Genomic DNA, 72089 nt, shown 5'->3' on the forward strand with positions numbered 1-72089 from the left:
TTTTGTTTAAATTTCATTGTTGCCCCTTTTTCAACACCATAGACCATTATCATTCAACATCACAGAACTTTATCAACACCCTTTCCCATTATCTTTCTTCACCCACAACCCAGTGATAAAATTCCCTTGCCACAACCAGTTAAGCAAGTTAACTAGTTAAAGCAAGACAGACAGTGACCCTGTCAGTTAATATATTCAACATTCAACCCCTGTAGTCCCTCACATCTGGGATCAGCTGTCTGTAAGCTATGTTTTCATGAATATTTATTGGAATCTTGTTATAAATTGTTCTCCTGGTTTTGAGTCAGTTCATTTTGGGGTATTTTTACGTGTGTATGTATATGTGTGGAAGATGGCAGAGCATGTAGGATGGGATGGTGGTACTGAAGCTGGTATGAATTATTTCCCATACATACTTTTTTTCTTAGAATGCATTGAAATTTTTTCCCAACTGCAAAATAATATTCCACATTTTAGATTTAAAAATCAACATGAGATTTCTGGTGCTAAGAGGGTGAAGTGAGGGAGGAACCCTCTGAAGCCTTCCCAAATTCTCCTCCAAACAACTAGAAACTACCTCAGAATTGATCTAGGCACAGGGAAACAGCTTACCAGGAAAGAGGAAAGATCTGTCTTTCTGGGGTGGGAGAGGGGCAAAGTCCAAGAGCAGCAGCAGTAGCTAGCCTCACAGCAGAGGGCCTGCAGCTAGGCTCCACACCTGGGGCAATCAACTATAATGGTCCTGTCCTTCTGCAAACCAATAGACCCCTAGGAAAGTGAGTACTCTGTGCAGCACAGAGAGGCTCCACCTCTGTAATCCCACACCCAGAACAAGCCACCAGTCAGGCTTTGACTCCATTTCTGACCATTAGTGAAGCCAACTGCAAGACCCAGTCCCTGGGGCCTACCACAGAGAGACCCTGTTTTCAAAACAACGCAGCAGCAGGGGCTATCCCTGGGGCAGACCACCAGCAAGATCCCTCCTACAGGGCCAGCCACCCAGCAACCCAGCAGAAAGGCCCCAGTACTGCGGCAGGCAAGCAGCCAAACCCCATACCCAGGAGAGGCCAACAGAGAAGCCTTACCTACCCAGTACAAGTCAGAAGCATAGCATCCCCTCTAGTGAAAGCAAACAGCCAAGCCCTGAAGCCCAGTGAAAGCCAGCAGTAAAATTCTGAGTCCCAGCACAAAAAACTTGGGACAGTGAAGAGCCAGAGCCCAACTCTCATGTAAAAACCCTAAGTCACAAAAAGGCAGAAAAAAATGAGCAAAAACAACAAAAAAAATCTTGACTATAGAAAGTTACTATGTTGATGGGGAGGATCAAGACATAAATTTAAAAGAGGACAATAGTATCATAATGACTACATATGAAGCTTCAAAGAAAAATGCAATTTGGTGTAAGACTCAAAAAGAATTCCTAGAAGAGCTTAAAAAGGAATATGATATTCCATAAGGCAAAGGAGCTTGGATTACAACCATAGATCAACTACTCAGTGAAACTGAGCATAATCTTTCAGGGAAATATATAAAAATATATAGAGAGCTGAGTCAAATTTATAAGAATAGAAGTCATTCCCCAATTGATAAATGGTCAAAGGATAAGAACAGGCAGTTTTCAGAGGAAGAAATTAAAGATATCCATAGTCAGATGAAAAAAAATGCTCTAAATCACTTTTGATTAGAGAAATGCAAATCAAAACAACTCTGAGATACCACATCACGTCTCTCAGATTGGCAGACATGACAAAACAGGTAAATGATAAATGTTGGAGAAAATGTGGGAAAATTGGGACACTAATACATCGTTGGTGGAGCTGTGAACCGATCCAAACATTCTGGAGAATAATTTGGAACTATGCTCAGAGGACTATAAAACTGTGTATACCCTTTGACCCAGCAACCATTTCTAGGGCTGTATCCCAAAGAGATCATAAAAATGGGAAAAGAACCCATACGAACAAAAACATTGATAGCACCTCTTTTTGTGGTGGTTGAGAATTGGAATTTAAGGGTGTGCCTGTCAATTGGGGAATGGCTAAACAAGTTGTGGTGCATGAATGTAGTGGAATACTATTGCTCCATAAGAAACAATGAGCAGGTGGACTTCAGAGAAACATGGAAAGACTTATATGAACTGATGCTGAATGAAGTGAGGAGAACCAGGAGAACACTGTACACAATAAATGCAACGTTGCGCAATGATGAGCTTTGATAGACTTACCAAATGCAAAGATTTAAGACAATTCCAAAAGACTCTTGATGGAAAATGTTATCCACATCCAGAAAAAGAACTATGGAGTCTGAACGCAGATAGAAGTAAATTATTTGCTCTCTCTCTCTCTCTCTCTCTCTGTCTCTCTCTCTCGTTTCTTTCTCGTGGTTCCTCCTGTTGGTTCTAATTCTTCTTTACAACATGACTAATGTGAAAATATGTTTAATATGAATGTACATGTCCAGCCTATATCAGATTGCACACCACCTTGGAGAGGGGGTGGGGAGGGAGGAGAACATTTAGCACTCAAAATCTTATGGAAATGAATGTTGAAAACTAAAAATAAATACATTAATAATAAAAATAATAATGATAATAAAGATTTGAATTTAAGTCTTCCTGACTCCAAATCTGGCACCCAATACACTATGGCACCTAACAGGATAGAGTGCTGACCTCAAAACCAGGAAGGCCTAAGTTCAAATCTTGCCTTTGACACATACTAGTTATGATACCCTGGGCAAGCCACTTAAATTCTAAGTTCATTCAGCAACTTTCCAAGACTACATTGCAGAGGTGGTGCCAGTATGCATTTGCAGGGTTTTCTATAAAAACAACACTCCTTTTTCTACAACCTCTATTGAGCATAGCATTTATAACTTCTAAAATAATAAATACATCATACTTCAAAAAAGTAAAGAGGGAACAATACATATACATCTAGAAGAGTATAAAAGTCTTCTAAATTCAGAAAGAAATAGAAGGCTAAGACTATAAGGAGGGAGGAGGGAATCGTTGAGGGAACCTTACTCACATCAGGTCTGGGTTAAAGAGAGAACAATATATATATTTAGAAGGGAATAAAAGTCTTTTAAATTTATTTTTATTTTTTTTTAATTTATTTTTTTATTTAACTTTTAACATTCATTTTCACAAAACTTTGGGTTCCAAATTTTCTTCCCCTTTGTCCCCTCCCCCCACCCCAAAACACTGAGCATTTTAATTGCCCCTATCACCAATCTGCCCTCTCTTCCATCATCCCTCTCTACCCCGGTCTACATCTTCTCTTTTGTCCTGTAGGGCCAAACAACTTTCTATACCCCTTTACCTGTATTTCCTGTTTCCTAGTAGCAACAACAGTACTCTACAGTTGTTCCTAAAACTTTGAGTTCCAACCTCTCCTCCTCCCTCCATCCCCACCCCTTCCCTTTGGAAGGCAAGCAATTCAATATAGGTCATGTCTGTGTAGTTTTGCAAATGACTTCCACAACAGTTGTGTTGTATAAGACTAACTATATTTCCCTCCATCTCATCCTGTCCCCCATTACCTCCACTCTGTCTTTTGATCCTGTCCCTACCCATGAGTGTTGACCTCAAATTGTTCCCTCCTCCCCAAGCCCTCCCTTCCATCATCCCCCCCACCCTGCTTACCCCCTTATCCCCCACTTTCCTGTATTGTAAGATAGGTTTTCATACCAAAATGAGTGTGCATTTTATTCCTTCCTTTAGTGGAATGTGATGAGCGTAAAATTCATGTTTTTCTCTCACCTCCCCTCTTTTTCCCTCTACTAAAAAGTCCCTTGCTTGCCTCATTTATGAGAGATAATTTGCCCCATTCCATTTCTCCCTTTATCCTCCCAATATATTTCTCTCTCACTGCTTGATTTCACTCTTTTAAGATATGATCCCATCCTCTTCAATTCACTCTGTGCACTCTGTCTTTATGTGTGTGTGCATGTGCATGTGCATGTATGTGTGTGTAATCCCACCCAGTACCCAGATACTGAAAAGTTTCAAGAGTTACAAATATTGTTTTTCCATGTAGGAATGTAAACAGTTCAACTTTAGTAAGTCCCTTATGACTTCTCTTTGCTGTTCACCTTTTCATGCTTCTCTTGATTCTTGTGTTTGAAAGTCAAATTTTCTTTTCAGCTCTGGTCTTTTCATCAAGAATGCTTGAAAGTCCTCAATTTCATTGAAAGACCAATTTTTCCCCTGAAGTATTATACTCAGTTTTGCTGGGTAGGTGATTCTTGGTTTTAGTCCTAGTTCCTTTGACTTCTGGAATATCCTATTCCATGCCCTTCGATCCCTTAATGTAGAAGCTGTTAGATCTTGTGTTATCCTGATTGTACTTCCACAATACTTGAATTATTTCTTTCTAGCTGCTTGCAATATTTTCTCCTTGACCTAGGAACTCTGGAATTTGGCCACAATGTTCCTAGGAGTTTCTCTTTTGGGATCTCTTTCAGGTGGTGATCTGTGGATTCCTTGAATACTTATTTTGCTCTCTGGTTCTAGAATCTCAGGGCAGTTTTCCTTGATAATTTCATGAAAGATGATGTCTAGGCTCTTTTTTTGATCATGGCTTTCAGGTAGGCCCATAATTTTTAAATTGTCTTTCCTGGATCTATTTTCCAGGTCAGTTGTTTTTCCAATGAGATATTTCACATTATCTTCCACTATTTCATTCTTTTGGTTTTGTTTTGTGATGTCTTGGTTTCTCATAAAGTCATTAGCCTCCATCTGTGCCATTCTAGTTTTGAAAGAACTATTTTTTTCAATGAGCTTTTGAACCTCCTTTTCCATTTGGCTAATTCTGCTTTTTAAAGCATTCTTCGCCTCATTGGCTTTTTGAACCTCTTTTGCCACTTGAGTTAGCCTATTTTTCAAGGTGTTATTTTCTTCAGCATGCTTTTGGGTCTCCTTTAGCAGGGTGTGGACCTGCTTTTCATGGTTTTCTTGCATCTGTCTCATTTCTCTTCCCAGTTTTTCCTCCACCTCTCTAACTTGATTTTCAGAATCCTTTTTGAGCTCTTCCATGGACTGAGCCCATTGAGTGGGCTGGGATACAGAAGCCTTGACTGCCGTGTCTTTCTCTGGTGGTAAGTATTGTTCTTCCTCATCAGAAAGGAAGGGAGGAAATACCTGTTCACTAAGAAAGTAACCTTCTTTAGTCTTATTTTTATTTCCCTTTTCTGGGCATTTTCCCAGCCAGTTACTTGACTTCTGAGTTTTCTCTTCACACCCACCTCGCCTCCTGATCCTCCCAGCCAGCGCTTGGGGTCTGAGATTCAAATGCTGCTTCCCAGCCTCAGGGCTTTGGGTGGGGGCAGGGCTGCTATTCAGTGTAAGATTAAGTTCAGGTGCTCAGGTAGGGGCAGGGCCCACCCATGGGCTCAGTTCCCTCAGGGGGCTTATGCAGAGACCTTCAACAATGGATCCAGGCTCCTGCCTGCTTTGGGAGCCCAGGTCTGCTCCCGCCTCTGCTGCTGCCTCCCGAGGGGGCCTGAGTTATGGGGGCACCCCACACCCCTCTCGGCAAGCCGAGAAGACCCTCTCACCAACCTTTGGGGCCCGTGGGTGGAGGGACCCATGTGGCCGCTGGAGATTCTGTCCCTGAAGCCTACTCGGATCCGCTCCTCTGGGTGCCATGCTGCCAAGGCAGGGCTGGGTTCCACTCTGGGTCTGGGGCTGGATGGATCTTTTATGAGAGGTTTTCAGGCTCTCTGGAACAGAAATCTCCTCTGCTCTGTTGTTGTGTGGCTTCTGCTGCTCCGGAATTTGTTGGGAGTTCTTCTTTACAGATATTTTATGGGCTGTGGGTTCAGAGCTAGTGTATGTGTGTCTTTCTACTCCGCTATCTTGGCTCCACCCCCAAGTCTTTTAAATTTATAAAGAAATTAGAGAGTGAGGGAATCAATGTCAATGGGTTAAAGAGGAGACAAAATATATGTTTGGAAGGCTATAGAAGTCTTCTAAATTCAGATAGAGGCAAGAGGGCAAAGGGAAAAGGGGGAGAGGATAAGGGAGGCATCTTTGCAGGGGGTAGGTTAAGTAATAGAAGTGCAAGGTAGTGGGTAGAAGAAAAGCCAAGGAGTCAGTAGGTTTAGTCAATAAGAGATACACACAAATGTACAATAAAGATCAAGAGCAGAATTTATTAGGAGAAAATAAGCAGGGGTAGTAATCATAATCTGAGAAAAAGTTAAAGCTAAAATATATTTAATCAATAGATTAATTGGAGTCTACAATATATGACATCCAATTTAATCAGTATTTTAGACTATTTAAAGTAACTCCTAGACAGGATAAGGTTGGAATATTGTTGTGATGTAGGAAATGATGAATTGGCGAATTTAGAAAAATATGGAAAGACTTGGACTTATGAAGGAAGATGTTAATCACCTTCAGAGAAATATTACAAACAAGTAGAGTATTGTCTTACATAGATGCATTTGAATGCATGTGCGTGGTTATAGATATGTATGTGTATGTATGGGTGTATATACATATATGTATAATATATGTATATATATATGTGTGTGTTTATGTATGTATATATGAATGTGTATCTATCTATGTATGTATCTATATATTATATATATGTATCTATAAATAGATATGTAAATATATATCCATGCCTAATTTCAGCCTTCTTGGGGAAGGGGGAGTAAGAATAAAATAAAAAGTGCATAGTAGAGAACAAAAAAAAAATTTACAAGGAAGAAAAGATGGACAGCTCTGAACATAATGTGTATTATTTTATGTTGATAATGCATTTTGCTTATTATTAATGTAATATTGCCTCTTAATGGGAAGATCTTTCCCATCCATTAACAGGCTCATGTGACCTGTTTAATTCACATGGAAGCCTGAGTCACATGAGTCAAGTCACATGCAGCAGGAACGGCAGAACATGAAGAAGTGGGGCCAGAGCACAACTGAGAGGAAATTAGAGAGTAATTAGAACCGGGAAAGACATCAACCAGTGTGAGTGGGGAATCCTGTTTGTGCTTTGTTTAAAGGAGCTGGTTTGTGGAAAGCCTAACGGAGGGAGGACTTGGGGATAGTGTTGCCCCCTGACTTGTTATTGTGTAGGGATTTCTTTGTTGCTGCAAAGGATTTGGCTCTCTGGTGTTTGAATAAATGTTTTGGTTCTGTCTCCCATGTGGAGAGTCTGTTGTATTTCGCGATTCAGAATTGCACTGGCATATTTGTGGCTGCTGTCAGCACTGTGAATATCGCATTGATGCTACACATTTACTATATAGGTTTTCTTGAAATAGAAATGTATTGCTCTCTCTATTTTGTTTTGTTTTGTTTTTATTTATTTTTAACACAGTTTATAACAGATAAAGCAATTCAAACTTTTGGTCAGGTGATACTTCTTTTTAAAGCATTTACAATATGGACCACAAAAGAATTTTTTTTTAAACATTAACCAACTGAGACACAAATAATAACTACATATGCTAACTTGCACAAGTTCTTGAACTAATTGTCTCCACAGTATTACTAAGAATTAAAGGACCCTAACTTATTGTTGTTGGTCTAAAGTCCTATGCCTAATAGCATAATTTTAAATAACCTTGGATGTTTCCCTACCAATAATCTATAAATGAATAGATCTGATATTAAACTTATAAATCTTTTGACTACAGGAAATAGCCACCAAGAGTAGGGACATTGTAGGGATAAAATATCTCCCCAACTTCATGTTAATTCCAGGCAGGATTAGATTATCCAGTTGCATTCATTCAGGCTTAAAGTCTGCCAGGTGTCAGTGGGGAAATTGAGTCAGGAGAATCCTACCTCAGCCCATGCTGAACAGCCGCTCTCCCACCCTTCCCTTGAGATCACTTTATGCAGTTCATACCAGCATCTCATCAGCTTACTGGCATCATGGATTGGAGGCTCAAATTGCCTTTCATGCTACCCATACCTGGAGTTAGACTCAAAAGAACAGTCACTTAATAGTTCAATAGCATCTAAAAATGGCAAGTTCCAATAACCAGGTTTCAAATATGATTATAGTTTCACTTTGGCTAAGGAACATCTTTTGAGGCAAGTCGTAAGTGGCTTACATGTCTTTCTATACATGTTCTAGTTTCTGATTAAATGGCGATCATAAAATCAAATTTACCATTAAAACCTTGACTTTCCATCAATGCCAAATTTTACCAGAGGTTACCTTCCTCTAGGAAATTTAGACTGAAATTCTTTTCTACAAACTAAAGATGTCATTGATCCATTCTCGGTAGTTAATTCAGTCTATTGTTTTAATACTAATTTCTTTTACCTCACTTTGTAGCATGTCCAGTTTTTCTCCCCAACACTCCCTCCCCCTGCTTCCCAACACCTTGCATTCTGATTACTCCTTCCCTCAATGTACCCTCCCCTCCATCACACCCCACCCCTCTCCCATCCCCATCCTCTCTCTTTTATTGAGGGCAAGATAAATTTCCATACCCCATTCCCTGTAGTTCTTATTTCCCGATTATATGCAATAAAAATTCTCAACATTCGTTTCTAATACTTTGAATTCCAACTTCTCTCCCTCCTCCCTCCCTCCCCAGCCCCACTGAGAAGGGAAACAATTCAATACAGACTAAATATGTGTTCTTTTGCAAAAGACTTCCATAATAATTATGTTGTGTAATACCAATTATATTGCCTTCTGTCCTACCTTATTCCCCCTTATTTTTCCCCCCTACAATTGACTTTGTCCCTTCTCAAAAGTGTTTATTTCTAGTGACTCCCTTTTCCCATTTGCCCTCCCTTCTAACATTCCCCTGGCTCCACTTGTCACCTCCTCTCCTATTTTTTCTGTGGTGTGATACAAATTTTCATATCAAATTTAGTGAGCATGTTATTCCCTCCTTCAGCCACATGTGGGGAGAATAGCTTTATTTTCCCCCCTCTCCCCTTCTCCCCTATCTCCTCCATTAAGTAAGATTTTTCTTATCTCTTTTATGAGTTATAACCTGCCCTGTTCCATTACTCCCTTTCTCCTCCTGGAATTTTCCTCCTTCACCCCTTAATTTTTATTTTATTTTATTTTATTTTTTGTGTGTGGATATCATCTCTTCTGATATAACACACCCTGTACTCTCTATCTATCTATGTGTATGTGTGTGTGTGTGTGTGTATGTACAATCTCTCTAACTATCCAAATACTGAGAAAAGATTAGAGTTAAAAATATTTACGTTCCATGTAGTAATGTAAACAGTTCAGCTTTAGAGAGTCTTTTATGATTTTTCTTTTCTGTTTACCTTTTCATGCTTCTCTTGATTCTTGTCTTGGAAAGTCAAATTTTTAAATATAGATCTGGTCTTTTCCTCAACATGAAATCTTGAAATTTGACTATATCACTGAATGACCTTTTTTCCCCTTGAAGTATTATATTCAGATTTGCTGGGTAGGTGAGTCTTGGTTTCAATCCCAGCTCCTTTGACTTCTGAAATATCCCAATCCAAGCCCTTCGATCCCTTAATGTTGAAGCTCCCAGATCCTGTGTTATTCTGATTGTTTTTCCACAGTACTCAAATTGTTTCTTTCTAGCTGCTTGCAGAATTTTCTCCTTGATCTGGAAACTCTGAAATTTGGTAACAATATTCCTAGGATTTTCTCTATCAGGAGGTGATCAGAGAATTCTTTCAATATACATTTTGCCCTCTGATTCTATAACATCAGGGCAGTTTTCCTTGATAATTTCATGGAAGATAATGTCTAGGCTCTTTTCTTGATCATGGCTTTCAGGTAGTCCAATAATCTTTAAATTATTTCTCCTGGATCTATTTTCTAGGTCAGTTGTTTTTCCAATGAGTTGTTTAACATTATCTCCCATTTTTTCACATTTTTGGTTTTGTTTGCTAACTGTTTGGTTTAACTCATACTCATTCATTTCCCTGAACTCAATTCTCTCTTTCAATGAATTATGTTGTCCAGTGAGCTTTTGAGCCTTCTCCTCTATTTGGGTAATTCTGCTTTTTAAAACCTCCTTCTCCTCATTGGCTTTTTGGACCGCTTTTTCAAATTGAGTCAGCCTCTTTTTAAAGCTATTATTTTCCTCAGCATTTTTTTGGTTCTCCTTTAGTAAGCTGCTAATTTGTTTTTTAAGGTCTTCTATTGCCTGAGTCCAATTTAAGTTCCCTTGGAAGCAGAGGCCTTGACTTCCTCTGACAGTATGCCTTGTTCTTCCTCATCTCAAAGGATGGGGGGAGACACTTGTTCCCCAAGAAAGTAACCTTCTGTGGTCTTATTTTTCTTTCCTTTTTTGGGCATTTTCCCAACCAGTTACTTGACTTCTGAGTTTCCTCTCCACAACCTCCTAGCCTCCAGTTCTGCCAAACCAGCACTTGGGGGCTGAGATTCAAATAAGCTGCTCGCAAGCCTCAGGGCTTTAGGCAGGGGCAGGGTTGCTATTCAGTGTGAGATTAAGTTCAGCTGCTCAGGTAGGGGCAGGGCTACCACATGGGACTCAGTTCGCTCAGGGACTTTCTGATGAGACCTTCAATGATGGATGTGGGCTACTGCCTGCTTTGGGAGCCTTGTCTGCTGCTGCCTTTACTGCTGCCTCCTGAGGAGACCTGAGTTATGGGGACACCCTGCTCTCCTCTTGGCTAGCTGAAAAGACTCTCTCACTGACTTTTGGTGCCTCTGGGTTGTGAGATCTGTGCTGCTGCTGGAGATTCCATCCCTGAAGCCTGCTTGGATCTGCTCCTCTCAGTGCTGCAAGGCCAAGGCAGAGCTGGGCTCTGCTCTTCTTCTAGTGTGCAACAGAACTTTCCCATTGGTCTTTCAGGTCTCTCTGGGACAGAAATCTCCTCCACTCCATTGTTTTGTGGCTTCTGCTGCTCCAGAATTTGTTGAGAGTTCTTCTTTACAGGTATTTTATAGGCTGTGGGATAGGAGCTAGCACATGTGTATCTTTCTACTCTGCCATCTTGCCTCCTCCCCACTGCTCTCTCTATTTTGAATGCTGTCTTACATTCTGCTGTGCATATGGCAATGTTTGTTTGTTTTTTCTTATTTTGTATTCAAGATCTAATATCTTAGTTTATAATATTTCTTTTTTTATTGTGTGTTTAAGTTTCAGTATTAAAATTTAAAATAAATTAATTTTAAAAAAATCAATGGACAAATATGTGCAAAAATATAAATTACCCAGATAAACAAAAGAAAAAAAATAAAATAATTAAATAATCCAATTTTAGAAAAAGAAATTGATCAAGCCACCAATGAATTCCTTAAGAAAAAATCCCTAGCACTACATGGATTCACAAGCAAATTCTACCAAACATTTAAAGAACAATTAAACCCAATACTATATAACTAATTGGAAAAACACATGAAATAATCCTACCAAATTCCTTTTATGACTCAAATATGGTACTGATACCTAAACCAGGAATAGCCAAAAGAGAGAAAGAAAATTATAGGTCATTTTTCCTAATGAATATTGATGCAAAAAAAAAAATTAAATAAAATCCTAGCTAAAATATTACAGCAATATATCACAAGGATCATAAACTATTATCAGGTAGAATTTATAACAGAAATGCAGGACTAGTTCATTATTAAGAAAACTATCAACATAATTGACCATATCAATGACAAAATCAATAGAAAAATCACATGATTATCTCAATAGATGCAGACAAAGCCTTTGAATGGCACCCATTCCTACTAAAAACACTACAGAGCATATGAATAAATGGAGCTTATCTTAAAATGCTAAGTAGCAGTTATGTAAAGCCATTAGCAAGCATTATCTATAATGAGGATAAGCTAGAAACCTTCCCAATAAAATCAGGAGTGAAGCAAGGATGCTCATTATCACCTCTATTATTCAATATTGTACTAGAAATGTTAACTATAATAATAAGAGAAGAGAAAGAAATGAAAGGATTTAATATAAGCAATGAGGAAACAAAACTATCACTCTTTGAAAATGATATGATGTTATACCTAGATAACCTAATGAATCAACTAAAAACCTACTTGAAATTATTAACTACTTTAGCAAAGTTTCAGGATACAAAATGAACCCACATAAATAATCAGCATTTCTATATATTATCAACAAAGCCCAGCAGCAAGAGATTGAAAGAGAAATTCCATTTAAAATAACTATAGACAATATAAAATACTTAGGATATAGTTTTACAGAATTTCTTGAGTCATTGAGATAGTAAATGACCTCCCCATGCTGACACAGCAAGTATATTCTAGAGGCACTCAACAAATATTAACTACTTACTATGTGCTAGACTATGCCAAGACAAACCCAGGAATTATATGAACAAAACTATAAAACACTTTTCACACAAATAAAATCAGATCTAAACCATGGGGAAATGTTAATTACTCATGAGCAGGCTGAGCCAATATAATAAAAATGACAATTTTATCTAAATTAATCTAGTTATTCAATGTCATACAAATAAAACTATCAATTATTTTATAGAGCTAGAAAAATAATAACAATTCATGTGGAAGAAAAAAACTCAAGGATATCAAGGAAATCAAGTGAAAAAAATGTGAAAGAAGGTTGTATAGTCATACCAGATGTCAAACTTTATTGCAAAGTGGTAATTATCAAAATAATATGGTACTGGGTAAGAAACAGAGTGGTGTATTGGTGGAATAGATTAGGTACAAATTACATTATAGTAAACGACCATAGTAATCTAGTATATATTAAACCCAAAGATCAAAGCTTTTGGAAGAAAAGCTCATTATTTGATAAAAACTGCTGGGAAAACTGGAAAGCAGTATGACAGAAACTAGATGTAGATCAACACCTCACTCCACACACCAAGATAAGGTCAAAATGGGTACATGATTGACACATAAAGAATGATACCATAAGCATGTGTAAATATATTAAGAGAGCATGGAATAGTATATCATTCAGATTCATGGATAATGGAAAAAAATATGACCAAAGAAGATACAGAGAGCATTACAAAATGTAAAACATATCATTTTGATTATATAAAATTAATAAGACTTTTAGGCAAACAAAACTGATAAAACCAAAATTACATGGAAAGTAGAAAACTGGGGGAAAAATTTATTTCTGATAAAAGCTTCATTTTTCAAATATATAGAGGACTGAATAAAATTTGTAAAAATTAAGTCATTTCCCAATTGATAAATGGTCAAAGGACATGAAAAGGTAGTTCTCAGATGAAGAAATCAAAGCTGTCTATAGGAATATTGAGAAGTGCTCTAAATCATTAATTAGAGAAATGTAAATTAAAACAACTCTGAGGTACCACCTCACACCTATCAGAGTGGCTAAGATGACAAAAAAAGAAAAATGTTGGATTTTAGAAGGGATGTGGGAAAACTGGGACACTAATGCACTGTTTGATGGAGTTGTGAACTGATGCAACCCTTTTGGAGAGCAATTCGGAACTATGCCTAAAAGGTTGTAAATATACCCTTTCATCCAATTATTGCTAGGTCTATATCCCAAAGACATCCCAAAAAATGGGGAAAGGACCTATTTCTACTAAAATATTTATAACAGTCTAGTACATAGTAAGTAGTTAATATTTGTTGACTGCCTTTAGAATATACTTGCTGTGTCAGCATGGAGAGGTCATTTACTATCTCAATGACTCAAGAAATTCTGTTAAGACTGAATACACTTTTTCCTCTTTTTTTTTTTTTTTTGGATGGGATGTGAGTAGAGATGTTCTAAACTTAACCTTTTCAAGCATTAAGGAGTTTTCCTTTATTTTTAGTATCCTGGGTTCCTATTGATTCTATGTAGATACCTTTTGATTATATAGCCTTGCTTGTCTTTTTTTTTTCCCCAGACTTAGGGCTTTGTTCATTTATTCATTCATCTTTGTCTGTCTCTGTCTCTGTCTTTGTCTATCACTCTGTCTCTCTCTTTCTCTCTGTCTCTCTCTCTCTGTCCCTCTTTGTCTCAGCCTCTCTTTTTCTCTGTCCCTGTCTCTCTATGTCTATCAGTTTGTCTGTCTCTCTCTGTCTCTGTGTCTCTTTGTCTCTGTCTCTGTCTTTCTGTCTGTTTCTCTCCCTTTTGTTCAAGTCTTAACCGGGAGACATACCTCAGAGTAGTGGAGGAATCTGTGGTGAGCCAGGCTGCTACACGAGCCATTGCACTATCATTCCAAGCATATTTATTTAAGGAAGAGAGAGTGAGCATTGGTGGTCTAAGCTGATGTGTATGCAGGCTGGCCACAGCCCTGTCCCATTGATGGCTTGCATGGGCTGCCTCTTGTCTTTGGGTGTGTTTAACGAAGAGCTGAGAAAGGAACTGACCCAAGTCAAATTTTGGCATATGGAGAAGGGCATAGCTCCAGCTAATCTGGGTAATCTCAGGCCTTTCCTTCCTTTTCCTGTCATGTATATTTTATTGCTATGCTATCCCACTTGGGGAGAAAATGAGAAAGGAGTGGTTGTGAGCCTCCCTTTCTCCCCTCCTCCAGGTGTCTCAGCTATAGTTACGGTGTATGATATGTGGTAGAGAATAGAAGGCATAAATTTTGGAGTCAAAACACCTCAGCGATCATTTAATTGTGTGGCCCTGGGCGAGTTACTTAAACTCTCTGTGCTTCAGTTTCCTAATCTGTGAAATAAGGGGTTACACTTTCATACATTCAAAGGTCCTTTCCTGTTCTATATTGGTGATTCTATAATCCACGGTCAGGAATTTTGACACATGGAGAAGTGTACAACTGTAGCTGTCTTGGGTGACCCTGTTGAGTACAGGGGTAGAAGCAATCTGTGATGCAACTCTAGTTCATATCAAATGTGGGTTGCAGCTTTTTAAGGCTTCCTATGATATTCATTTTAGCCATAAATCCTTCATACCTAGGTCAGGTGCTTTTCAGGCTCCAGTGTGCAGCATGATTTTCCTTGACCCCTACAACTTCCTAGGAGTGATTCTAATGATCTGGCCTCTTGCCTAGCACTGTAATGAGATGGACTGGTACATTTTAGGGTTCCTTCTGAAGTCCCACTTAAAGATATGAAAACCCCTGGTAATACACCAATGAGTTACCATCTGTGAGGTTGCACATTTTGCGACAATGTCAACATAAACTACTAAAGGAGGTTAACCACCTATATGTATGTATTACCTGGTGCTCATGATGTATATAAAAAGAAACAGGTTCATTTCCCTCTATTTGAGCTAGCATCTTTGTCCTTTGTGCTTCAGAAGACAGGTCTGGGAGGGGGAAATCCCCCTAAAATCTTCTGTAAAAACAGAGCGAAAGATTCAATGTAGTTGAGTGAAATGTATGTTGAATTCTGAGTTAGATGACTTTGATTCAGATCCCAGTTCTGGTGCTAGCTATAGACCTGTGGGCACTTCTAGGCTATATTTCCCCATTGTTAAACTTGGGAGATAATCACTGCAATTTCTTCCCTCACAGAGTTGCTGTGAAGAAGGGACTTTGCAATTTTATTCAATAAATATTTGTTTTAAAAAAAAAAAAACCCTCTGGTTTTCTCAATACCCTGTGCCTTAAAGCACCATAGAAATGTGAATAATTACTATTGTGTTTGCCCCCATTCTTGTATCATCAAATGCATGTCACTCCTTCTTCCTTCCTTCCTTCCTTCCTTCCTTCCTTCCTTCCTTCCTTCCTTCCTTCCTTCCTTCCTTCCTTCCTTCCTTCTTTCCTTCCTTCCTTCCTTCCTTCTTTCCTTCCTTCCTTCCCTCCCTCCTTCTTTTCCTCCCTCCTTCCTTTCCTTATTCATTCATTTATTTATTTATTTGCCACTTTTAGCCAAAGTTCCACTGATTTCCTAGCAGCATTTCCTTTCTTAGAGATATTTTAAGAATTTCCTTTTTGGCTTTGGAATCCTTCACAAGGTGCTCCTTGAATTCCTTTTTGGTCAGCCTAATTACTGACTTGCATCTGAGCTATCATACTTTATGGACTTCCCTGTTCACCTCACTTAGACAATCTTTCCACTTTAAGAAGATTCTTTTCTTCTGATTTTTAAGAAGATTCTTTTCTTCTATGACTTTGCCATTTAGCCATTTAGTGTTTATTTTCAAGGACCCAGTCTTTTCAGTCTTTGGCAGGCATTTTTTCCCCTTAACTTCCAATAGGGTATTTTTAAATAGTCTCTAGAATTCCTGTGGATTATTTACTTTTTAAACTATTTCTTTTCATTTCCCCTCCTAGTTAAAGCCTATGTTTTTTTTTCAAAATCCCCTTTTCTAAAACTGTTACTTTGTGATGAATCTTTTTGGTTTCTTTCTCCTGCAAGAATGTTGAATTTAATCAAATATGATGTTTGCTCCTTGAGTGAGGAACATCTAACTTACCAGCAGGTCAGTGAAACTGCCCCTGTTGCTCTCCTGCCACTGACTGAATGCCTACTTTTCCTTGCCCACAAAAACTCTTCTTTGAGGGTTTGAGAGCCCTGCTCAACTACTCGAGTACACTATTTCTTAGCCACTGAAAACTTGAAGGATTAGGACCTCGGAGAGGCCAGAAAGGAGTTTCTAGAAGGGGTGCACAAATATTTAAATAAGTAATAGGCTGAATACATGATAGTCCTAACACATTTATACATTACTATTTTTTCAATTTCATTTAAAATATTTTTGAATTGATAGTTTTCCTCATTTATTTTTTTCCTCAGTCAACAGCTATTAGTAGTATAATTGCTGTCATATCAGAGCTTGGGAGATTCATTTGATGTATAAAAAGACATATACTTGGAGAGGTTGGGAACCATTACTGTGGAGGAGGGGAGAGTAGTATGATACTAATGAGGTGTGCCATTTGCTCCTCTGGAGAGCTCATAGGACATAGAATCTCTACTAATAGCCATGGATCAAGCTTAGAAGCTTCCTGAGTGCTATTCACACAGTGATCCTCCTGATTGGCTAAGTGGTCTAGCTGTGATTGGCAGAAATGCAAGATAATTATCTGTGATTAGCAGAGGTTTGAGTTGGATATCCATGATTAGCAAAGACTTGAACTGGTTATCTGTGCTCAGCATAGATTCAGGTTTACTCCTTGGCTGCTTTCTTACCACTCCTTTCTCTAACCTTCTCCATTCTTCCTCTTGCTGTGATCACACAGTGCAAGAATATGCTACCTGACTAAAATACACACCTTTGGTCTGTGTAATCACATGGGCCCCACTCTCTGGTTAACCTGAATGTGACACTAGCTTGGGTGTCATACTATTGCTCAAAACATTGGTTCTATATGGAAGGAAGGAAGGAAGGAAGGAAGGAAGGAAGGAAGGAAGGAAGGAAGGAAGGAAGGAAGGAAGGAAGGAAGGAAGGAAGGAAGGAAGGGAGGGAGGATGAATATCTGGTCACTGGACCCGGATGGCTCAGGAGGAAAAGTGAGGTTGTTGACCTTGCACAGCTCTCCCTCACTCAGAACAAAGTCAACTGCAAATCATGTCATCATTCCTCTGATGTCATAGTTTTCTTTGAAAATGAAGGATGAACACAGACAGACAGACAGACAGATTCTATATGAAAATGTCATCTAAATTCCAAATAGCTGACCTACAAAAGGACTTTCATTCACTTAGGCACAGATCCTAAACCAGTTCTTATTCACCACTCAGCACCAAGTCCAATGTTTCCTTTCCTAGTGACGTAAATGAGCTGTCTATTCTAGGAAGCAGTCATTGGTTTTCTCCAAAAACCTTTTTCTACATATTGTTCCAGTATCATTTCCCAATATTTATGTAGATGTTTTGGATGTCTCATTTTTCACAATTCCATTGTTAAATCTAATTTGAAGTTTACCTAGTGACACTGAATATTTCAAATTATCCTAGGTTTTAGTATAACTATTTTCTGCTCTCTTCTCATCTTCTGTTTTCTTTTCTTCATCTTCTTTTCCCATTCCATTCTGTTCCTTTCTTCTTTCTTTCCTTCCTTCTTTTCATTTTCTCCCCTATTGGCATGAGATTTCTAACCATATATTTTTCCATTAACTCTGTCTCATCTGAGTAAGATTTTTATCATTTCACTTATTGATCTTCATAGGTAAATAAACATTAGGAACACAAAGAAATATAAACTAAAATCTTTGTTTCTAAGGGTTTTCCATTTATCTGGGGAGAAAAGACACATGTAAAAATGAAACAGTTCTTATCCTTCTTGTTAGACAGCTAATCTAAGTGGCAAAAAGTTGCTCCTTACATATATAATTATTCTTCTTTCCCTTAGGCTAATACTGTATCCCATTGGTAAGTTTCATACCATGAAGTTTCTAATGTGCTCAGTACATCAAGATTTCCACTTGATGCAAAACATTCCAATTTACTCATTTTATTATTTCGATTTCTGGCATTTGTTTGGAAGCTTTTATACATTTGGGCTTGGTTTTTTTTCCCTTATAATTTCTACTCTAGTCATGGATTCTTATAGGTGAGTTGACAGTGTGAACCTAATTTTTCTCAATCATGTCATCAGATTTTCTCCTACTCACTCTAGTGAGACAACATGGTATAGTGGAAAAGGCATTATTTTGAGTTAGGACACCTGAATGTAAACCCTCATTCTGAGACTTTCTAGATGTATGACTCTGGCCAAGTTATAGAAACTCCTTGAACCTCATTTTTCTTATCTGCAAAATGGGGTTGAAATATACTACGTATATCAATAGAATTATTGTGAAGGAAGCACTGTGTAAACCTTTTAACACTGTAGAAATGTGAGCCTTAATTAGCAGTCCCAGCTTTTCTATCAACCTTCAAAAAAACCCAACAAGTTCTACTTCTTGATTTTTGCATGGTAGGAGCTTAGTTTTATTAATTTGATTATAGCAAATCTCTCTGTGCTTCAGGTATTTTCCCTCTAAAATGGTGATAATAATCGTACCTACCTCTTAAGTTTATTGTGAGGACCAAATGAAAAAACATGTATAAAGCATTTTACAAACCTTAAGCACTGTATAAATGCTAGTTACTTGAATGTTTGAATATTTACATAACCTGAGTATCATAGTAGGTCACATGAATCCCATTTTTTTTCCTCTGCAAGTTCTATTTATCTCAACATAATATATTCTTTCCTCCATCATTCTCATTCCTCCTTATTGGCTAAGTGACCTTTGAATCAAATATTTTGGGTCAAATAATTTTCTTTGGTTATGCTATATATTGATTTTTTTTTGCAATAAATCCAACTGGTCCTCTACATCTGATTGCATCATTAAAATAGTCCAAAAATTTCTCTCATTTCAATTTCATTTTTATTGTATCTTACATTTTTATGATGTAGATGAAGAGCCATAGAATGAGAAAGGTGAGAGCAGGAATGTAGAATGAAGAGACAAAAAAAGCTTTGGGAGTAAGTAGAAGAATGGTAGGATGAAATGGAAAAGGTGTGAATGATCAAGAATAAGAGAACATTTTAATATGGAAAGTAGTGATCTGTGCATGAATGAAGTAGAGGAAGGATGACGATCTTCCATCCAGGCCAGGAAAAAGTAAAGAAAAGAAAAGAAAAGAAAAGAAAAGAAAAGAAAGGAAAAGAAAAGAAAAGAAAAGAAAAGGAAAGAAAAGAAAAGAAAGGAAGAGAAAAGAAAAGAAAAGAAAAGAAAAAAGACCATTTGTTTTGTGAACCATGTAGTTTTGTGAACTCAGAGGCAGGGGGCCATCTAGCCAAATCAGGCAATTTTAACCAAAACAAAACTGGATGAAAAATAGTACTCCACTGATACTCTGAAAGAGCCATGATTTCATTAACAGGGCTTTTCCAACCCCACTCTGCTCCCTCCAAAAAATAAAAATAAAAAAGATTAGAGCTTTCTTAAGAGATGCTGTGGACCAAAAAAGTCATTCCTTGGTGCCAGCCTTCTGGAAATGAGCCTCTCTGAACTGAGCCAGGCTGGTATTCCAGAGACAGGCACAGTCTATCCAAAGCCCATAAACTGATGCCTTCCTAGGCTAGTAAGAAATTTATTTCAGAGCTTATGTTCTACTGGCTCCCCTCCATGCCACAGTGAGAGATTGAAATGAGACTTATCAATTTGCATGAAAGTAAAAAAGCTACATCTGCTCAGATTTCAGCTTTCTCTTGACCTATCCACCTTTTGCAATCGGTAAATTCATTGGTACTTAATAGACTACTGGATGCTATCAGAGGAATCCTTTATATGGTTGTCATTAACATATAAGGGTATGGTTGAGGCGAAATGAAAACACAAAGAAGCTACTGTACAAGTTGTGTATGTCTTGGATCCACTCACCAGCAATTTGCCAAAACCCCTGCAGATTTTTATTGTTGTGGGTAGTGGGAATCAGGAAAAGTTGATGATGCGTAAGCCAAATTGGCTTGAAATTGAAAGCTTTCCAAAGTATTTTCCTTTCCATACGATGTTGTACTTTAAAGCTCCCTTCAGATAAGGACCTGTTTCTGTAATGGTTTCTTGATGGATACGTATGAAATATACTAATTCTAGGCTTTACCAGCCATGCTCCACATGTTAGTAACTTAATGATTCTTCAAGAAAGATTCTGTTGGAGAGTTAGCTGAGTCACAGAAGAATACAAAAGAACAAACATAAGTCTGAAAGGGATACTCTAAATTCATGGAAGCCAAAGGGGAAAAGCTTCCTCAGCCTTTCTATCTCATCAAGGAGCTTGTCTAATCCATTTGACTGTGGATAGTTGGCCTGACATGACTTCAGATTAGTTTAATAAGGATTAAAGTGGCATGAAGTGTATAAATCTGTAAATCTGCAGGCACAAACATGCTTAGGAATTCATTCATTCACTTATTTTTTTGAGGGCTGCGAGGAAGTTAAAAGTAAACTCTAGGTCTATTTACAAACGGGGGTCATTCTGTGAGAAATTCTATCCCCAGCAGAGACGGGGAAAGCTGTGCAAAGTAAACGTTCTTGCCTCTCCTTCAACCCATGGGGCCACTTGATTTGTGCCCAAATAAAGCAGGCGTTTGGCATGCAGCTGTGTGGTCTGGCGGGATGTCTGCATAATGTCCTCAGAATTGGAATGGCCGGGAGAGGCAGGTCAAAGGCAGCCAAGTGATGATATCACACTCATAAAACCTCATCACTGGTGACACGCAGAAAACACTTGGAGAATTGCTTTTGTTTATTGAAAATTTATAGAGACATTTTTCAGCTGGGTTTTCATGCCATGGCATGGTTCAGTGTCTGTCTCTTCTCTATTAATTGTTATCTTTACATACACACACACACACACAGGTACACGTACACACACACATACCACTAAAAACAGTTGGGCATCATGGGCATTATTTGAGAGTGGCTAAAGGTAAAGATGATTGCATGGCCCTTGTATATATATATATATATATATATATATATGTATATGTATATGTATATATATATACATATATATACATATATATATATATATATATATATATATTGTACATACATATTCATGGTGTTTCTTCCCCATCTCTTCTTCCATGTCCCCCAGCCCTGCTCTGAGTAGAATATAAGTTCATTGAGGGCAAGGGTTGTTTTGATTTTTTCTCTATGTCACTGGAACCTAGCATGGTGCCTTTTACTTAGTAGGTACTTAATGCTTCGGTTGAACAGTATTGTACTGAAAGAAATGATCAGGCTGAACATTTAATTACAGACTTTTGCAATGACCTCCTGCTGCTTCCCTCTCCTTGCCTCCAGTCTCTCACTTCTCTAACATATCCTCCACACAATTGCCAAAGAGATTTTCTTTAATCAGAGATGAAGTAAGTGGTGGTGGAAGAGAGGGAGAAGAAGGGAAAGTGAAAGAAGTGAGGAATAAGGTACAATATGCCATTGGATATGTGCCTACTTTTTCTTGAGATCACATCTTTTTTTTTCCCAGCAGAAAACCATAAAATGATGTTGGGAAAAACTGAGACAAACGAGAACAATTATGACAACATTTCCTAATGATAAGGTAACCCAGCCCAAGGCTTAGAATTCTGCTCTTTTGCTATAGAACTTCGGACACTCTTCGGATGACTTGTTTGGTGGGGAGGTCTCTATTCTGACTAGTTTGGGATTAATTGATTGGGAAAGGGGCAAAATCCACATGCCACTAAATTATATTTTTCACATATCAATAAAGAATGAGCATAGGATGAGAGGGATGTTGGATACCAGAAGTCAGGGAAGGGCAGGGAAGACAGTAAAAGAAAGAATGTTCAACAGGATCTCTTGAGAAATGGATGGGGAGAAATATGTATATAAACAAAATAAAGAGATGATTTCTACTTTGTTTAAAAAGCTTACATTTATTATTTTTCTTTAATTTTTAAAAATGTCTTCTATTTCTATATCACTTTCATTTCTGGATATGCTCTGCTTAGCTCACTCCATCCCGTCCCATGTGCACATATTCAATTAAACTTTCCTTATAGGAGAAAAATACAAACAAAACCAGTTGACTTATTGGACAATCATGCACACAACTTTCTGCACCCATAGTTACCCACTTCTCCAAGGAAGGGAGAAAGAGGCACACATGCAGGCACACGTACACACACAGAGTTGTATGGTCCTGGACGAGTCACTTAACACCTTTGCCTCAGTTTCTTCATCTGTAAAATGAGGACAACAACCTATTTCTCAAGGTTGCTGTGAGGACCAAATGAAATAATTAATACTTGTAAAGGGCTACCACAATACCTGGCACTATGTTTTACATAAATGCTACTTTTATTATTACTATTGTACAACTTTTGGCTTTTCTTTGGCGTTCTTTTCATTTATACCACTGTATACTGTATTTCTGGTTCTACCACCTTGTAGAAAACATGTTCTCTAAAAAGCAGAGATACATTTTCGTTTGAGGATCAGAACTCCAACTCCTTACATTTGTATCTGACTTCTTTCCTTCAGAAATTGCAGCAGTACATGGAGAAATTCCGAGTCCTAAGCTCTTGGTACTTCCCCCGGGTCTGGTAGGAGAAAAGATGAAGTGGCAAAGTGACTTGTTCAAAGTAAGTTTTCTTTGTACTCATTCTTCAATAACTGCTGACGTGCTTGGGTAAGTGTGTTTCTAATTAGCATGTCAGGCTGGCTCATATCAATAACATGGCTTGAGTTCAAGGCATCTAACTCAGGGTACTGATGTGTGTAGGGAGCTGCAATTAGGGAAGCACCCATGTACAGACATGACTTCCCCTTAGGAGAGATTAGAAATCCAAAAGACACCAAAGGGAGGCTCATAGGAAGAAATCATGTATGGAGTTGGCAGCTGTTCTCACCCTCCATATCTAGACCTCCATACTCTGGAGGAAGAGTATTCTTTAATTCTCTTGGAGGGGGCTGTTCTGGCCCACGGATGTGAGGTGACCCAGATGTTTAAGAACAGAGTTGTGGATGTATTACCCTTTTTGAGTCACAGGACAATTTGAAAAGATTCTCTGTCATTCATGTTAGCTAGAGAACCCCACTATCAGAGTATGGGGCATTGGTTGCTATAGGGCTTTATTTCATTTTTGGTAGAGGGGAAACCTGGATATGATAATAATAATAAAAAATTGACATTTGTATGGAATATGTGTTTGCATATTATCTTCACATATCATCTCTTTTGAACCTTGCAATAACACTGTGAGATAGCTACCCTGTCTATTATGTTCATTTGACAGATTAGGAAACTGAGGTTTTGAGAGGGTGAGTGTTCAGGGTGCAATCTAAACCCAGATCTTCTTGATTTCCAGTACTGCTCTTTATCTATACCTTCCCTGCTGTTATCCCGAACAAATCGCTGGTAGCGTATGTTCCCTTACTTTAAAAAAAATCTCAAAGCAAAGCAAAAATGAAAAAAAAAATTTCACTAGGATATCAATCCTAGACTTGGGTTGTGAATATTATTGAAGTCATATACTCGGTGGATTTCAGTTTCCTCACTTGTAAAATGAGGAAATTAGTAAAGATTGCCTTTTAGGTCCCTTCAAGCTCTGTACCTGTGATCAGATGCAACGGAAAAGTTTTGGAGGTAGAGGAGCTGAGTTCAAATCCCACATGTGCCACAGACTAATTGCCAATGTGATCTTTCACAAGTCCCTAGTCCACTCTGGGTCTTAATTCCTCACTTTTAAAATGAAAATTGGACTAGATGGGCTTTGAGGTTCCCTCTGGCTCCAAAAATCCCATAATTGTAAATCTACCTTTATTAGGTTAGGCATTGCAACTTTAAGGAGACAGGAAGCATAGGTGAAGACGTGTGTGTGTGTGTGTGTGTGTGTGTGTGTGTGTGTGTGTGTGTGTGTGTGGACTGATGAGAATGGTTTCAGACATGGAGGTCATTATGGATTCCGTACAGGTATATTGGGAGTTTTCTTTTGTGCATGCCTCTTGCATTTTATTATCTTTAAAACTACCCTTGGTGAGTTATGATTTGGCTACAAGTGCAGAGAGAGGAAGAGCTTATATTGCTGCTTAAGCTACTAGATATTTTCTTCCAGATATGGATTTTAAATTCACCTTTGTGGTTATGAACTCAGATTTTTTTTCTTGCCCTGAGCCATTGAATTTGTTGTCAAGACTAGTCAACATGATTTAATTACCCTTTTGCAGCATTCTCAGCTTTCTCTTTGGGGTTCTTATCCACTACCTACTAAATAAGGGGTAAAGCACAGAGTGATTATATATCCTTGTCTCCGTGACAATGTTTGTACAATTTTAGCATGTCAACCTTTTTAAAGGAAATATATATTTCTCTCTGTGTGTATATATGTATATAAACATGTGCATGGATACATATACAATAGTTTTGTTGATGTTGTTTAGTCATTTCCATCATGTCTGACTCTATGTGACCCCATTTCTGGTTTTCTTGGCAGAGACAATGGAGTGGTTTGCTATTTCCTTCTCATTTTACAGATGAGGAAACTGAGGCAAGCAAGGTGAAGTGACTTGCCCAGGATCACACAGCTAGTTTCTGGGGCCATATTTGAACTCATTTCATATATATATATATTTCATATATATATATATATATATTTCATATATATATATGTATATACATACATACATATGTATATATACATACATACACACATATGTAGTATATATGCACGTAGATGTATGCATATACATACACACATACATGTATATATAGGAATTTTACATTCTAGATAGTAAAGTATATTGTATAATTAATTGTATTAAATTATATTATAAGTTATGTGGCCACTTAATATATATGATGATATGTATTACATGGTTAATTTAATTTATATTGTGTCACATATCATCATATATCAGGTATCATCATATCGTATAATCATATATCATATCATCATATTACATCATAAATCATGTTTGAAGTATTAATATCAATGACTAATAAATCCCTATCAACAATCAATTCAAGCATTCATTCATTCATTCATTCAATATCAGTATGTTACAGTGGAAAGACTTTGTGGTTAGTACCCTACCTCTGAAACTTACTAGCTATGTGGCCATTAAAGCACCCATAGTATGTACATTGTGTTCTTGCAAGAGTTAGGTCCTACCTCCATGCCAGCTAATATCACATCCACTATTGAGGGATAATGACTACTTCGCTCATGAAATGATGTTTCTTGTTGCTTTTTAGTGCACAGAGAAGGCAACCTACCAAGTACCTTGTCATTGTAGCTCTACTCTATTGCCTCAACCTGTCATGGAGGTACCCTGACATCACAAAGGATATGCTAGTAGGTCAAAAAGTCTGGCTCCATGGACAGTCTGAACAACAAACTCTTTGCTGTCAGGGTCCCAGGCTAGCTAGGTACTGACAAGCTGATGCCTAGACCCAGAATTGAAAAGAAGGAAAAGAGCAATCTGGATTTCATTTGGAACACAGAGCTTTCAACATTCCCAGGATCATCCCGGATACATATGCACAAAACCTTTTGAGGCTCCAATGTTCTCCTGTTTCTGGCATCATGGACGATAAGGTGTGCAGATTCAAAATGGTAGTAGACCTAATGAGTGATAGAGAGATTCATGGTGGTTATCAATCAGGCTTCAGCTTATTACAATTGATGGCTCTTGTGCAAAAAGTGCCATGAAATATAGCATCAAGAAAAGGTATGGTGGGAAAAGGATGGGGGTCACTCTTGTGAGGAGAGATTGAAAACTCTAGCATTACAGCAGTATCTAATAAATGGGGAAACCCTAGAGAAAGGCCTCTGTGCATTGATTAGATCCTCCGAGGAGTATTTACGGGAAGACATGGAAACCAACTGTATAGGACAAAAAAATGTGGATTGCTGTGGTGAGATATGAAGGTGTAAACCAGCCCCTTTGGAGGGAACACTCTTACCACTGAGATCCCCGTTCCATAAGAGTACTTCACAATACAGAAGTCACAAATGTCATCCAATTCTGACCTCTCAAAGTAGCATGGAGTTTACAGAGGATTCTTGGAGTGTTACATCACAGAACACAGCTTATAGAATGTCCTCTTCTTGTTCCATTGTTTTCAGTTGTGTCTGAGTCTTTGTGACCCCATTTGGGATTTTCTTGGCAGAGATACTGGAGTGGTTTGTCATTTCCTTCTCTCTCTCCTTTTACAGAATGAGGAAACTGAGGCAGAGTTAAGGGACTTGCCCAGGGTCACACAGCTAACAAGTGTCTGAAGTCATATTTGAACTCAGGAAATCTTTCTTAGTGCTCTGTGTACTGTAGCTCCACATAGCTGCCTTAGTGCTGCATAGGGCAGTGGATAGGTCCTACCAAGATGAAAAGGCAGGGGAAGGAATGCAGGGAAGAAAAGGGAACAAACTTTTGTTTGTGTCTGCTTTGTGTTAGATGCTTTACTAAATACTTTACAGCTTATCTCACTCAATTCTCACAACAACCCTGAGAGATAGGTGCTATTATTCCCATTTTACACTTGAGGAAACTGAGACAGATAGAGGTTGTAACTTACCCAGGGTCACCAAAGCTAGTCAGTGTCTGAGGCTGAATTTGAACACAGGTCTTCCTGAATCCAGGTCCAACACTCTATATACTACCTAGGTGCATTAGGATTTTGTAGATTTATGTCTGTAGTCTGAACACCAACCCTGCTAAATTCAGAGAGGTTAATTGCCAGGTTGGCCACACTTCAGTGGATTTGGCGACTGCAACAACTCATGGTGATTCTCTAATAAGTCCCTGAGATGCACTGCATGTTAGTGAAGTGAAAACACAGATTATAGTTTTGATCTTTTAATCACAGATGTCTTGAATGACGTGCAAAACACAATGCTCAGTGTTGGGGCAGATATAAAATTAGTTAAGAAGCTCCCTGGGGCAATGCAAAGATCTTCATCTGGTCTTGGAGTTAGAAGACTTGACTTGGTTCTGATGCTTACTAGCAAGATAACCCTTTTGTTCAGTAGTACAATGAACCTATATTAAAAGCTTTGATTAATTATTGTTAAGCAATTGTTGAGCCCTGTGTGTAAGATACCATGCTTGTCTATGGGGTTGCAAAGAAAAAAAAGGGAATTTCCTGCCTTCAAGGCCCTTTCATTCTACTGCAAGAAAACAATATGTACATGGATTAATCAATATAAAATAAAATATAGATTAGGCTTTTATCTTCTATTTACTTATTTCATCTCTGAACCTCAGTTTCTTTGTGTATGAAATGGAAATACTAATGTTCATACTATCTAATTTATAGGATTATTGGGAAGAAAATGCTTTGCAAACTTAAGGCATTAGAGAAACTAATTGTTATTAAGACTCTCCTCCCTTCATAGAATTTAGAGTCTCAAAGAGGAAGCCCATTTAAGTGAAATGGAAAGAAAAAGAAATGAATAACCCACTGGATGAAAGGGATCTCCCTTGGATCTCCAGCCTGGGGGTGCTGCATAGAGATCATGGGAACAGACCTTGTGAATGGATAAACATCTGGTACAGTTGTCTCTGTGAAGAATCAAAAATGGCTTCACTATTGTTGACACAGCACCATACGATTTTTTTAAAGCCTCACCTGTCAACACCTTTGAAAGCTTATCTGTGTTGATTGTGTGGAGAAATTGTAGTAACAGACCTCAGCAAAGCAGTATGAAAACAATAGAAGTTCCCCCAAGGTGAATTCACTGTATAGGTCAACATCTGGCTAACTCTAGGTGTAATAAGCTATTTTTATCATCATCATCATCATCACCATCATCATCATCATCACACATCATCACCCATGTTTCTATTGAGTTTTAAGTTTAACTTTAAATACTCTAGCCAAAGCAACCGAGGGAGGTAGGTAATAGACGTGTTGCTATTTCCATTTTTTTTTTTTAATGAGGAAATTGAAACTCTCATTTGGTGTCCATCACTGAAGTATAGATTACAATTCCAAGTCAAAATGTCCTAAAGAGCAATGTTGTATTTTGTGATAACACAAATATAGAATAAGCATGCGATATACCTAAGATAAGTGGCAGATTGGAATTCAGTGAGAGTATGGCATCTGAGGTTTTATTTTTGGAATAACCGCTGTTGGAGAAAGGGTTGGGTCAGGTAAGGACAGAACCAGCAGAAGGAGAAAGAAAATTCTAAGTTGCCCCAAGGTTTATGCATTGGTGAAAGCAACTTGCATCTGTCAGTCAGCCAGGGTAGGTACATGTGAAAGACAGGTATGAATGAGGCTCATAGTAGCTGCTGCTATTACTACCAGGAGTCAGGAGTTGGAGCATGGGTAGGTGTATAAAGAAGGAAAGAATTCTCCCTGCAAAAAGTCCAAAATGGCTTCATATTTTTGACATAAACACATCAGAGATTTTTTTAAAGTCTCACCTGTTAAGACTTTTGAAAGCCAATCTATCTTGATAGTAGGAGGAAGATGTTTTTGGTGCCCTTTCAATTTACTTCTGTGGGATAAAGCCCCATCTTCCTTTCAGTAGTTCCTCATATACTTTACTAAATGAATTTTTAAAAATCCCTCACTTAGAGAACTTTCCGGATTGTCTTCCCACATATAGTAAGCATATATTCTGAACCAGAGAGAGAAAATACAATTGTATATTGTAGTAGTAACTGTACCTAATAAAAAACTCTCTTATTTTCTTCCTCATGCAGCATGAAAAACTTGTTTTGGGGTGCTTTGGTTAAGCAACATCCTTTAGTAGAGACCTCTTCTCTATTTGTGTGTTTGTTATTTATTTAAATACTCTTAGGGTATTGGCATAATCTGCAAAGATGTGACAGCTGACCACTATCTTCCTTTGTAGTTGAGCTGAAGTAGTTTTAAATGCTATGAAGAGCTTTCCCCAATTTTCCACATCCCCTTCCCCCCAACACACACTTATCTTTTATGAGCTTTAGGACTAGAAGATGAGAAGGTGAATTTGGATTCACCATCTATCAGCTTCAAGGCCCAGATGGCTGTCACTGGGGTCTGGAGTGGCCAGCCCTCATTCATTAGAGCCTTAGCTGCAACAGATTTCATTGACTCACCTGCTGCTTTTGACTGTAACCCCCACCCCTCTCCTTACACTCCTGTTCTTTTATTATTTCCTTGGCACCTCTGCCATTGTGTTGAGGGTTGTCTGAGACTAAGAATGATGTGAGATGTGAGGAAATTGGATCTGAGTCTGTTTACTGTCCCAGCACACATACCACAAATCTTTTCAACCTGGCAAGCTCAGCCTAATAGTCTGTGTTTCGAGGTCAGAGAAGAGGACTTTAACTCTGTGGTGTCCAGCCAGACCAAGCAGAGGAGGAAACTGAAGAGGCTTGTGATATGTAGAATATAGATACTGGAAAAGGATTGTAGAGATAATCTACCAGGAGTTCTATGGGTGGCTTATAGGAATTTTACTTTATTTTTTGGACAACTTATTTCAATATTATTGGCTGTTTTAATCCCATGTATTTTACTTTATGTACATAAAACTATTTTTTTGTGGAGACCATAGGCACTACAGACTGCCAAAATGTTCTACCATAAGAAAAAGATTAAGAATCCTTGATCTAAACAACTTAGCTGAGTAGTTATGGTACTTGTCCATGGTCACACAGCTAGTAAGGGATGCAGCATGGTGGTAAGGGTGATTAATTTGGAATCAAAAGACCCAAGTTTGAATATTAGCTTGGCCACTTAGTACTGTTGTGACTTTGAGCAATTCAGTGAGTCTCCTTGGACTCTAATTTCCTTACCTTTGAAAATGAAGGTGTTGAGCTTAGAGGGCCCTGCTGTATGATCCTATTATGGTAATCAGTACAGCTGAGATTTGAACCCAAATCTTCTGACTCCAAACCCAGCACACTTGACATGTCATCACTCCACTCTATTCCCTTTGGACATGCAACTGTGGCTCACCTTTCTAGGTATGGGATCCAAAGGTCAAATTCTTAAAGCAAAAGTAAAAATCCCTGGTGGAAATTGATCTCTGGCACATTTTAATTGGACAAGTCATTGAGCTTCAGTTTCCTCATTTGGTAAATGAGAATTATAATTGTTGAATGACTGCCTCACAGGGTCATTGGTAAGGGAAGTACTTTTAAGATTTAAAATACACAGTGAATGTGAGCTACCGTTGTTACATCATCCAAAGCTACTCTGAAAAAAAACACGGGCATGTTTGGAATACCCTCTCCTCTCTTTATGTTTTTTAGAATTCCTTGTTTCCTTCAAAGTTCAACTCAAAGATCACCTTGCACAGCCATGCTTTTGATTCACCCAATTCCAAATTACATTGTATTTTTCTTGCATATTTTCTATATATGTTTATATATGTGCATGCTATTCCTACAATATGATGTAAACTCCTTAAAGGCAGGGATTTTTCTTCTGTCTGTGTATGTGTATATCCTTAGCATCTAGCATGGTTCCTAACATATTGTAGGTGCAGAATAAAAACTTGTTAATTTATTGATTGAATAATTCCCCATTTGGTGACATGAATAAAAGAACTAGGTACCAAAATATTAACTATTTAAACCACCTACTACATGCCTCTCAGCTAGTTCCCAGTCCTGTAAGTGGGGATCCCTTCTGTATTTTAGAGATATATTGTAGAGTCTTAACTAGAAGGAGGATGGAGGTGAGAGAGTGAATGTGGTAGAGCAAGAGAGAAAACACAGCCACAAGACTAGGGAGTAAAACCATGTGGAATGATAAACTCCTCATTTTAGTGAATACCTGTTGTTGAGTTTTCAGAAAGCACAAATAAAAGCCAGAAGCACAAATGATCACTTTGTAATGAAAATAAACCCATTTTGCTGGGCTTGCTGTAATTAGCCAGACAGTCCATTCCAGAGAATGGAGTACCCTGTGACTATAAATGCATTATAATGAGTGATTTCTCAGTAAAAGTCGCAGTGGCAGGTTCACACTTTTGTGGATGCCACTTAAAGGTCTGAACGTCAGTAAAGAGGGAAATGGAAAAGGAATCAAATGTGGTAAATAGAGATTAGGAGACAAAAAGGAAGGAGGAGGTGGAGAAGGAAAAAAAAATAGAAGGGGATGTAAAATGAATGCCTGGGATAGCTTTCCATCATCGAGGGCTCTGTTATCATTCACTGAGCATCCAGAAGAAGGCAGGAAGGATGGCCAAGAGCTTCAAGTTCATGCCATATGAGGACATGATTAAAGGAAATGGAGATATTTAGCCTGATGGATTAACAGGGTCATAATAGCCATCTTTCTCATGGAAGAAGGCTTAGCTTTGTTCTGCTTAACTCCAGAGGGCAGAACTAGCAATGAAAAGGAACAAATTCTGGAAGCTGTGAATTCCACCTTCTTGAGGGTCTTCAAGCAATGTCTTGACAGATGCTTCAGCTGGGATTCTTTTTAAGTATTGATCAATTTGGTTGACCAATGAGGTCCCTTCCAATTCTAAAATCCTTTCATTCATATTTGAATCTGAATATTTCTCATTTCCTAAATGTAGGAAAGAGTCTTCCAGGGGTTAACCAGATATTTGGCTGGTGATCTCTGAGCTAACTTCAGTCTTTTCATTTTTCATAGGTGAAGAAAGGGGGAATATGAGTTGGGTATTTCTGGAAATGTACTTAGTAACTTGATACCATATGTAAAAAGCAGTAGAAAGAACAAAGGATTTAGAGTGGAAAGGACTGGGTTGAAATCTTGGCTATATTACTCATTAGCTAAGTAACCTTGGGTAAGTCATTTTTTTCTTTAGGGTTCTCATTTTTATCCTCTAAACATGAATTAGGTGTTGAGAGGGCTGTATAAAAACAAACAAACAAAAAACCAAATGATCTTCCTTTTCCTCAAGTAGTTTATAATCTAGTGGAAGTCAAATATCCGGAAAGCTGAGTAAGCTTTCCCTGTTCCTTGCATAATCAAAATGTGGGAGTCAATACGGTGCAGTAGAAAGGTCTCGAAATCTGAAAGATGTATGTTCAAAGCCCAGCTCTGCCACTAATTTCCTATCAACCTGGGGGTGAGTAATCCTTTTAAATCATCTGTTCCTCAGTTTCTTGTAAAGTAAGGAAGATTGAACTAGAGGAAACTAAGGTCCCTTCCAGGTCTAAATCAATATTCTATAAATTAAAACAACTATAAGTACTCAGAGTTTGAACTAGCAAGCGTCTTGCTCAATCAAAGCTACTCAAATTATCTACGATTCTACTATGGACTTGCTCTTCAACTTTGTTTCCACAAAGGGTACTGGTTTTCGAGGAACTGCCAAAATCCCCACTCAGTGAGACAGGAATAATTGACTATACAGACCTATAAAATTCTAATTGACTTCCTGGAAGATCAAATTGAAAAGAGTGAAGATTATACAATTTTTTTTATTCTTTGTGCTGCCCTAGAGCAATCTATACCAGTTTCCTTAAATATAAGCATGTAAAGAAAACAATAGATTTATTTTAGTTTTTTAGAAATAATTCAATTTATGAGCACAATCCATGGTTCTGAATCAAAGTACATTGTTTGTCTTTTCCAACTGTACTGAACTATCTCACTGTCCCCAGTGTACCAAGCTTTTACCATTCTTAGTTTGGATTAGAGGAGGCAGATGAGTGGCCCATTACTGGACTACAGAAGTCCCCTTCCTCTTTTGAAGATACATAGAGAGGAAGGTGTGAGAGGAGGGGACTTGATAGTATAACAGGACTCTTGTTTTAGAAGCCAGAGGGAATTTTTGTTCTGTCTGCATTAACCACAAATGATAGACATCTTACACTTCTATGAGGCATTGAAACACTCAAATAAGAAACAATCATGGAGTATACCCTCGTCCATCATGACAATGACACAATTGTATGACAATGTGTGATTAAAAAATAAGTAAATAAATAGAATTCTGAAACGATACAGATCATGGAATAAATAGATAAGCCCTAATATTGTTGCTGACAATGCCTCAGGATATTGCTTCAGGTTTTCCTGGTATCTGTCTAAAGAGCCAACATTTGAGAGGAAAAGAAGATTCTTTTCTTGGAACTGTTGCTCTCCTTCCCCCTTCTCCCCAGTTGGTTTCTTTCCTTCTTTTTCTCTCTGTCAGGGGTCGTAATGCCACTTGCCAGCATCCTAGACCCTTGTTTAATGATATGATTCACATTTGCATAATGCTTTAAGGTGACAAAGCATTTTAGGAGGAATATTGATGAGAGGAAGAAAGGTGAGTAGAAAGGTGAGGAAACTAGAAACCACAACATATATGAAATTGGAATGTTTAATGAAAAAAATAAAAGATGTAGGGGAGACATGATGTAATGAAAAAAGCACTGGATTAGGAATAGGAAAGGGAGGAAGTATTTATTAAGCATCAGGGAGCAAAATGGACAGAGCACTGGACTTGGAAGCAGGAAGACTCATCTTCCTGAGTTCAAATCCAGCCTCATACACTTTCTGCCTATGTCATCTTGGCCAAGTCACTTAACTCTGTTTGCCTCAATTTCTTCATCTGTAAAAATGAGCTACAGAAGAAAATGGCAAATCACTCCAGTATCTTTGCCAAGAAAACCCTAAAATGAGATTGCAAAGAGTCAGACATAAGTGAAATGAATGAAAAGCAATAAGGTGCCAGGCATTGTGCTAAGTGCTTTACAAATATTATCTTTTTTATAAATTAATATATTTACTTTTAGTTTTCAACATTAACTTCCATAAGTTTCAAATTTTCTCAACCTCCCTCCGCTTCCCCCTCCCCAAGACAGCAAGAAGTCTGATATAGGCTCTATAAATGTATTCTTATTAAACATATTTTCACATTAGTCATGCTGTATAGAAGAATTAGTACTAGTGGGAGGAACCATGAGAAAGAAAAACAAAACAAAATAGGAGAGCACATAGCATGCTTTGATCTGCTTTCTGACTCCATAGTTCTTTCTCTGGGTGTGGATGACATTTTCCATCATAGGTCTTTTGAAGTTGTTTTAGGTCCTGGCATTACTGAGAAGAGCTAAGTCTGTCAAAGTCAGTCATTGCACAATGTGGCTGTCACTGTGTAAAATGCTCTCTCAGCATCAGTACATATAGGGTTTTTCTGAAGTCCACCTGCTCATCATTTCTTAGAGCACATTAGTATTACATTGCATTCATATGCTACAACTTGTTCAGCCATTCTCCAAATGATGGGCATCCCCTCAATTTCCAGTTCTTGGTCACCACAAAAAGAGTTATTATAAATAATTTTGTGTATATGGGTCCTTTCCCCATTTCTATGATCTCTTTGGGATACAGCCCTAGAAGTAGTATTACTGGGTCAAAGGGTAGGCACATTTTTATAGCTCTTTGGGCATAGTTTCAAATTGCTCTCCAGGATAGTCAGTTCAGTTCACAACTCCACCAACAATGAATTAATGTTCCAATTTCCACACATCTTCTCCAGCATTTATTATTTTCCTCCATTGTCATGTTAGCGAATCTGATAGGTATGATGTGGTACCTAATAGTTGTTTTGATTTTCCTTTCTCTAATCCATAGGGATTTAGAGCCTATTTTTCATATGACTATAGATAGCTTTAATTTCTTCCTCTGAAAACTTCCTGTTCATATCTTTTGACCATTTATCAATTGAGGAATGACTTATATTCTTGCAAATTTCACTCAGTTCTTATATATTTTAGAAAAGAAACCTTTATCAGAGACACTGGTTGTAAAAATTGTTTCCCAGTTTTCTGCTTCCCTCCTAATGTTGGTTGCACTGGCAACATTCCAATTTAATGCAATCAAAATTATCCATTTTGCACTTCGTAATGTTCTCTATTTCTTGTTTTGTCATAAATCCTCCATTCTTAATAAATCTGACAGATTAAATTATTCCTTGCTCTTCCAGTTTGCTTATAGTATCAATCACCCTTTATAGCTAAATTCTATAGCCATTTGGACTTTATTTTGGTAGATTGTATAAGATGTAATTATGCCCAGCTTCTGCCATACTATTTTCCAGTATTCCTAGCAGTTTTTGTCAAATAGTGAGCTGTTATTCCAGAAGCTGGGTCTTTGGGTTTATCAAACAGTAGATTACTATAATGATTGGCTACTGTGTCTTGTGTGCCTAACCTATTCCACTGATCTACCACTCTATTTTTTAGCCAGTACCAAGTAATTTTGATGGTTGCTGCTTTATAATGCAATTTAAGACCTGATATGGCTACGTCACTTTCCCTAGCTCTTCTTTTCATTAATTTCCCTGATATTCTGGACCTTTTATTCTTCCGGATGAATTTTATTATCATTTTCTAGCTCCATAAAATAATTGTTGGTAGTTTGATTGGTATGGCACTGAATAAATAAGTTAATTTAGGTAGAATTGTCATTTTTATTGTATTAGTTCAGCCTATCCACAAGCAACTGATGTTTTTCCAATTATTTGAATCTGACTTTCTTTGTGTGAAAAGTATCTTCTAATTGTTTTCATATAGTTCCTGGGTTTGTTTTGGCATGTAGACTTGCAAATATTTCATAATGTCTGCAGGAACGTTAAATGGAATTTCTCTTTTTATCTATTGCTGTTGGATCTTGTTAGAAATATATAGTAATATGTAGAAATACTGATCATTCATATGGGTTTATTTTAAATTTTATGCTATATTTTATACTTATATATTTTATTTTTATTATACATTACATTATATAATAAATAAAAATAAACAATATATACATATAAATAAATATATAAATATGTAAACAATAAAATATAAATAAATAATAAAGTATTATATATCATATTTATATATTTTATATCATGCAACTTTGTTAAAATTGCTAATTATTTCAATCCTTGCTTCCCCAGAATTCTCTAAGTACATCATCATATCATCTGCAAAGAGTGATAGCTTTGTTTCTTTGCTTTCAATTTCTTATTCTTCTCCTATTGGTAAAACTAACATTTTCAGTACCATATTGAATAAATGTCATAATGGACATTGTTGTTTCACACTCTATCTTATTGGAAATGTTTTTAGCTTATCCCCATTACATATAATGCTTGCTGATGGTTTTAGGTAGATATTACTACCTAAATGGAAGGCTCCATTTATTCCCACTCTCTGTAGTGTTTTTAATAGGAATGGGTGTTGTATTTTGTTAAAAACTTTATCTGCACCTATTGAGACAATCATATGGTTTCTGTTAGCTTTGTTGTTGATGTGATCAGTTACGCAGATAGTTTTTCTAATATTGAACCAGTTCTGCATTTCTGGTATAAATCCTACTGGATCGTAGTGTATTATTCTCATAATAATTTGCTGTAATTTTTTTTTGCTAACATTTTATTTAAAATTTTTGCAACTATATTTATTAGGGAAATTGGTCTATAATTTTTTTCTATGTTTATAGAGTCTTCCCAGTTCAGGTATCAGTACCACATTTGTATCATACAAAGAATTTGGTAGGATTCCTTCTTCACCTATATTCCCAAATAGTCTATATCAATTGTTCTTTAAATTTGATAGAATTCACTTGTAAATCCACATGGCTCTGGAGATTTTTTTCTTAGGGAGTTCATTGAATGGATTAGTCTATTTTTCTGAAATGGGGCTATTTAAGTATTTTACTTCCTCTTCTATTAATCTGGGAAATTTATATTTTTGTAAATATTCATCCATTTCACTAAGATTGTCAAATTTATTGGAATACAGTTGGGTAAAGCAGCTCTTTATTATTGTTTCAATTTCTTCTTCATTGGTTATGAATGCACCCTTTTCATTTTTGATACTAATAATTTGGTTTTCTTCTTTCTTTTTTAAAATCAAATTAACCAAATATTTATCTATTTTTTTTGTTTTTTTTATAAGACCAGTTCTTAGTTTTATTTATTAGTTCAATAATTGTCTTAATTGCAATTTTATTAATCTCACTTTTGGTTTTCAGTATTACTAATTTGTTATTTAATTGAGGATTTTTAATTTATTCTTTTTCTAGTTTTTTCAGTCGCATGCCCAATGCATTGATCTTTTCTTTCTCTGTTTTACTTATATAAGCTTTCAGAGACATAAAATTTCCCCTAAGAACCACTTTCACTGCATCCCATAAGTTTTGGTATGTTGTCTCATTATTGTCATTCTCTTGGATGAAGTTATTGATGGTTTCTATGATTTGTTGTTTGATCCATTCATTCTTTAGGGTTAGATCATTTAGTTTCCAATTAGTTTTTAATCTATCTTTTCATGGCCCTTTATTACATTTAATTTTTATTGCATCATGATCTGAAAAGGATGCATTTAATATTTCTGCCTTTCTGCATTGGACTGTGATGTTTTTATGCCCTAGTACATTGTTAATTTTTGTGTAGTTGCCCAAATATTGTCTTGTACAACAACCCTGGTAGGTAGGTACTGTTATGATCCTCATTTTATGGTTGAGGGAACTGAGACAGCCAGATTTTAAGTGGTTTGTCCAGAATTATGGAAGTATTAAGAGCCCAAAGCTGGATTTGAACTCGTCTCCTTTGACTCCAGGCCCAGTGTTCTATTCACTGAAGCAATTAGCTCCCATAATGCCACCTAGATGTTTCAGGATCCTATGCTGATATTGATATTCTTATCCCTGATATTGATAACCCTGGGTAAACTACTTAAAAATCTCTGAGTCTCAGTTTCCTAATTTGCAAAATTGGGATACTAATAGCTGGCATTTACATAGCTCATTAAAGTTTGTTAAGGACTTTACACATGTTATCTCATTTAATATGGTAGCATCATTCCTATTTTACAGATGACATGGGGCCTGAGGCAGGATTTGCACTCGAGGCCTTTGTGACTCCAAATCCAACACTGTATCCACTTTACCACTTAACTACCCCCATGATGATCCCTGCACTACTTACTGAACAGCTTTGTGTTGAGGGTCAAGTAAGACATTGTAAATTTTATATGCATATATGTGTGTGTATGTGTTTGTGTGTGTGTATATATAAATATATAAATACATGCATATACATAAAACATACAAACATATATAATATGAAATATATACAGATGCATATGTGTCTGTATATACGCCAATATAATGCACAAAGGTTGTCACTATATAAATATCAAATATTGTAAAAATTCAATTATTTGAAGGACTGGCATGTGATCATTGTTAGAATGACTCTGTTTCGCCAGGAGGCAGCTTTAGGAGCAATGGGTGGAAGTTGGAGAGAGGCAAGAGATAAGGACATGCAATATATAGTTATTTAAAAGTAGAATGAGATGCTTTGGGAGATGGTGGTTTTCCCTGAGTAAAGATCTTCAGGTAGATGTTGGATGACTAATAGTCAAATGTATTGGAGAGGCAATTTCTCTTTTGATATAGACTGAGATAAATGGCTTCTAAGATCGCTCCCATCTCTAAGATTCTGTGATCCTCACTGATGACCCCAATAGCTAGAGTCTTGACCCTAGAAGCCATTATTTCATATTTAATTTTCCTTGTATTTGTTATATCCTGCTTCCCTTCTGTTAGTAAGCTCCATGAGGGCAGGGACTGTTTCATTTTTTAATCTTTTTATACCCACTTGTTGTCATTCAGTTGTTTTAGCCAAGTCTGACTCTTCACGACCCCATTTGGATTTTTCTTGGCAAAGATAATGGAGTGGTTTGCCATTTCCTTCTCTAGTTCTTTTGACAGATGAGGAAACTGAGGCAAACAAATTGAGGATTAAATGACTTGTCCAGGTTCACACAACTAGCAAGTATCTCAAGTCAACCTTGAATTCAGGTCTTCCTGATTCCAGGTTTCGTACTTGATCCACCATGTCACTTAGCTGCCCAGCGCCTAGCCCAAAGCCTGGCACTTAGTTGTAGGTGCTTAATAAATACTTGTTGAAGTTTGAATAAATGGATCTTTAAAAATCCTTACTTTATAGTTAAGTAAACTGTATCTCTGCAAGTAAAGTCAATCAAGCTAAGATTATAAAGGAAAACTATTAACTGGGAAAAATATTTATAGTGTTTCTCAGACAAAGGTCTTATTTTCAAGATATATAAAGAAATGATTCAACTTTACAAGGATACACTTGATAAATTGATCACTCCATAAATAGTCTAAGGATAGAGTGGTAATAGAGTGTTGAGTCTGGGAAGCCTGAGTTCAAATTCAGCCTCACATTCTTAATAGTTGTGTGACCCTGGGAAAGTCACTTAACCTTTGTTTGCTTCAGTATCCTCTTCTGTGAAATGGGGAAAATAATAGTACTTACCTTCCAGGGTTCTGGTGAGGATAAAATGAGGTAATATTTATAAAGTGCTTTGCAACACTCAAAGTGCTATATAAATGCTAGCTATTATTAAAAGAAAAAATAGATTATCGATAGCCTATGGAAAAAATACTCCAAATCACTATTTATTAGAGAAATGCAAATTAAAGTTATTCTGAGATTCCATCTGACAGCCATCGGATTGGAAAAGATGGCAAAAAAGGGAAAATTCTAAATATTGGAGGGGCTGTGGGAAAATAGGCACGTTGAAATGATGAGCCAAAATTTACTGAAATTATTTGACTTTTATTTATTCTTTGATTAATTATTTTATTTGACAAGGCTATGAAGACATCAGAAAGAAAGGGGATATTTAACTACATACATACACACAAATATTTAAGGCAACTCTTTTTTTGATGGTAAAACTAGGAACTAAGGATGTCTATAATTAGAGGAATGACTGAAGAAAATGTGTTACATGAATGTAATGGGGTATTGTTGTGCTATATGAAATGAAGACATAGATTGAGACAGAGAAATGAACAGAAACAGAAGAGCAATGTGTATGATAAAATCAGTCCTAGAAATTTGATAGTCTTGAGGACTTTTATAAACTGAAGAATAAAATGCACCTACTATGTGCCAGATGTTGTGCTAAGCATTGGGAGTATAAAGGGAGTCAAAATGCAGTCCCTGCCTGTCCTCAAAGAGCTCACCTTCTAATGAGAGGGACAACATGCGAAATAGCATGTACAAGGAAAGCCATAAACAGAATGAATGGGAAATAACAGAGGGAAGGCACTAGAAGTAAGAGAGGTTGGAGAAGGCTCCTGGTAGAAGGTAGGATTTTAGCTGTGAATGAAAGGAAGCCAAAAGTCAGTAATCAGAGTAAAGGAGGGAGAGTGTTCCAGGCATGGGGAATAGCCAAAGAAAAATTTTAAGAAGAAAAGAAAAAGAAAAGAAAATGCCTGGAGTTGAGAGACAGAGTATCTTGTTCATGGAACAACCAGAATGCTAGTGTCACAGGATGGAAGAGGAAGTTGTAAGAACATTGGAAAGGTAGAAAGGGGCTAGTTTACAAAGGACTTCGAACGCTGAACAAAACATTTTGTATTTGTTCTTAGAGACAATAGAAAGTCACTGAAGTTTATTGAGTAGGGTAGTGACATAATCAGACCTATGCTTTAGGAAGATCACTTTAGTAGTCGAATGGAGGATGGACTGAGGTAGAGAGAGACTTCAGGCAGGGAGACCCACTGGTAGGCTATTGCAGTAGTCCAAGAGTGAGGGGATGAAGTTCTGCATCAGGGGGTTGGCAGTAATAGAGGAGCCCAGGATGACTCCTAGGTTGGGAGTCTTTGAAAGACTGGTGGGAAACTGAAAGGGTTAAGGGGGAAAAAGAAGTTTGGTTTTAGATATGTTGAGAGTTGAAGATGTCTTCTGGATATCCAGTTCGAGATGTCTGAAAGGTAGTTGAAGATGTGAGATTGGAGGTCAGCAGAGAGACTGGGGAAGAAAAGATGGATTTGAGAATTATTAGCTTAGAAATGGCAATTAAATTCACCGGGGTGGATGAGATCACCAGGTGAAGAAATATAGAGGGAGAAAAGAACCTGGGGTCCAACCAACAAACAACTTGGAGAATTGTAAAAACTGTCATCGTTGATATGGCCAGAGAAACAATGATGAACCATATTATCCATTTCTCCACAGAAGGAAAATATATTTAAGATACAGATGATATATCTACATCTATCTTTGCATACAGCTAGTGAGAGGATTTGTTTTGTTTGATTTATGCATATTTGTTATAAGGAATTTGTTTTTCTTTTCTTACTCAATGTATAGTAGGGAGTGGGAGGGAGAGAAAATAATTTCTGTCAGTGAAAAAATGTTTAAAAATACAGACATGGAATGTTATATACACTTTCAGATGAGGTCATTGTATAGTTTTGCTTAATTGTTTTACTTTCTTAAAGCCATCACAGGGTAAGGGTCATCTGGAAATATTTATAACGCAAGGACAAATTTAAATAAAACTTTAAAATTAGCAAAAAAAAATGGATTCATAAAGTGATTTTCTTAAGTTCCCACAGCTTGAGCTGGCATTCAACACAGGTTTTATAGATCTAAGTTCAGGTCTATTTTTTTCCCTCCCATTACAGTATGCTGCTTAAAGGGTTAACGTACTCTTTAAGGGGCAGGGCTTCAGCCTAGGACCTGTGTTCATCTTAAAATGGCAAAAGCCACAAGGCATTCTAAGTACTTCTCTTTGTTTGATTATCAGGTTTTGAATTCCACCTCAGTCATTTATTACTAGTGGGTATTAACCAGCGGGGCAAGTCCCTTAGCCTCTTGGGGTCTCAGTTTTCTCATCTGTAAAATGGGGGCTAGATTGATAGGCTTTTTCTAGCTCTAGAGCAAGGTTCATATCTCTGTGTGTGTGTGTGTGTGTGTGTGTGTGTGTGTGTGTGTGTGTGTGTGTGAGAGAGAGAGAGAGAGAGAGACAGAGAGAGAGAGAGAGAGAGAGAGAGAGAGAGAGAGAGAGAGAGAGCGCTATCTAGTAGTTAAGCAAGTCTATGGACCTCTTCTCAGAATAATTAACAAAATAATTAATAATTGAAATAAGTACTAAATTCAGTTACAGGTTAGTAAAAACAAAGATGTAATTTTTTTTCTCATATATGTTTAGGGATCCCCATGAAATCTAACCACAGTTCCACTAGGTTGGGGAGGGGGTGACTCTGTGGACCATAAGCCATAAGAAGCCATACTATAAATCTGTGATTCAATGGTCTGTTAGGATGAATTTTCACTTTGACATTTTAGATGGCTTGTGCTACCCTGAGCCTCATAGCTCCCTGTGTACAGCCTGTTTATTGAAACACAACTTCCTGACCAGGCCATGCATAGCAAGGTGGGTGCTGTCACCATGAAACACCTCTGCCTTTTGGGTTTGTCACCTCTTAGACCTCTGGAAGAGACATCAGAGTCAGCCGCCCATCACGCTCACGGTTTGCCATCTTTCTGCATAGGAGAATGCATTGCATCTGGGTAGTCTTCTCCCTAAGCCAAATTTCATTGAAATCAATGATACAAGCATCCTATTCATTGCCCAGGGTATAAGTGTGCAACGTGACATGCTACCCTGCCAAGCCTGCTTGCAGAACAAAGCCCTCGTCACATAAAACCGCATTATTCTTCCCGGGAAGGCTTTTTATGTAATATGGTGATCGATTATAGCCTAATATTTACTTGTGCATTTTGCATTTCAAATCCTACAAAGTCCTTTAAAAGCAAATAATAGAAAATCTCTTTTTGTTTCATTTTGAAGTTTGTCTGTTGGGGAGAAAGAGCATTAGTTGGAGAGAATTGGATTCCAGCCCTGGCTCTGCCACTAACTCAGTTGGTGTTACTGGGAAAAGGCACTTAAGGTCCCCAAGTCTCAGTTTCCTCAACTGTAAAATGAAGAAGACTTGGCATGACAAAGAAGAAACTCCAATTCTGGAGTTAGGGGACCTGCCTTTAAACCCTGGCTGTCATGTGTTCAATCTGGGTGATCATGAGTGAGTCACTTGACCCCTAGGTCCCTTTTCTGTAATCATAGGGTTGGATTAGAAAATATAGGAGGTTTTTTAGAACTATAAACCTATGATCCTGTGACCTACCTCTTTGTAACCTATCTCAAATGTATTATTGGGTGAAGGTGAATACTTTTCCTGAAGAATATACCTTTGTTGAGTTGTTTCCCTCAGCAATTAGAGTCAACAGCTTTTCTGTTTTCTGTCAACACTTTCTCCAGGGCTCAGGTTATAATGTGTCTTTGAATTTCCCTTATCTCTTCTCAGAAAAAAAAGTCGATTTTAAGGAAAGCTTTGCAGGTGGAAGAAGTGGGTAGAATTGCTGAAGGGAGAGATGAAAACGGATCCAAAGAAAATATGCCATGACATAGCATTAATTCTATTGCAATTATTTGATGCCTTATAAAAATCTGGATGTCTTATTGCAGCATAAAGGTGCCCCTGGGTGCTCAAAGCCTTGTGCCAGGGAAGCACAAGCTCTGGCAGGTACTGCCAGGCTAGAAAATCTTTTAGTATGGGCTGGGTAGAAGACTAAGTGTCTGCGAAGTTAAAGTTCAGAAGCCATTTTACTTGAAAGATAATTTGTTTTGTTCCTTTTTATTTTTTCCTTCAATAGCTGAGGAAACCATCTAACCAAGTATGAAGTTTTATATTTGCTATTCTTGTGATGGGGGGACTCTATCCTGATAATATCATGGATACTTTAATTATTAGAGTTGATATCCCACCTCCTCTACATTTATTAGCACTCTCTGCTTTTGTAATATGTCATTCAGATTGTAGAATCAATCGTACATGTAGGTACAGAAGGGACCTTAGAAGATAATGAGTCCTAACCTGTAATTTTACAGAAGAAATTAAAAGCCAAAGAGGAAATGTAGTTGTCAGAAGTCAAGTTGGGTTTTGAGCTCAGAGCCTCTGACTCTGAATCTTTTGACCAAAAAAATAAAAATTTATCACCCAGTCTGGTGGACTTTAGTGGTAATGAGGCTTTTGACAAAAAACAAGTATAATGCATTTTCTAATTGACAAACTTTCAGATTCTTGAAGGTAGCTAGGATATTCCCCTTGAGTCTTCTTTTCTCCAGGTAAAACATTCCTAGTGCCTTAAGCTGATCCTCATAAGGCATGGACTTGAGGATTTTGGCTTTGGATTTGTGGGGCCAAAGAAAGCATTGCACTGTAGCGAGATGTTAATCCTTTCTCATAATGCTCTCATGGCCATAGCTGCCCTGACACCAGATAAGAGCTTCCAAGTACAGAAAATTATGGTCTCTGGGCATTTCTCCCTCAATCTATCTTATTTAGTTGCATTTCAGTCAAAAATGAAAGGAGATTGTTGGGAATGATCAAGTGTATAGACCTTTGGGGTCAGAGTTGGACCAAGTTGAATCCCAGTAAGCAAGTTTTCTTGGATGGCCTGCCCTAATTTCCCTTGAGGAGATGCTGCAAACATGGCCATGATACCTTGATACCGTGATACCCAGCCCCCCTACATCCTCTGCCAGCAGGAGGAGTTAACATTCTTTGTCCTCTTTCTTGCCACCTCCAGATCCAATGTCAGGGAGCCTTTAAGTTGATATCACACTTCAACCCATTTACTATCATTTTCTCCCTTTTTGTATTATTTTTACATTTTTTGTGTATACTTCAGATCATAGCATTACATATTTAGAGTCACTGAGATACCTTTTCTCTTTCAGGTTCACACTATATAGATACATCACACTATCTAGTTCCTGGTTGCTGTTCTCTATTAGTACTAGAATTATTTTCCCTCCTTTCTCAGAGTTCAGTCTCTGGCTCATAGTCTTCTCCTCTCTCACCTACCCCTACATTTATATTTGGGCAAGGTGATTCCTCTCAAATACTCTTGCTTCTCATCAAGCACCACACTTCCATGATCCAGTTTAGCCATGCACAAGGATGTTCACACATATGATCTTATTATTATCCACAAGAATTTCATTTCCTTAATGCATAATTCTGAAATTCTTCTGTCTGACCAAGACCTCTTTCCTTTTTATCTTCCTCTGTGCCTGATCTCATAAACCTCATTCACACAGACTGCACCACAACCTCCAGTCACTATATCCTTCTTTCCTTTTCCAGGTCATCCATGATCCCCTAGCTCTGGCTTCACTTTCTTCCCTTACAAATCTTGACCTTAGTGTTGACCAGTTCAATGCCATACTGTCCTCCACTTTCGACTTCCAATTGTCCTGTTGCTGCCCATGCCTTTCCAAACTGCAGTAGTGTATCATTCCTTCCATCTACCTCCTTTACTCCTACTCTAGAACTGCTAAGCCCTGATGGAGAAAATCAAACAACTTGCCCACAGTTAACTTTTTATTACCCAGTCTTAACTGGGCCATCACTACTGCACAGCAATCCTTGCTTGTTTTCTCCCTCTTCTCTATGGTAATTAGCTTTTTGTTTAATTCTCTGCAGCTTCTGTTTCAAGTCTACTCTTTTCTCAAGCCATGTATGCCATCCCCTTTCCCCTCCCTCTCATCAGAGGACTTTGTATATTTCACTGAAAAAAATGAGTCCTTTGGCTGTGAATTCCCTGTTCTCCTCAGCCAGACATTTCAAATCTCCTCAACATCATCCCGCATTCTCTCTTCCATTGTTTCAAGTTGGAGAATGAAGTGAACATTTTCCTTGCTAATGCTAGCTTCTTTATTTGTGCTCCTGATCTCATCTCCTCCTATCTCCTCCAAGAGCTTATCCCTTCTATCATCTTATTTCCCCAACTTTCATCTTATTTTGTGACCCCTTCCTTGATGCCTAGAGATGTGCCAGATATCTTTTATCATTAAAAGTTCATCATCTGATGCTACCTTTCCTCGTTATTTTATCTCTCTCCCTTTCATAGCCAAACTGCCAGAAAAAGTTGCCTGTATACATGATCTCAATTTTCTCTCCTCCCACTCATTTCTCAGTCTCTTGCAATCTAGCTTCTGGCCTTGCCTAAAACTGCACCTTCCAAAGTAACCGATGATTTGTTTCTTGATAAGTTCCCAGGCTTTTTCTCAGACCTCATCCATCTTGGCTTCTCTGCAGCATTTGATAGCACTGACCATTTCTTTTTTCTGTGTATTCTCTATTTTTGGTGTTTTCTTAACACTTCTCTATCATATTTATCCTCTAGTTTGGCTAAACAATTCTATTTAATCATATCTATAGAATCATCATTCCCGTTCCTCTTCCTAAGTGGGGGCATGTTCAAGGATCCTGAACTGGGCTCTCTTTTCTTTCTTCATAGCAGAGCTGACCTAGTTGAGGGTGAGTACCTCAACCATGCCTATCTCTACATAATCAGACTGGACCCAGGAATCCACTGTTCTCTGCTTATGCTGATAGGGACTGGACATATGCCTTAACACTGATGTTTCCTCCATCTTTTTTTCTCAGGGATTGATATTCAAATCAAGAGTCTGCAGAAAGTGTTCTGGATTTGGCATCAGAGGACCTGAGTTAATTTCCCACCCCTACTACCTGCATGACCTTAGGTAAGTCACTTAACTTCTCTAGGCTCCAGTTGCTCATTGGTAAAATGAGGGGGTAGCCTGGATGATGTCTAAGGTCATGCTCTAAATCTATGATTCTTTGATCCTATGATCTTTGCTTCTGTGCGGGCACCAACAATCTTTTTATCATTTGACTCAACAGAGAATCTGTAATTCTCAGTTATAGGCTGCCTAAGTCAAATCTCCATTCCCTATACAGATTTTCTACTCCTTCATATCTATCTATATTAACCCTATCCTCCCCAGCCCCTAGCAATCCTGTATGATTCTTCTGGGCTCCACTGTGCCCTCTGGAACTCTTGTTTTAAGGTTAATAATCCTCCTTTCCTACTAGAAGTATCTTTCCCCCAGAAATTGTTTTAAATCAATCTTGTATTTCCTTGTATGTGTATGTGTGTCTCCTCTCCACAACCCCCACCACAGAAGGTAAGTTCCTTGAGGGAAGAAAGCATAATTTTTTCTTTGTATCCTCAGTATCTAGTATAGTGACTGGTACAAAATACACACTTAGTAGGTATTGTGGTTGTTAGTTATGAAGGTGATCTCATCAGCTTCCATGGATTTGGCTACAATCTATAGGTATAATCTTTTTACATCTGTTTGTCTAGCCTTCCTATCTCTCTTGAGGTCTCGTCTTACTATTCCAAACACCTGCTGAACATTCTACTTTTGTGTTCCATGGGAATCTCAAACTTAATGTGTCCAAAATCAGACTTGCCATATTTCTCCCTTGGTTCACCCCTCTTCCTTACTTTCCTCTTTTTGCGAAGGACAACACCATCTTTCCAGTCACTCAGATTTTCAGTCTTGAAGTCAGTCTCAATTTTTGACTCTCCATCTTGTTCCATATCCATTCAATGCCCAACTCTTCCTGCTTCTACCTGCCTTCCTCAGCATCTCTCCCATTAGTCTCCTCTGTCTATTAACATCACAGCCACTCTGGCCCAGATGTTCATATCACTTCTTATTTGAACTATTGCAATAGTTCTTTATGATTTTGTCTCTCTGTATATAATCCCTCCCTTCTATTCCGTGTTCCGCACAGCTGCCCAGATGATGATCTTGTATCACAGTTTGATCATATCCACCCACTCCCTCAAAAAACATCAGTAGCTCCTTATTAACTCTAGAAGAAAATGCAAACTACTCTCTTTGACATTTAAAGCCCTTTTAAATTTGGTCTGCACCTATCTTTCAGGTTGGTTGCACTCACTCTCATCATACACTTTGATTCGTTGTTCACATACATTCCATCTACCACCACAAATAGCTGTCCTTCGTGCCTGCAGTGCTTTCCTCCTTTATATCCATCTCCAATGACTACCTCCTTTTAAGATTCAACTCAGTTTATAGCCCCTTTAAATTTCTTTCCAGATTCTCCTATTATTATCTTTGTTATTATTAATCTTTCTTGATTCTATTATTAATAATCTTACTATTATTGGTTATTATATTATGACTATATAATTATTACTAATAATATCCTACTATTGTTATTATTAAATGCTTTCCCTCCAATGACTTCAGATTTTCTTTTACATAGAATGTGTATTTATTTATCTATAACCATGTTGTATATCACCAATAAAATGTCAGCTTCTTGAGAGCAGAGACTATTTATTTGGCTTTTGTATCCTCAGTTCCTAGCACAGCGTCTGGCTCACAGTAGGTACTTAATAAGTGCTGAATATTTAATTGATAGCCTCCATCAAACTGAGTGAGAAGGGATGAGGAATTATCCTGTAATAGTGGCTACAGACTATGAGATGCTTATCTATTGTTTCTGTCTCAAAACAGCAATGTACCAGTTTGAAAGAAATATTTTGTTGCAACAAGAGCCCCTCTAAGTTCTGAGAAGCAGCAAACATCCATTGTGGGAGAAGTGAGAGTACCAGACCCTCAGGTCATATGTCATTCCTTGGGCGTGTTCCTGGAATGTGGTTCCACTTGATTGGGATTAGGGTGGTGGCCTGTCTGGACATATTTTCTTGAAAGGTAGATGTAATTTGACTAGGTGTTTCATGGGAGGAAACTATGGAATGAATGGGATAATATGCCAACTCCTGGATAATTGGAACCTTAGTTCCCAGAGTTCCCTGTTCAACTTCATTCTAGAGTTTCTGGGGAAAAAAAAGCATAAGATACAATGGATGAGATACAAATTTTGGCACTTGAGTAAGGAGTCAAACATAGGACAATGCGTGGAGATATTAAGGAAAGGGATATCTGACTCTGTGGAGGAGGAGATACTATCCCTGAATGATTCTGTAGGTAAAGGTAACCCATCTCAAAGAAGATCATGAAACAGGTGAGATTTCTTCCGCTCAGTGTTATGACACCTGCCTAGAAGAGTTAGGAAGTAGCAGAAATCATTACCTATTTTGAAAGTTTGGCTGCAGCATCCATGAAGAACAGACCAATGGTGAACATGGTTGGACTTCATTGCTTCATTGAGCCAGAAGATGGTAATTGGTATTCTGTGAACTCTTATGTAGATGCAGGACAGAATACTGACCAAAGAGAGAGCAGAATAGTACTTACTATTCAACTGGGACCAAGAAGAGGAATTCCTTTATAGGAATGGCACTTTCCCCATATGAGGTAATGTAATATAGTGGATAGAGAACTGACACTGGAGCCAGGAAAGTCTAGGTTCAAGCCCCACTTCTGATATATCATGTCTACATGACACTGGGCAAGTCACCGAACCTCTAAATGCACTAGGCAACTCTGTAAAACTGTAAGAAGGTACTAACTTGCCTTTATGTGGAGAGGTTTCTCACTTGGGAATTCTCTATTTCAATGAAATAACAATTCTGCTCCTCATCCTATGATAGATTGTGGATAATAATAATTGTGGGACTTATAACCAACTCCTATTTTTACAACCTAATATTTAGACTGCTAAAGTTCTCTTTCAGTATCTCATGGCCTAAGGGCCAACAACTGGGAGAAAATGGTGCCAATTTACAACTCATCCAGTGGAATCTTTTTGAATGGGATTTTCAGCCAACAAGAAGGCAAAACGGCATAGTGCTGGACTTTGAGTCAGAAAGACCCAGGTTTAAATCCTGCCTCAGATACTTATGAGCAGTATGATTCTGGGCAAGTCACTTAATATCTCAGTTTCAGTTTCTTCATCTGTAAAATGGAGATAATGATAGCACTTGCCTCACTTTGTGAGGATTAACTATATTTAAGACATTGTGCACATCATCTAAGGTTAGGGAAATGTTAGCTATTTTTACCTACCATTATAGGGTACGATAGTCCTGAGAGATAACTAGGCTCGTCTTGGGATCTATATCTCTAATATATCAGTATCTCTGGCAAATGTTACCCATCATTGAGATCCAATTTCATTGTGAAGGAGCTATAGCCCATGAATATACACAGTCAAGATTGCTCCTTCTGAAAACATTTTACTATAGTGAAATGATTCATGGTCTCAGAAAATTAGAGTTCTTCCGGGGCCCTCAGGATTATTGAGTCTAATCTATTCATTTTACAGATGAGAAAACTTCAGAGAAATGAAATGACTTGCTTAAAGTCATACAGGGACTTCCTGGCAAACGTTGGTCTGCTGATACTGAGTTTGGGGTTCTGTTCTAGGGATCGAACATTTACACAGCATTTTAAAGTTGAAATTACTTCTTTTATTTGAACTTGCCAACAATCCAAAAACCTAGGTTCTAAAGATACCATTAACCCCATTTTATAGATAAGGGGGAACAGGTGATATGAGTGGTCCAGAGGCATCCAGCTAGTATTAGAGATGGCACTTGAATCTCATTCTTTCTGACTCATTAAACCACATGAAGACACCTATAGAGTAACAATCAAGTCAACCAATCCCTCAATTAATTGAGGGTTTTCATCTTCACATTTTTTACTGCATGTAAGGCTCTTGTTTTAATCTGCCTCAAATAGCTTTACATACCACATTAAAGGTAGAGAAAGAAGGGTGTTCCTTGTCTTTTCCCTCTTTAAATCTGGCCATGTGTGATGGAAAGAATCAGAAACTGTGTGGTTAACCTGGTTCCTGTGGGCACTCAGCTTTTAAAAATGATTCGAATAGTCAGGAGATTCATGAAATGATTTATATCTCTGTGCTCTGGAGACAAGACTTGCTGGTTACTTGCTTATGTAACTGACTCATCTCAGTTTTTGGACTTGGTCTTGACTAGATGGGTTGTTTTGCTTTCAGTGAATTGAAAGACAAGAATGACTTCAATGTGTTCACTGAAACTTTTGAACATCTACTCTTGGTGAGTTCAGAAATATAAAAGACAGTAATGGTAGAGGTAGAACTGCTTATGCCCCAGCCAAAATTTAAGGAGGAAATTCTCCACAGTCCAGAACAAGTAGAATCTATATAAATTCCTGATGTCCCAGTATAGGGGGAAAAAAACCCAATACTTACAATACTTGGCATTTCATTTAAACTCATACCCGGATTTAACCTGAAAGTATCTTACACAAACTGGCCCCATCTTTCAAAAGACTTTCATAGGGTCCAGTTTACCCTTTCTTTACCCGAATGAAACATTTATTCCTCTTAAAACATTTGAAAATGTTATTTAAGTTCAAAAGACAAATGCACACATTTCTGAGAAATCTCCTAGGGTCTCCTCTGGTCGCTTGATTTGCTCTGTGTTACCCATGATAGGAATAATACCTCCATGTGTATACAGGGGTGGGATGTCTGTGGTGTGGAAAGGAAATGCTTTCCTAAACATTCCTCCTTAGTCTTCATCACTTCAGTACATAGACAGAGACACTTTTTCTTTTCCCCTAGTGCTTTTCCAGGCAATAAGTTTAGCTGCTCAAATGATAAAGGAAGGCAATTGATAAATATATCACACAAGTTAGTGGCATTTCTTTTCTTGGAATGAAATCAAACAGTCAGGTTACTCTGCTTTGTGGGAAAAAATGATAGTGTAAGATGTTAATGTGTGTCCTTTATTAAATGCTGCTTCTAATTAAGCAAACTTCCTACCCTAAAGAAGGAAATCAATTTTCTGCTTAAGAGACTGTCAATAAAATCTCTGTGATTAGTGAGACTGCAGTTAATTATTAAGTTGCAGGGTATGGTTATAATGGCAAAGGTCTTTCTTTTCCAAGTAATGCCTAATCACCTATTGGCTTAGTGAAATCTTCGAGCATTGGTGTTCTCATCAGTAATAATTCAACCACTGTCATCAGAGGATTACAAGATGCTTCAGAGAATGGGCACCTGTGGGTAAGCAGGTCGCTTCCTCTAATGTCAAGAACTTTCCAGGCCCTATGGGTATGACATCAAAGCTAGAGTTTGATTTTTAATTGTATCAGGAAGTCTTGGAATCGGAACCAAATAAAATGATCCACCTAGTCTTGATGAAGGGAACTACTGGGAGAGGTTTAGATGGGGAAGAGGAAGGACAACAGAAGGGAGGGGGAGGAGAAACACACAGAACTTGGAGCAACTTGAGGAAGAGAGTTCAACCTCGGAGGGTTGGCTAAGCATAGTTCTGTCACTTCACCTCTGATCTAAAAGTTATCAAACCTCATCATCTAACAAAGTGATTGAATTCTCTTATACACACATACACATAGACACATACATATACATATACACATATACATACACACATATAAATATATGTATATAGTATGTATATGTATACTTATACGTGCATGTTTACATGTGGATATATGTGTATAGGTATGCCTATCATATGTATATGTATAACATACGTGAAATATACTCATATAAACATACATGTATGTATATGACTATATATATTTATATGTCTCTCACATTCAGGACCGTGAATTCCAAGTTCCACACTCTTTCCATTGCTAAACACTACCACATAGCAAGGGTCAGAAGGGGCACTTGAACCCTGGTTCCTGACTCCAAGTCCAGCCCTCCTTACAATGCCCTCTTGCCTTTTCATATATCCCAATGAGCATTGACCCTTCAGAGTCGTTACCTCCTCAGACTACACTCTTATTACACCTAAGCACCTAAGTACTCAACACATTATTTTGCAAGCCATACTAGAAAATCAAGCTCATTACGTTATGGGTCTACTTTAACAGCTGTTTTGACCAGTTGTTTTTCTTCTTTTTTTTTTTCAGCAAATCTCCTCTGAGTTCTAACATGATACTACATTGGAGATACCATTGTATTTTTGAAGGCTACATAAACAGAAAACAAGCTCCAGATGTTCCTACCTACCTGGAATGCTGTCACTGGGCATAAACCTAATGATGGATTGCTTGCTTGTAGCTTCTGAACCAGCCTTGGAATCTTCAGTATAAGGATGTAGAGGCTTATCATTAGACAGTAGGAGACACAGTGATTTTTTTAGGCATAACAACTCATGAACTAGGGGTTCTGATAGCATTTGCTGGAGGGAATTGCTATGCTAAAGACATATATTAAAATTTGAATTAAATATTTACCTAAAATAATAATGATAATATGTGTGTGTTTGTCCTTTGTTGCCGAAGAAGACCATGCCATCAGAGAAATAATGACATGACTTGCACTTGACTTTGTTTTGAGTGAGGGAGGGCTGTGCAGGTCAACAGCCTCACTTCTCTTCCAGAGTCATTTGAATTCAGTGACCAGATATTCATCAGGATGACTGGAGATGACCCAGGATGAGGCAATTAAGTCACAAAGCTAGTGAGTGTCAAACATCTGAGGTGAGATTTGACCTCAGGTCCTCCTGACTCCTGCACTGGTGCTCTATCCACTGCACCATCTAGCTGCCCAATAATGATAATAACACTGATGATGAAGATGAAAACTTATTATAACCCCTTATTAATGTCTCAGTAACCTCTTAAGTTTCTCTTTGATTCTTACAATAAACGTAGGATGTAGGTGCAATTATTATTCCCATTTTTCAGATGAGGAAACTGAAGCAGACAGAAGTTAAGTAACTAGCTCATGGTCACATGGCCAGTATCTATGAACTCAAGTCTTCCTGACTCCAGGTCCAGCAATTTATCCATTTTTCCACTGAGCTGCCTCCATAATAATTCACACTTACATAGTTCCTTAAAGCTTACAAAGTGACATAGATCAAGCTTGCCCATTGTGGGCTGCTTCTAGCCCATGCACTGCTTGCCGCCCACCAGAAGATTTCAGGTGGCCTGTGAAAAAGCAAATCCCTCAGCAAAATTGACTATGAGAAGTTCCTTCAGGGCAGGCCTGCACAGCATACTGCCCAAGAGTGGCCTGAGAAAAATGTAGAGGATGTAAAACAGGCCTGCACAACACCTGGCCCTCGGGCCACAAGCAGAGGCTGTAAGTTGTGTGTGTGTGTGCATAGATACATAAATACATATATACATATGCACACATCTATATTCTTATTGAGTGACCACAACAACCCATTTGAATCAGGTGCTATCATGACCACCATTTTACAGATAAGAAAACTGAGACTGAGAGAAGGTAAATGACTTATCTCATTATTAGCAAATGTCTGAGTTTCATGATCAGTAAATATCTAAGCCTGAATTTGAATCCATATCTTCCTAATTCACAATCTTCCTGACATTGACATATACTCAAAGCCACCTAGCAGTTAGATCTAAAAGGGTTTCCTAGGCTTGATTGCCAATACTTTTTAGCCACATTTACTTGTGGGTGACTTGGAATTGTTGGAAAATCAAATCCATTCTCAAAAATGAAGTCTTACTAGCACTGAGGATATTCAGAATAGGCTACAGGCTCTGAAGACAAGGAGAGTTCTGAAACTCTTTTGAGCCCTGGCAGATCTGGATGACAAATTGTATTTTAACGTGTGAACTGGGGTATATGTGTTGCACCAAGAATAGGATAAATATCTTGCTAAAGTTGACACATGGGGCCTCTGCTACAGGAGACTCCTGAAGTGGCCATATTGATTCTCTAAGACCATATATGTTCTTGTTGGTCAGACATTTTTCAGTCCTTTCCAATTTTTCATGACCATATTTGGGGTTTTCTTGGCAAAGATACTAGAGTAGTTTGCCATTTCCCTTTCCAGCTCATTTTACAGATGAGGAAACTGAGGCAAATAGGATTAAGTAACTTGCCCAGGGTCACACAACTAGTAAGCATCTGAGGTTGGATTTGAACTCAGGAAGATGAGTCTTTCCTGACTCCAGGCCAAGCATTTCATCCACTGTGCCATCTAGCATATTTGTTAGTAGGGGGTAAGTAGCATATATTTATTTTTGTTACCTCTCTTCCACTCCAGCTCTTATATTATGACTAATCTTCATAAGGATCCTTATGTCTAGTTCCCAGTAGTGAAATGCTTACTTATTTTTCTGTTGGGACTTACTTCACTGTATTATCTTCACCTTCTACAGAATGAGTATGGCAGAGGTAAAATAATACTAAGAAACTTTAATATTGTGCTTTGGAACTTAGGGTATGGACAAAAGGCTAATGAAATCATCAGTAAGCTTATTACAACTCAGAGAACGAAGAATTTTCTATTTGGAAGTTCATAGATGGGGTTTGAATAATTGACTTTGAAATAAAATCACTTTACAATTTCCTTACTTCCAATTATGCATTACTAATCATTGATCACAATCAAAACTCAAATATTTTTCTGTCTGTCAGAGGCAATCGGTGAAGGCATGGCCATATGCTGCTGATTCTATGCAAGGATTGGAAGGATGAATTGGAGGATGGCCTATGACCCCTAGTAAGCCAGAAGTTGGCTTTGACAGAGAAATTAGCGATGGATGAAGTTGACTGAGAGCAGAGATGAAGGCAGGAACAGAGCATAACTGAGTCATTTTATAGGGAACACTAGAGAACTGAGCAGAAATGCGTACGAAAGTATTTTTCATTTTGCCTTCCACAGTGCCTGGCACATAGTAGGTACTTATTGAATGCTTATTGATTTGACATAAATTGACATGAGATGATTGGGTCACATTTGAAGTTAAGGAGGTAGAGATATAGGGTGACACATTGGAAGAGGGCAATAGCACTTCCTTCTACTGTGAAGTTTAATAGTCTAGTGCAAAGGTGGGCAACCTGCGACCTTGAGGTCTTAGATTACTTCCATGAAGTTTGGATTCAGTTAAAGGCTACAATTAAGGTCCTAGAGGGCCACATGTGACCATCCCTGGTCTAGTGGGTACATTTCATTGCATTTCCCCCCTTAGTTTTTCATTCTTTCCACCATTCTCTTGGGGAGCTTTTATTTACTTTTCATCATTCCAGTTTCCTTCCTCACTGGATGATCCCAAAGTTACCTTCTCTTGGAAAATAGGGCAAAGTCATTGACCACCATTTTGGCACCTGTGTCCACCCTTACAGGTGAGACTCATAAGTTGTCTTCTGTCAAGAGTCTTGAAAGCAGGAGTAGGATATGGAAGGGGCGAAGGGCATTTATTGCGATGAAGCTGATCTAACACTGTGTCTAAAACTTAGATCCCATTCCTAAATGAATTGTCAGAGCTAATTAGGAAATCTGAAACATGGTATTTGCCTTTTCCAAAGAACAGACTGACTCTTACGTGCCTTCCCAGAGTAAAATGAATGCGAATTAGAAATTGTCTCTGTGGGAGTTTGAGATTTTCTTCTAAACATTGTGATGGAAAGCTAAATTCCATTAATTGCTGCTATTATAATCATGCAGTCAATTAATCAATAAGTATTTATTAGGTACTTACTGTATGCCAAACTGGGAATAGAAAGAAAATATAAGTCCCTACCTTTAAAAAGCTTGTATTCTAATTGGGGGAAACAAATTACCTATGAATCATGACAAGAAAAATAAAATCTTCTACTTCATGTTCCAGATACTATCTCTAGACTTTGCTATCTCCTCTCTGGTCAACCTCCCTACCTCTTCTTCACATGAACCTTGTACTCTGCCCGGGGGACCACCCTGGATTTCTGATAGGTAAGCCCTCGCTTTATCCTGCCAGGATCCAGGCCTCTGTCTCACTTCCTAGAGACAAGGTCCAAATGATGCTGCCTCACATAATTCCTCTTACCTTCCTTTCTTCCTTCCTTCCTTCCTTCATGAATATATATATATATATAATTTTATCTATCTATCTATCTATCTATCTATCTATCTATCTATCTATCTACCTCTATCATCTATCTATCATCTATGAATCTATCATCTATCTATCTATCTATCTATCTATCTATCTATCTATCTATATCTATTTATCTTTCTATCTATCATCTATCTATCTGTCTCTCTGCCTGTCTGTCTGTCTAAAAGGAACCTTAGCAGTCATCTAGTCCAACACCTGTATTCTTTTTAGAGAAAAGAAGTGACTTATCTGAGGTCAGATGGGTGGGAACTGCAGATCTGAGATTCAGCTCCCAGTCTTCTGATATTATTCACTATATCACGTTGCCCTTTCAATAATCTTATTATTTATTGATGTGTATTGTGGTTACCTGTGGACAATTCAGTTCGGTAAATTTGCTCCTCCTTTCTTTCCCTGACTTAGTAGAGTGCTTTCTGCGCTACCAGAACTTAAGAAATGCTTGTGGGTAGTCTGGAGGTGGTGTTAAAAGGACTGGTTTGGAGTCAGAACATGCCTGAGTCAGAATCCTTTCTGAGAAGTATACTGGCTACGTGACTCTGGACAATACACAACTTCTCTTAACATGTTAACTCATCTCTAAAATGGGAAAAATAACACTTGTAGCTCTAATCTCCTAGGCTTGTGATAAGAGCCAAATGAGATGCTGGGCAGAAAGACATGTTTTTAAAACTTAAAACACTGTATAAGTGTCATCTATTAATGTCATTTTTAAATGAATTGATTATGTTCACCAATACACAAACGTAGGACTCATGTTTCATGTATGTTACTATATATAGCAATATCTTCATATTTATAATACATGCTTCAATGCATCTGTGGTCTCACTTATATGGGCACTTTCTCCTGTGGTAAGATCTGGTTATTAAGTGCCTACTATGTGCCAGGCACTATGCTAAGCATCTGGGATACAAAGAAAGGCAAAAAACAGTCCCTGCTCTCAGGGAGATCACAGTCTAATGCAGGAGGTTACATATAAATGACTACATACAAACAGCTACATAAAGGATACATTTGAAAGCCCCAGAGAGAAGGTGTTAATATTAAGGGGGCTTGAGAAAGGCTTCTTATAGAAGGCAGAGTTTTAGTTTGGCCTGAAGGGTTCCAGGAAAGCCAGGAGGTAGAGATGAAGAGGGAGGGTAGGATGTAGGGGCATAGAAGACAGCCAGTAAAAATACAAGGAGTAGGGAGATGGAGTGTTTTATCTGAGGAACAGGAAGGAGGTCAGTGTCACTGGATCAAAGAGGGTGGTGTGTGTGTGTGTGTGTGTGTGTGTGTGTGTGTGGAGTAGGTTATGAATGCTAAAGTGCTTGAATGCAAAGAAAAAAAAACATTTTATATTTGATCCTGGAAGAAATAGGGAGTCATTGGAGTTTATTGACTAGAAAGGTGACCTAATTTGAGCAAAATACAGTCAATTGGACATCTGAGTTGAGGGTGGAGTGGAAAGGAGGGTTAATCACAACCATCCAATACACTTTCCCATCCTATGAAATTCTTGCTGATGACCTCTTATAAATTCCCCATCAATATGCTGGAGGCCTTGCATGTTTACCAGTAATGGACATGAGCTGTCTAATGGGTAGTCCTCCATCTTGCTACATGACTATACCAGTTCTTTCTTTATCACACCTTTCCTAGATATATTACAAACTTCCTCTTGCATGTAAACCACCTTTAGTGATACGGTTCAGCTGAGGATGGTTACCATTCATCTCTCAGTTGTATTTGGGCAAACAATTTTGATTTTTCAGAGATTGTGATATTCTGTATTTTATACCCACATAGTATAACTAGAAGAATAATAATTTTTTTAAAAAGATAGGGTTTTTTGGTATCTAAGAGCAATTTGGAAACATATTGCACAATTTCCCAAATGCAATTCAGCCTATTCTCTTCCTCTGATTCAATTCTGGATCCAGTTCATTGTCCATCTGCCTTACCTAGGATACATATTAATGGATAAAGTCCATGAACTATTTAAATAAGCACATGTCACTTTGAGCAACATCCATCCATTTGGCCTTTCCTATAGGAATTGATAAGCCACATCCTTTTGAGTGGTCAAGGATGTCATTGAGTGTATCCTGTACTATTCTGGGGACTTGATGAAATCAACGCAAGGTCCTTTGGAGCACCTTACCATATTAGGGAATTTCTTTTCCATTTGGGCTCTGCAGGATATCTTCCAGGACACTAGTGAACACACTGCCCTTTACTTTCCTTAACACTAGTGACTAGAGAATAGTTGAGCAAAGTTAACCCTGTGAAATCTTGTTTTATCTCAACATATTCATGAGGGAAGAGAAAGCCTTTAAAGCTGCATTTTGCTTTGCTAATTCAAATTTTTTAAAAAGATCAGCAAACATCAACAGTCATCTCCTATATTCTCTACACGTATCAGCCAATTTATTCTGTATATAAATGTGCTAGCAGATTTGTTATGATGCCTGTCCAGTGTGGTATCGTCTAATTAGCAGGACGGCCAAGTTGAGCAGCAAGTGCTCCAGGTTTCTTCTCCTAATCCTTTGGCACACACTGCATCTATACAGTTTTTCATCTCTCTTTTCCTAGGTGCTCGAGTTTTTGCAGACTCACTCAAGTAGTTCCTCTAATGCTATAAATCACAGGGACACACATCAAATGCCATGGACTCCTTTTAGTGCCTATCTGATTATTTTGCAACTAACAGTGTGTCTTGGGAACCCAGAATTTAAATTCATACAACTTGTTCCTGTCCCTAAGTTACGACACTAGGTTAAGGCATTACATACCAAATTATGGTTTTCTATTCCAGAGGAAATTTGACTTGTTGAGAAATGGAATTTTCTAAGTCACATTGCTGTGTGAAGTAGATATTAAGTTGGAATTCTAGATCATTCAGCCCCAAGAATTTTGAATGCTTCTCCATACCTAAATAAGTCAACCCACAAGCATGTATTAAGTGCTTAGCTTGTGCCAAGCAATGGCCTAAGTTCCCTGTCCTCTAAGAAAGGTGATAAAACCCCACAATCCCTGCCTTCAAAGAACATGCATTTCAGGGGGGAGCCATCGTAAGATTGTTTGAGTTTTGATGGCTCAGAATGAGTGTAAACAGCCACTGTTTCTGTACTGGCCAGAAACTCTGAGAGTATTCCCCTCTCAGACTGATTCTTTTGTGAAGACCATCTTTGCCTCCATTCTTACCTGGCTTTTAATTACTGAATGGGCACTGCCTCAGACAAATTGAAAAGTGGGAAAGATCTTACCTTGAAAAAGTCCACAATCTCTCACTGAATATGGGGCCATTGCCAGTCATGTTGACCTATGTCTTGCCGCTAACCCCAATGACTCTGAGGTTGAGAGTGAGGCTGATGACTTTGCATGGCTCTGCCTCACTTAAATCTAATCCATGCACAAGTCAAGCCATCACCTTCCTGATGTCATTGCTCTTCTTTGAGAATGAAGAACAAACAACAATCTTTTATGACTGCGAAGATGAAAGATAGTTCATCTGGTCCATCATTTCTTAAAGACTTCAGACATGAGTAGGGAGGCATTGTCTTAGATATCTTTTCTTTCAAACTTTTTCATTGAAGTCAACCCAAAATTGTCATAGATGGTGACCTCAGTGGTTTCAATGATTCGCTTGTTCATTCAAGATGTATTTATCAAAATTACTATGTAAAAAGTGGGATTCTAAGTGTTGGGGATAGAAATAAAAACAAGACAATCTCTGACCTCAACGAGTTTTCTCTCTACTAGGAAGATATAAGGTCTACATAGAAAAGTATAAAATTCATATAAAGTAAATACAGAAAATAGGGACAGGCTCTAAAGATCAGAAAAGTCCTCATGTGGGAGGAGACACCTGAACTGAACCTTAAAGAGAGTTAGGGATACAAACAGGGAAAGGTGATGAGGGAAAATATTCCAGGTGTGGGACACAGCCTTCATAATTCCATGCCAGTGAGAGGTAATATTGTCTACAAGAAAAATTGCAACTTTGACTGGAATGTTGTGTGTATGAAAGGAAATAATATAAAAGAGGTGTGGAAAGGCAAGCTAGACCTAGATTGTGAAGGATATGGCTTGCTGCTGCTACTGAAAAATGTTTACCAGAAGGACTAAAACATAGATCAAAGTCTAAGGGCGAGTAAGTGGGGTTTCTTTTTGTTTCAGATGTGTCCACCTAACTAGTCCAGTGCAGACAAGCTAATAACCCCATCTTTAAAAGAAGGAATCATTTGTTTTCATTCTGAAGCCAAACTGGAATTAAAATGCTCACAAGCCATTGCTTAATCACTGTCATTTAAGGAAATAGGAGAAGCTAGATGTTGTGTTTCCAGAGAGACGAGGATTGAATTTTTATTTCAGTTTGGTGCTTGAGCTCATTGCTACCATGGCTTTCCCAGCTTTATCACAACATGGTGTCTGGGGTGGGACAACCCGTGTCAAGCAGGCATGTGAGTGCAATGCTTCTTTCTGCTCCCCTGGAGTTTGCTGTAAGTGGGTTTCTTTTCTGATCAGCAGCACCAGTCGATATGCATTGAATGCACACCAGGTGCCTGGCATTGCATGATGCCCTTTGATTGGAGGTGGTTGCTGTGGGTGCCTTTACTTCAATTAGAGAGAGAGAGAGAGAGAGAGAGAGAGAGAGAGAGAGAGAGAGAGAGAGAGAGAGAGCTCTCTATAACTAATTTTTTTACAAACTATAAAAAAATGTAGTTGAGTTTTTTTCTTCTCAGTCTTCTCAACTGAGAGAGAAAAGGAGTCACCAAAATACCCTATTTCTACTTCACCAATTACAGATGGCACCCCTACTGGAATCCATTGTTTTCTCTTTTAAAAAAAAAGGTTTTTAAAAAATTTTTTCTCACTTGCTAATGACTCTCCCAACACCATTAGATCCATCTCTTATAGCTAAGAAGTACAGTTAAGCAAAACAAAATGCATTGATCATTTCTGATGATCACCCTATAGCTCTAACCTACTCTCTCTGTGTCAAATTTAGGAAAGCAGCAACAATCCAATGAAATCATTATTAGTCACTGTGTTGATCAGAATTATAATAATAGCTAGAATTTATGATAGGGCTTTCAAGTTTGCAAAGCACTTCACAAATGTCGTCATTTGATTTGATCCTGCCAACCTACCTGTGAGGTAGGTACCATCATTAATTTACAGATGAGAAAATTGAACCAGGCAGAGGGTAAATGACTTGCCAGGGTCACCTATCTGACAAGTTTCTGAGACTGGATTTGAACTCAGATCTTCGTTATTCCAGGCTCAGCCTCTGTTCACTGTGCTGTCTAGCATACTAATTTCTTTCAATTTACCTGCCTTTTTCTTTATTGCTGTGATCATTTTTGTACATTGTTCTCTTAACTCTTTTCACTTTACATCAATTTATAAAGATCTTCTCAGATGTCCTTGAATCTTTATATCTTTCTTTTCTTATAGCAAAATAATATTTCATTACATGTATACTTCACAATTTGTTCATCCATTCCCCTAATCTTTTCTGATATTTTCTATACATGGAATCAGACAAGTAAATTTCTCAGATCAGATTCTTTGTTGGTACATCTAGTGTTCTAATTCAACAATTCATGAGGGAAATCATAATAGTATCTTAAAAGATGCAATAGCCAAAACAAAGGTGAACATGAGATATTAAGTTCATCAGGAACAATTTCCTACAAGAATTCCTTTCTCCCTGTATGATTCTTTCATTTTCTTCATCACTTGGTTAGCTGATAATGAATGGTTAAAAATGAACTACAGGGTAACAAAGCACCTTTTGGGGGGGATGTAGGAGTTTCATTGTTGACCTCTTAACAATACAAACAAAGACAAATATTAACTAGTTGTTAGGAGACATGAGATCAAAGCTTCATTCTGCCATTAACAAACTGTGATTCTGGGCAGATTAAATTCTCTCTGGGTACATAGTAGGCACTTAAATCCTTATGGACTAACTGACTTGAGCTCTCCCAGAAAGGGGTAATTTCAACGATGTCTAAATCTCATTCTGATTAACGAAATTTCTAGGAGAAAAGAGGCCATTTCTTGAGAATGAGAAGCTTCTTATATTGTTTTTGTGGTTGAGTCATTTCAGTCCCATCTGACTATGTGACCCCATTTGGGGTTTTCTGGGCAAAGATTCTGGAGTGATTTGTCATTTCCTTCTCCAGTTCATGTTACAGATGAGGAAATAGAGGCAAACAAGCTTGAGTGACTTGCCCCGGGTCATACAATTAATAAATGTCTGAAACCAGGTTTAAACTTGGGTCTTCCTGACTCTGGGGCCAGTGCATTCATTGCATCACCTAGCATGATCTTTTCATTGGGGGTACAGTAACAGCTAATGCAGATTGCAATTCTTTCAAATCCTCTCATCGTTGTGTTTCGTATCCATGTCTTTTTATAAATCCTCTCGTGTGATGTGATCCACTCAACACTTTGAAGACTTTCATATGGTTCTTTTAATATCTCAGGGATATCAATGTAACACTCAGGATGTTGCCCTTTGGCCTCATTCTTGATATATTCTTGCTCTTTTTTCAGTCATGAAGGTTTGCTGGACAAGGTAGTTTCCTGGGTTTTTCTCAATATTTCATTGTAGAGACTGTTTTGCATAGGATAAGCAAATGTGATGGTTAGAGATGATTTCTTTCTTTTTTTTTTTGGTCTACTTCCCTTTTTGTGATGACTGGAAGCTTGTTTAAACTGGACAAGTTGGAGTTGCTGTAAGCTCCCTGTCTTCTCTTCATTTTTAACCTTTCTTCTAAATTTGTTACTTACTTTGATCTTTGCTCTTACTAGTCAATAATCAGAATCTGCACAAGAAAGCTGATGCTGAAATGATTGCTGTTTCTCTAACTAGTCTTTTCCTGTCTAAAGCATGGGGCATTTCTTTTTTTCTACATTATGTCATTGATGCTCACTACATCCAGTATCTTCTAAGTTTCTGCTTGAAGAAAGTATTTGTAATATATAGGCTTGATAGGGAGCCTAGGGTTGTATACCCTCCACTTAACAAAGGACTCAAAAGTCAAGTAATTGACTGAGAAAATTCCCCAAAAGAGGAAAAAATAAGACTATAGGAGGTAATTTTCTTGGTGAAAAAGTGTTTTCTTCCATCCTTTCAGATAAGAAAGAGCAAAGCAAGCAATCACAGAAAGACAGCAAGATTAAGACTTCTACATTCAAAGTCTCCAAAAAAAAAAAAATGTAATTGTCTCAGGCCGTGGAAGAGCTCAAAAAGGATTTTGAAAATCAAGTAAGAGATGTGGAGGAAAAATTGGGAAGAAAAATGAGAAGGATGCAAGAAAAGCATGAAAAGTGAGTCAACAGTTTGCTAAAGGAGACCAAAAAAATGCTGAAGAAAATAACACCTTTAAAAATACTAACCCAAATGGCAAAAGAGGTTCAAGAAGCCAATGAGGAGAAGAATGCTTTCAAAAGCAGAATTAGTCAAATGGAAAAGGAGGTTCAAATGCTCACTGAAGAAAATAATTCCTTAAAAATTAGAATGGAGCAGATGGAAACTAGCGACTTTATGAGAAAGAAAGAAATTAAAAAACAAAACCAAAAGAATGAAAAAATAGAAGACAATATGAAATATCTCATTGGAAAAAGCAACTGACCTGGAAAATAGACCCTGGAGAGATAATTTTAAAATTATTGGTTTACCTGAAAACCATGATCAAAAAAAAGAGCTTAGACATCATCTTGCAAGAAATTATCCAGGAAAACTACCCTGATATTCTAGAACCAGAGACTAACATAGAAATGGAAAGAATGCACTGATCACCTCCTGAAAGAGATACCAAAAAGAAAATTTCTAGGAATACTGTAACCAAATTTCAGAGTTCCCAGGTCAAGGAGAAAATATTGCAAACAGGCAGAAAGAAACAATTCAAATATTGTGGAAATACAATTGGGATAACACAGAATTTAGCAGCTTCTACACTAAAGGAATGAAGGGTTTGAAATATGATATTCCAGAGGTAAAAGGAGATAGGATTAAAACCAAGAATCACCTACCCAGCAAAACTGAGTGTAATATCTCAGGGGAAAAACGGAATTTCAATGAAATAGAGGACTTCCAAGCATTCTTGTTGAAAAGACCAGAGCTGAATAGAAAATTTGACTTTCAAATACAAGAATCAATAGAAACATGAAAAGGAAAACAGGAAAAAGAAGCCTTAAGGAACTCATTAAAGTTGAACTGTTCATATTACTATTTGTGTAGGTATGTATATGTACATGGATGTATGTGTGTATGTATATATATATTATATTACATATATATATATATATATATATATATATATATATATATATATATATAGAGAGAGAGAGAGAGAGAGAGAGAGAGAGAGAGAGAGAGAGAGAGAGAGAGAGAGAGAGAGCGCACAGGGTGAGTTGAATATGAAGGGAGAATACCTAAAAAAATAAAATTTGCTGTTCAGTGGAATGTACTAGCAGTAAGAATAAGGGAGAGGTAGAATGTAGCAAATCATCTCACAAAAAAGAGGCAAGAAAGAGCTTTTACAATGAAGGGGAAGAAGGGGGAGATGAAAGGAAATAAGTGAGACTTACACATGGAATTTGGCTTAAAGAGAGAATAACCTACACTCAGTTGGATACGGAAATCTATTTTACCTTGCAGGAAGGCAAGTAGAAAGGGGATAGGAGAGGGAAGATAATAGAAGGAACAGCAAATTGGAAAAAGGGACAATCATAATCAAACATTATTGTGGGATGATAGGTCAAGGAAAGAATGGAATAAATGGAGGACAGGATAGAACAGAGGGAAATGTGGTTAGTCTTTCACAACATAACTATTATGGAAGTGTTTTGCATGGCTACAAATGTATGACCTATAATATATTGCTTATTTTCTCAAAGGGGGTGGATGGGGAGGGAGGAAGGGAGAGAATATGAAACTAGAACCTTTAATAATGAATGTTAAAAAAAATTGCTTTAGCAGGCAACTGGAAAATAAGATGTACAGGCAATGGAGTATAGAAATCTATTTGCCCCACAGGAAAATAGAGGGGAGGGGGATGGGAGAAGAGGGGTGATAGAAGGAAGGACAGACTGGAGGAAGGGGTGGGTGGGGTGCATACTGTCCTGGGTTGGGGAATGTGGAGAGATGGGGAGAAAATTTTGAATTCAAATTCTTATGGAAGTGAATGTTGTGAACTGAAAAATAACTTTTATATGATATATATATATATGTATTTAAAAATGTACAGGTTTGAGGCTTCTGAATAATCAATTACCCCTTTTCATTCCTGAATCATATTTTCCAACATAGGTTTTGTTGCCCTTTCTTGTACTTAATTTCTCATTAAAGTCATGGGTAAGAAGGTGTATATTGATTTAGTTTGAAGGATAAAGTCTAGTTTTTTTTTTTTAACATAATTTCTGTATTTAAGATCTTAGATTCAAGGGTTGAAGGAACCCTGGGGGCAAGTTAGTCCATTTCTATCCTTCTGCACATGAAGAAACTGATGAGATGTCAAATCCAATACTTTTCCTTTATGCCACAATTTTATTCTTTTCAATATACACTGATGCATTGTCTTCATGATGGTCTGTTTCCTTACTCTCACTAAGAAGAGTACAAGATAAGACGACACTGCCTCATCAACTCAATTCAATATAAAAACATTTAGTTAGCACTTTTTACACATAAGGTATAGTTTACTATCAAAATGTATTCTTTCTACCTTTGTGAACATAATGATGAAACCAATTGTTAATTCTTGCAGGAGAGGCTGTGAGGCTTTTTACTTATCTAGGGTATCTTTAGGTCTCAATTTCATGTATAGAAAAACCTGTTAATAAAAGTGTGATTTAATTCCTCCAGTAGTATCTCCAATCATTAGTCATTGGATAAAAATTGCATGTTCAGCATAAAATTAATATTTGCAAGTGATCTGAGAACCTTTTAGATGAAAACCAGAAACATTCAGAATAATTTGACTTAACTACTCATGTAGGAAAAACCAAGTGGATGCAGAATGCCTATTATCCACATTGTTCTGTATAGATAGATAGAAATCCACAGAGTTGGTATATCTTGAATGGATACTGCAAATGGATGCTATAACCTCATAACTGAACTGGAGAAATGAAGCCTCAATTGATTTAGTGTAACTACATACTTCTTTAATTAAAAGAACTCATTTCTCCCCAAAAGAAAGACAGCTTTTTAATGCTAATTATGATTGGAGGTCATAGAATGTTATAGTCTCAGTGAAATTAAAAGTTGAAGAACATTGCATGGATGAAGGAGAGTGGCATGTTGGGCATTAGTAGGATGCAAAGACTTATATAGAAGTGGTATAAAGGATCTTGTTTATAAGATATGATCAGAAAAAAAGACCATTCATATAGGGGAATGCAAGATAGACAGTCTTCCTGATCTCCGTGGTATCTATAAGGTGTCAGAAGAAGGTCCTTAACAAGTTGGCTAGAGTCTGTACGGCAAATTTTATGATAGGGCAGGTTCGATGAATAACTATGGTAGGGTTGTTGTATGCTTCATTAAAAGGAGTACCCACATTGATATTCTCACAGAGCCAGTGAAATATTGGAGCAGAACTTGAAGACAAAACATGATGTGATGTGGTGTGGGTGCAAATGGTGGTAGCTAATGGCAGGGCTGTATAAGGTGACTTTTAAATTTAAAAAAAAAAATAATAATCTGCTCCATCTTACTGGGAACATTTTCTTTTAACTTCCAATGCACTTGACATATAAATTTTAGATACTACTTGTCCAAAGTAGCTGAGCAATGTAATGAGATAGAATTTATGGCCTTAGCAAAGTAAAGATATTTTATCTAAAAATAAATCTGATATGTCAGAAGTCCATTTAATTTATATTTTCCAATAAACAATCATTAAAATATCAATGATTTATCTGTCTTTTACTAACTTTATATCCAGCATCTATTTACATAGCATCCAGTTAAAAAGCCAATTAATTGCCCAGGTTTTTAATTGTCTCATTGACTAATGAAGTTGCTTTTTTGAAACTTCTTCCCCTTTGCTGAACACATACTCTGCACCATAATGAAATATCGGGTACAGATTAGAGCTAAAATACTATACAGTCCAGAATTATTTCCCTAATATAGAGTACCTGAATTCTGGTTGATTTGAAAGCTAGCAATCATTACTGTGTGAATCCACTAAGAAATGTGGGACTTAACTCTGTTAGATTTATCTTTGTTCTTTTTGAGGATGACAAAGCATGAGACTGGGAGGGGGAAGACTAATTATGACCATAAATATTCAGCATGACATTCTTTTTTTCAAAAAATAAGGAAACAAGTGTAAACATTTTGAATTCTGAACTATTAGACAAACCAAAATGACTCTAAAATGTGGTTTCTGGAATGTGGGGATAATGTGGATCCATGTAGATTCTTGAAGGGGTCATGATTTCCTTGTAGGAAGTTTCAACAGTGTCCTTTACCAATGTGGATTGCAACTAGTCTGTGATTTAGTTGACCTAAGTAACAGAGAGTTTTCTGAAACACAAAGAGGGTTGATGACTTGCCAAGGTCACACAGCTACTGTCAAAGTTGGGATCTGAATTCAGTGCGTCTTGACTTTTAAAAGTCTGGCACTTTATTTACTATGACTTACTATTGTTGCTGATCCAGAACATTTAAAAATCATTCTAGAAAAAGGGTTGTTTTAGCTTAGTTTTTTAGGTGCTTTTTATTCCTTCCTCATTTCAGGGGGATAGGAAGGGAGGGTGGTACCTGACTATGTGTCACTGTATTTTACAACTTTTCTTACAGGTGCCACACAGCATTTTTAGTCTTATTCATGGCTCCCTTACAAACTGGATAGTGTCTAGTGGAAATTAAGGAATGACTCACATTCATTAAAATGAATCCTGAGACATTTGGCTACTTGTATAAAACAGAGGTGTATAATGAGGGGGATTAGAGGACACAGAATTCATTAATCCATGTGGTGGCACTGATGCCAAGCACAGACAGGCAGACATTTCTCTGATGTCTCTTGTTGGCAAAGTGATTGATTCTGTAGAAGACCTGTGGTTCAGAAGCATTTATTAACCCCTGGAGGAAGTCCCATATGGAGAACAAGCTGCCTCCTTCTCCCCCCTCCATTGGCCTTAGCGTGGAAAATGGTCTTTGGAAATCAACCAGATGCATAAAAACATTATGTCTATGACAGCCATTTTATTTGCCACTTCCTGTTAAATTTCATTTAACTTTCAACTCATGTTGATTCAGCAGTTCCTTCCATTCATTTGTACTCAGCCAGGGCAATATGCCACAGACTTAGGGTGCATGGACTGAGAACAGACTCCATTGGTTTAAGTAATAGTTTTGGGTTATAAATTCTTGGGAGTGATAGAACTGTGGCTATAGAGATGAATGACTTTGGGCTGTCTGGAAGCCTGTACCCTTTCACCTCGGTGAACAGGGTCTCAATTTATTTCTCTGCCTGCATAAAGAAAGGGATATTCAGTCTTGGGAAGGACCACCTTGTTAGGACACACTTGACGGCATTCATCTATGTGGTTTGGGATGGGGGTAGGGGAGGCTTTCTACATGCGTGAATAGTTATTCTGACAAGCAACATAATAAAAAAAAAACAATCTAGTCAGACAACCTATGTGACTGATATTTTGGCCTGAATCTATGTGATTTCAGATTAATTTGATAATCATAATTATTGATAATGGTCACTAATAATAAAATGAGAGGGATAGATTAGAGATTCATTCTAGCCAAAAATCCTATATTCATTAAGGATTGAGTCTTATCATGTAAGCATAAATAGATATAGATAGGGACCCAAATATTCATTTGGCAATATTTCTTTCTAAAGATAATACAGGGAGGAGCCAGAGTTTGTCTGAGGGAAGATAATTCAGGAGGATGCTGATCAGGGGCACTGATGCTCAGAATGAATGGAAACTGGCAAGAAAAGATAGGGGAAATTATCAAGGGCTTCTAAAAACTCTGTTGGAGAAAGAAAAAGGATCAAAGTTGGGTTGGATTGCTCCTTGGTGTGGATGACACAATAGTAATAGGAGATGAAGAAAGGATGGAATAACCCAGCTCCAATTTCCTCTGCCAGAGAGAATGATTTTTTGTACAGAGAAAGTGAAGAAAATGGTGACTAATGAGGAGTTAAGTCCACAGGTAATAAGAACTTATTGAGCTGCCCTGGATGAATTTGTTACTAGATTCTCTTAGAGGAATTATTTCCCATTAAAACAGCCACACCCACCACCAAAAAAAAGACTGGCATTTAAAATTGCTGAGCCATCTTTACTAGATAGACATCACTAGACTTCAGTTGGGATGATGATCAAGTTATGGCACAGTCAAAAGTACAGAATGGAAAGGTATTAGATCATAGGATCATAGCTCAATAGAATTCAAGCTAATGAACCCTCTCCCCTTATTTAAATACATACACACACACACACACACATATAGAGAGAGAGAGAAAGAGAGAGAGACAGAGAGAGAGAGAGACAGAGAGACAGAGAGAGACAGAGAGAGAGAGACAGAGAGAGAGAGAGAGAGAGAGAGAGAGAGAGAGAGAGAGAGAGAGAGAGAGAGAGAGAGAAAGAGAGAGAGGTGTGGCCCAAGGAGGATAAATGCCTTGCCAAAAGTCACCTGGATAATAAGCATTAGAAAGAAGGAAGAGGACTGATGATGACAGCTTTCTGTTATACTTGCCATTGCAGTTACCTAGAGCTCTTTGATTATCCTCACTAGTGCATTACAGGCATACTCAGATCCTGCCTCACACAGTAGGGCAACTCAGGGATAGAGGCATTAAGTGGCTATGGCTTTGCCTGGGAAAAATGGAGTGTTTACCACATCCTCCTCCTCTTCCTCCTTCTTCTCCCTCTTCTTCTTCTTCTCATTCTTCTCCTCTTCCTCCTCCGTCTCTTCCTTCTCCTTATTCTCCTTCTCTTTCTCCTCCTCTTTCTCCTCTTTTTCTCTTCCTCCTCCTTATTATTATTGATATTGTTATTATTTTGCCTCTGATGTCATAGGAAGGAAGCCACCAAGAATGTGTGGAGTACGGAAATCACCAGTGTTGAAAGTTAGAGGAATAACAGACTCCAGGTGTTTAGGGGTCCAGGAAAGTGTTGCTCCTTGGAGGAGAGAGGAATTTTCCAGATCGAAGGAGTCAGAAGGAAGATAACCTTTCACAAGAAAGGCTAAGTCTAGAAACTAGGGGCATTTTTTAGACTACTGCCAACTCAGAGAATCTATGAATCCTTGTGAACAAAGCTTGGTGACTTACATGAACTACACTTAGCTTTAGCTTATGCAGAATAATGTTTAAAAATCCTGGCATAGACAGCCCAAAACACATATTATTTACTGAATATGAAAATTAGGGACAGAGCCATAAAATACATTCAATTTCATTTAATAAGCTAATTAGGGCTGTATGAGTTAATAAATACATAGATTAATCACAATTTGCATGATTTTGAAAGCTTTGAAGTGAAATAGGAAACACCACAATTATCTTATTCCCTAGAAATAACAGGCAGGGAATCTTTTTAATGTTTTGGAGTAGCTTAATAGATTCTAAAATATGACCATCCTCTTCCTCTTCACTAACAAAAAAGTTATTAAATACTTACTTCGTGGGAGGTCTATTTTTGAGGTTAAACGGGAAAGGTTTCAAGTGTAAAGTCTGTTTCACTCACTCAGCTACCTCTCACCCATCTCATTTCTTTCTTATCTTTGTCTTATTTCCTTCTTCCTATGGGCTAGACATCCAGGGCCTCCTGATTCATTTCTCACCCAGTGGGAAGACAGGATTAGTGAGTTGGGGTTGCAGTAGGTGACTGATCTTTATTCCCTTGTATCAAAAGTTGTTAAACTATCACATAGGAACATTGGAAAGAAGGGGAATCTTGAACAAAAATATCACCTTTCAATTCCAAAAACTATTACAAAATTATAGTTTCTCAGAACTGGAAGGCATCGTGGAGACCGGTTAGATCAGTCCACACTTGACCAACAATCCCCTTTACAGGCCACCCAACCCACGGTCATATAGCCTTTCCTTGAAGATACCCAATGCAGGGGGGGCCAACCATCTACCAAGGTATCCCATTCCACTTTTGGACAATTAATTGGCAGTGACTTGCTTAAGCTGGGTAGATGGACTGACATGAAGTATACAGATGTGTATTATCATAGAAATTATTGATTAAATGATTGATTGATTAAATGCTAATTGTTAAGATGTTTCTCTGCTACCAAGTCTAAATTTGCCTATTTGCAACTTCTCACCATTCCTATTTT

General features: G+C 37.7%; 1 long non-coding RNA gene across 3 annotated transcripts; it reads left to right on the forward strand.

The window, feature by feature from the left end:
* Positions 1 to 25609: 25609 nt before the first annotated feature.
* LOC140511927 (uncharacterized) lies at positions 25610 to 53118 on the forward strand. Of its 3 annotated transcripts, none has more exons than XR_011969722.1 (4): positions 25610 to 25914; positions 46560 to 46657; positions 48473 to 48578; positions 52799 to 53118. It is a non-coding gene; the product is annotated as an uncharacterized lncRNA (long non-coding RNA). The 3 variants fall into 3 exon arrangements; XR_011969720.1 differs by lacking the exon at positions 48473 to 48578 and adding an exon at positions 49171 to 49276 and having other exon boundaries at positions 25613 to 25914; XR_011969721.1 differs by lacking the exon at positions 48473 to 48578 and having other exon boundaries at positions 25623 to 25914.
* The last annotated feature ends 18971 nt before the right edge of the window (positions 53119 to 72089 follow it).

Source organism: Notamacropus eugenii, chromosome 6, assembly GCF_028372415.1.
Source record: "Notamacropus eugenii isolate mMacEug1 chromosome 6, mMacEug1.pri_v2, whole genome shotgun sequence".
Lineage (NCBI taxonomy): Eukaryota > Metazoa > Chordata > Mammalia > Diprotodontia > Macropodidae > Notamacropus > Notamacropus eugenii.